General features: G+C 33.7%; 6 protein-coding genes across 16 annotated transcripts; 4 read left to right on the top strand and 2 right to left on the bottom strand.

Moving 5' to 3' along the window:
* The first annotated feature begins 12,432 nt into the window (after window positions 1-12,432).
* LOC100784387 (LEAF RUST 10 DISEASE-RESISTANCE LOCUS RECEPTOR-LIKE PROTEIN KINASE-like 2.4) lies at window positions 12,433-15,426 on the top strand. 2 transcript variants are annotated; one of them, XM_006605850.3, is made up of 3 exons: window positions 12,439-13,261; window positions 13,809-13,865; window positions 14,182-15,426. In XM_006605850.3, the coding sequence occupies exons 1-3, from the start codon at window positions 12,547-12,549 to the stop codon at window positions 15,255-15,257; spliced, it is 1,848 nt and encodes a 615-aa protein (XP_006605913.2). In that variant the 5' UTR covers window positions 12,439-12,546; the 3' UTR covers window positions 15,258-15,426. The 2 variants fall into 2 exon arrangements, with proteins under 2 accessions (XP_006605914.2, XP_006605913.2); XM_006605851.3 differs by lacking the exon at window positions 13,809-13,865 and having other exon boundaries at window positions 12,433-13,261.
* Window positions 15,427-19,755: 4,329 nt separating this feature from the next.
* Window positions 19,756-26,121, top strand: LOC100783861 (LEAF RUST 10 DISEASE-RESISTANCE LOCUS RECEPTOR-LIKE PROTEIN KINASE-like 2.5). 7 transcript variants are annotated; one of them, XM_041013242.1, is made up of 7 exons: window positions 19,756-20,892; window positions 21,374-22,882; window positions 22,972-23,263; window positions 23,355-23,473; window positions 23,717-23,870; window positions 24,379-24,601; window positions 24,914-26,121. In XM_041013242.1, the coding sequence occupies exons 1-2, from the start codon at window positions 20,154-20,156 to the stop codon at window positions 22,513-22,515; spliced, it is 1,881 nt and encodes a 626-aa protein (XP_040869176.1). In that variant the 5' UTR covers window positions 19,756-20,153; the 3' UTR covers window positions 22,516-22,882; window positions 22,972-23,263; window positions 23,355-23,473; window positions 23,717-23,870; window positions 24,379-24,601; window positions 24,914-26,121. The 7 variants fall into 7 exon arrangements, with proteins under 7 accessions (XP_040869176.1, XP_040869172.1, XP_040869173.1 ...); XM_041013238.1 differs by having other exon boundaries at window positions 23,696-23,870; XM_041013239.1 differs by lacking the exon at window positions 23,355-23,473.
* Window positions 26,122-28,291: 2,170 nt separating this feature from the next.
* On the top strand, window positions 28,292-31,250 carry LOC100783323 (probable leucine-rich repeat receptor-like protein kinase At1g68400). Its single transcript, XM_014772286.3, has 2 exons — window positions 28,292-29,935; window positions 30,306-31,250. The coding sequence occupies exons 1-2, from the start codon at window positions 28,516-28,518 to the stop codon at window positions 30,896-30,898; spliced, it is 2,013 nt and encodes a 670-aa protein (XP_014627772.1). The 5' UTR covers window positions 28,292-28,515; the 3' UTR covers window positions 30,899-31,250.
* Window positions 31,251-31,385: 135 nt separating this feature from the next.
* On the bottom strand, window positions 31,386-34,455 carry LOC100779041 (glycosyltransferase BC10). Its single transcript, XM_003555865.5, has 2 exons — window positions 33,279-34,455; window positions 31,386-32,164 (listed from the first exon to the last, which is right to left on the bottom strand). The coding sequence occupies exons 1-2, from the start codon at window positions 33,906-33,908 to the stop codon at window positions 31,529-31,531; spliced, it is 1,266 nt and encodes a 421-aa protein (XP_003555913.1). The 5' UTR covers window positions 33,909-34,455; the 3' UTR covers window positions 31,386-31,528.
* Window positions 34,456-38,368: 3,913 nt separating this feature from the next.
* Window positions 38,369-46,939, bottom strand: GLYII-12 (glyoxalase GLYII-12). 4 transcript variants are annotated; one of them, XM_041013237.1, is made up of 13 exons: window positions 46,787-46,939; window positions 46,373-46,691; window positions 46,142-46,292; window positions 45,714-45,868; window positions 44,963-45,145; window positions 44,477-44,552; window positions 44,089-44,166; window positions 42,338-42,423; window positions 41,739-41,812; window positions 40,906-40,951; window positions 40,601-40,710; window positions 40,325-40,499; window positions 38,369-39,053 (listed from the first exon to the last, which is right to left on the bottom strand). In XM_041013237.1, exons 2-13 carry the CDS (start codon window positions 46,637-46,639, stop codon window positions 38,988-38,990), a joined length of 1,467 nt encoding a protein of 488 aa, XP_040869171.1. In that variant the 5' UTR covers window positions 46,640-46,691; window positions 46,787-46,939; the 3' UTR covers window positions 38,369-38,987. The 4 variants fall into 4 exon arrangements, with proteins under 4 accessions (XP_040869171.1, XP_040869170.1, XP_006605909.1 ...); XM_041013236.1 differs by having other exon boundaries at window positions 38,369-38,763; XM_006605846.4 differs by having other exon boundaries at window positions 38,369-38,763; window positions 46,373-46,914.
* A 2,657-nt stretch (window positions 46,940-49,596) lies between these two features.
* Window positions 49,597-62,877, top strand: LOC100777978 (chaperone protein dnaJ 15). Its single transcript, XM_003555863.5, has 11 exons — window positions 49,597-50,179; window positions 51,768-51,891; window positions 52,588-52,670; window positions 52,743-52,854; window positions 52,941-53,045; window positions 53,162-53,212; window positions 53,778-53,867; window positions 53,952-54,060; window positions 54,172-54,320; window positions 54,413-54,466; window positions 62,415-62,877. Exons 1-11 carry the CDS (start codon window positions 50,049-50,051, stop codon window positions 62,637-62,639), a joined length of 1,233 nt encoding a protein of 410 aa, XP_003555911.1. The 5' UTR covers window positions 49,597-50,048; the 3' UTR covers window positions 62,640-62,877.
* Window positions 62,878-71,267: the final 8,390 nt, after the last annotated feature.

Below are 71,267 nucleotides of genomic sequence, written 5' to 3'. Positions count from 1 at the left end.
ATAAGGAGGTCCAGGTTTTAATTCTGCTAAATCAACCTCATTGTCTTCGATATCTTCATAAATAATATCGAACTCCTGGTCACTGTCATTGGTTTTGACATATGCAACCTTTTCCTTCTTGTGGAACTTAGAATTTCTAGCCTTTTCAGTCTTCAATCGTTCGAGTTGTCGAACTCTATCAGCCAATTGAGCCATATCCCTTAAATACTGGGTATCTAATTTCTTTCTAATCGAATAGTCTAAGCCACCAGCAGCCATTTCGACTAATTCATGTTCAGGGACTTGGGTGAAACACCTTGCCTTTAAGAGTCTGAATCTGTTCAAATAATCATCAATTAATTCAGGTGCCTTACGTTGAACGCTGGCTAACTCTTTAAGGCTTATCTTAGACTGTCCCATATAGAATTGCTCATGGAAAATCCTTTCCAATTGGTTCCAATTATGTATGGAATGAGGAGGAAGGGTTGTAAACCATGTAAAAGCATTTTTAGTTAAGGAATTAGGGAAATATTTCATTCTTAAATTTTCATTATTAGCCAAGTCCCCTGCCTCGACCAAATATCTAGCAACGTGTTCGACAGTGGACTCATTTGTCTCTCCTGCAAACTTAGTAAACTTAGGGATTTTCACACCCCTTGGTAATTCTGTCTGTAACACATACTCAGATAATGGAGACACAAAATTGGGCCTGTGTAAGCCCAAGTTCAAACCATTCTGTACTAAAATTGTTTCGACCATTTGGGCCAGGTTATTCTGCCTATCGAAACGGTTTTGTTGAATATTCCCTATTACTTCATCAGCATTTTGGTTTCTATTTACCAATACTATACCAGGGTTTGGTTCGACCTGTTGGGCTGGTGGCTCTATGCGTGCCACTGGTTGTGGTGCTTGAGCCATTTGCATCCCTGGATTGTTAGGCATCTGTATCTCTTGGACAGGCGCCTGTATTTGGATCTGTCGAATTGGTGGTTGCTGTATGGGTGGTGCCCCAAAAAAGTCAGCAATTCGACTTATTTGATTTGTTAACATTTGGTAACTGTCATTTGTATTTTGAATTAAGGGGTTAATGACAGTTCCTATTTGTTGTGTTAACATGTTAACCATATCATGGTTACTTTCATCCATTTGTTGTCTGAGTGACAAAACGGATGTATTGGTTAAATTTTGAGGAATTACCCTACCTTGATTGCCCGCTACAGACCCTGACGGAGAGAACATATTAAGATTCTCTACATTTGGTTGAGAGTTTTGCAGCCCTGCCATCAAAGATGTAGGCATGCCATATAGAGGGTTTTGAAGCGGTCGAAAGGGACTTCCACTGGGATTCCCTAAACTGGGGTTATTCCATGGGGCAAAAGCAGACGCTGACGTGGTCGAACTTGCCAACGTCATGTTGGTCATGGGAGAAGTTACCCCTGTCTGATTCATAACCGTCGAAGCGGTCGAACTTATCGTGCCAACAGTTTGGTCAGGAATTGCTCCTATGCCAGAATTTATATTGGCATTACTGACAGATGTCTGCGTTGGTCGCCCCTCCATATTTGGAAGGTCATTGTTTCGATTATTTGGGGGTGGTCTAGCCATCCTTGTACGAGTTTTAAATTCCGTTAAGTGTGGAACAGATTTCCCACTTCTTAAATGCATACAAGATCAAAACAATTAAGAGTGCAATAAACCAACAGCACTGAATAAAACTTTAATAATAATTTAAAACAGAAACACACAATTGACTCGTCCCACCGGGCGTGCCAATTTGTTTACGCTGAAATTTGGTAAACAATCGCTAGTCTAAGTTAGTTGCTTGCGAGATCAACTAGTGAATCTCAGGAGCATGCCATTTGTGTGTTTGCATTAAATGTAAAGCCTTTAATGTTCATCGTTGCAACAAACATTCATTGGTTTGAGATTTGCAGAAAGTAAAGTTCTTTGAAAGAAACGAAATGCTGGAAGTAAATTGACAAGGGAAAAGTAAATTGCAGAATTTAAAGGATCAGCGAGTTCATTCGATCGAATGAACCATTTAAAAGACAGGAATTATAAAGTGAAACGTAAATTGCATTGCACTTGAAATGTAAAGTTTGCAGAAACTTAAAATGGTTCACAATCATACATTCTCCTTGCGTACTCGTTTCTCTCTGCGCTGGGTACTTTGAGTGTATAAGGATTTGTAGAAATGATTTGCGACCCCGAAATCTGACTAAAAAACTGCTATATATAGACATTCGAAAATAAACTGCCCTAACGGTCGAACACTATCCTAATGCCAAGTGTCCTGCTACGTACACCTTGCATGCACATAACTGCTCCTTAGAACGGTTATCCATATTGCTCGAAGTCGAACTAATTTTGTGAAGTTTTGTCAGAAATTGCGCTAAGTCCAGAAATCTTGTTGCCTTGACTTCGATTCGACCCTACGCCAGCTCGATTCGCCCAATGGTTCGAAGCCCTCTTTCTTGTCTTAGCCTTGTATTTTGTAAATACTTCCTTGAACTTGTGAATCCTTTCCAATAGAATCTTCTTTCTTTTCGATTCAACAGAATCTGACAAGATTCTTGCTCTTTAATACGCTTCAAAATTCAAGACGACATCTAATGCGTATTTAGAGCATATTTTTAGCTCATCAAAAATATGGGCTAACAGTGCCCTCCTCGGCCTGCTGCTGAGTGCTTGGGTCGTGTTGCTATCACACAGATACTATTATATTTGAATGATGAGACCTTGTCAGGTGAATTTAAGTTACCTCTATTAAGTGATTGGCATGTGTTTGTGATTCTTGAATATTGAGATGTTGGAATGTAGAGGAGCTCTGTCAAATTTTCAGTAAATTTTTTATTTTGTTAGAATGTGTTCCTAGTTCATTATCATCTATGGCTTGTCAGACTAAAAGACATTTGAGTTAGTGTTAGCCTGTGCGTTGATCACTCCCTTACTGTGGGTCATAAAATATTTCCTACAATTTTTCATATTAAACAAGTTCATTTTTTGTTTAGTTTTAATTAAGACTAATTTATCCTACTAGCCTGATTCGAAGCTATAATGGGCTATCAAATTTACAATAAGAAAAAAAATTGGACTAACTCAGTCCAACCTAGGGCCGTTACTTCCTACAGGTCCTTTGGTTAAAGAGATAAAGAGATAAAAGATTATAATATATTTAAATAATAGAAGGTTAGAGATAAACGGTCAATTAAGAAATACGTCTCTTAAGAGTCGGACATACTCTTATGTTAGGGTTGACATATATTTTATAAATCCTAGACAATACACAGTGAGACTGGTTTTATATTATATATCTGAGGAGAGTATAAGAAATAATGATATGATGGTATAGGGATCGAATGATAGAAAACAAAAATAAGTATTAATGGAGTGTCGTTTCAGTTTCATGTATATACCAAGGGGTTTATATTTTATATGACGCGTATTTTTTTTTTTATTATTTTTAGATTTCAGCAATGGGATTTTAGTTGAAGCTTCAACAACAAAAACATATTAAACAAGAAGAAAGAGGCATTTCTGGGTTAATATTTTTATTGAAAAAATACCTACTAATCATCTGGAGCTAACATTTTTTGAGTGAGAGGGGTGCGAGTGTAATCTTAATAGGAAAGTTATGGAATTTTTTGTAAGATAAAAAATGAGGGGACAAAGGAGATACATGTGTAATTAGAATAAACTTCAAAAGAATATTATTATAATTTATTTTTTGATATTTTTTCTAATTAAATCATTTGCATGAGTGGATGCTTACTTAACAGAAGAAGAAGCTGTATGCTTATCGGATTTTTCCACAAAATTTATCAAAGCTAATGATTGATGTTGACATCCCCTTCTTTTATTATTTAATTCTGTGAGTATATTCCCGGAAGTAGCAATTTCCCCCCTTAATGTTATTTTCTCTATCAATATCAATATTTGATGTTTTAATGGTAAATTGTTTTATTCATTATTCATATTATGTATTTAGAAACAACAATTCCAGCCACGTCACATAAAGATGAAGATCGAGCTACAATCTTTATTGTCTTGGCCACTCACTATTGATAAAGAGTTGAGAAGCCAGACAAAATCTCAAAAAGCTCCCCAGTATACCTCTGGAGCTGAGAAGAAAACAAGTATTTTAATTTTAGAAAATAAAAATCTATTTTTAATAAGAGTAGTTATCAAATTAATTAAACAATTCCAGGATTCTCATTCTTTATTCTTTAATTTGAGCCAGCATCAAATATCTTGCTTTCTCTCTAAAAGTTGTAGCGATACGAGAAGGATGTTAAGGGTGAAGCTCATGTTTTCTTGAAGCACTTATGAAGGTTTTTTTTTCTCTTCTTTAATCTTTGTTGTCTTTAGAAGGATGTTAATGGTGAACCTCCGATCCTCTCCAGCATTTTTATGTAACCTATATATATTTGATTTGAAGATTTTTACTAAAATTATATTTTTCTTTTATTTATGTTTTTTAATCTTTATGTATTTAAATGCACATAGTTTTCGGTGGAATCGTTTTCTTTTGCAAATCGCGTGGAATAATGCACCCGTAAGAGTGCTTGTTTCCACAAATTAGTAGTATATATCCAAATGACCTTTTTCACTCTTTGTCTTCTTTGAGCAAGCGTTTGAGAAAACAAGGAACCATCCCAAGAAAACAGTTCCAACTCACCTGTATGTTAAAAAGGAACAAAATGAGAAATTATTCTTGAGTTGTTTTTATTTTTTTGTTTTTTAAAATACTTGTTAAGAAAATAATTTTCAAATTTTGATAGATTTTGAGAAAAACTTTATTTGGTAAGTAGCGTAAATTTTTTTTTGGAAAACAATTTCTAAAATTAACCAAAAAGTTTTTTTTTAAAAAAATAAAATCAAACAAGTCCATAATCTTTTCTTTTTCCACTTTTTTATTCATGGGCCAGATAACTTCAACTGGAGGGAGAAGTCCAGAGTTCTAAAAGGTTTTTTTAGCTTATCTTTTATTTCTTAAAAAAATAAAAACAAAATAAGCATAAGAAAATAAATAAAAATTTTACTACAAATTTAGAAAATAAAACAGATAACATCTTTGATTCTAAAGTTTATTTATTTAGAGATAAAATGGGTTCAAATTTATAAAAAGTGGCTAACAATTCCCCCAAAAAATAGATAATCTAAAGAATTATTAAAAATAGAAAATCAAGATTAAAAGTTAGTTCTCATAACTTGTATCCTGCACAAGTATTATAATCTACAAAAAAAATTATATGAATATGATTTTAATGTATTTCTTAATAATTTTTAATTTTATATAAACATATGTTAGTATATATATTCTCATACATGCCTTGTTTAATTTTAATTTAAATAAAGATGTATTTTTTAATAAACATTATCTTTATAAATATATTTAAAATTATATATAACTTATATACATATAAATATTTTTAATAATGATAAATAATATTTTTAATTGCATTTTGCAATTATTAATTTTTTCTATTGAAAATATGTCTCCATAAAAGAAAGAAATAACTATTACTAATTTAAAAGAAAAGAATATTGATTTATCAATAATGAACATATATTACTGTAAAAAAATCACACAATGAATATAAAAATATGATGTTGACGATTACGTAATAATGCTTTATATACGTAACAGAGAAAAAAAAAGGTAAGATTGACAAAATTAACATGAAATTTCATTCCCATTGTGCTATGCTGGCTAATTCAACAAAGCATTCACAATTGCCTGGAAAAATCGAAGGCTCGGAATACATCATTTTTTCCCAAAAAAAATAAAATAAAATTGACACAACAACGCTGATGAAGAAGCTAGATTCACTCAAAACATATATGTTCAATGAGTAAATATTTGTGTAAAGTAAGTAAATGTTGAGTTGGATTTATGTATAAAAATATAGTTAAACACAAATTAAAAGATCTAGAGGCTGAGAAGTAAAAACAGTCAAGTAAAAAGTACATTGGGTCGTCCTACGGAATTTCCTTTGATGTTGTTAAATATTTTTCTCTATTTAATGTTATCCTAGTGTTCTTATGTTGAGAAATTATTCAAACCAAGATCCCTCGAGTGAATGAGCTTAACTCTATTTAAACCTCGTCCTTGGTCCCTCAATAAACTTAGTCTAAAAGAGTTGCATTACGATTAAAGCATAATAAGGACTAGATTGCTGCACTTCATTCCTAGACATACAATTTTCTAGATTACTCTATCAAGTTCTAAGGTTTTAAAGCACTTCTCAGTACTAAAAATCCTAACTATACATACAAATGGGTGATCAAGCCACAAGCATGAAAAAATAAGCATAGATAAAAGCAATGAACACAAAAAAACAACATTAAATAGATAGTAAGAGAGTTTTACATCAAAGGTTTAGTAGAACTCCCCAACAAAAGGTTTAGCTTTCCATTACAAGTAATGAACTTTCTGCACAAAGGATAGATTTTGAGGGAAGAAAAATGGATAAGAATGGTTGAGGATATCTCCTTCAACCTCTAGAACCTTAATCTCACTCCTTTAAACTAAACTCTCTTGGAGGCTTATTTATGTCGCTTTTGCTTCTCTCTTGGCTTTGTTTTTCGACTCTTTTCTTTAGTTTCCGCCAACTTCAGTGTTTTAAAGGCTCTTTGACGTTTCAAATTCTAAAGGCTCGTTTAGCGAGATTAGCTCACTAAGTGCGAGTTAGTGAAATTTGGCTTAGCAAGTTGGGCACGTTGAGCGCGAGAAAAGACAAACGACTCATCTAGGGTTTCCTCTTCTAGGGTTTCCTATCACGCTAAGTGAGCTGAGTGTCTCGCTTAGCGGATGTCACTCGCTAAACGTATATGTCTCGCTTAGCGAGACACCAGCTGCTTGACCTTCTCTTCTTTTGGCCTGAAACTGAAGTGGTTTCATCATTAATTCATAAAATGGGAGTATCTACAACATAAAATCAAACTACACATGAAAATATGTACAATTCCTACAAAAAGAACCACAAATTGGGGGGGGAAAAAAACTAATTTCATGTAACTATTCAATACAAAAGTTAGTTGTAAATAACGACTAACAATTACCTATGCTTGATGTATGAGCATAACTTGTACCAATTTGGTTAACCCGTGATTCATGGGAGTCAATATTGTTGGCAACCAGTAAATACATAAGTGCTTGATATTGTTGTTGAGTGATTTCAATATCTTGACCATTATCACTAGTCTATGAACTTTGAAACATTTTCTTCTTCCTTAATAGTGTTATTAACTGAAGTTCCTTGAGGTTTATCAAATTTGTGACCAGGTGGATAATTGTGCTTCTTATAACACTTATTCGCTATATGATTAGTAATACTATAATGGTGCAAACTTTACCATTTGTAACGACCCATCTTGTTGCTACGATATCACTACTCTAAGCCACACAAATTTAAATTTTTAAATGAAAATTTCGTTAATTTGCTTATGAAAAATGAGAGTAAATTTTTCGCGATATATTGTACCAAACAATGCATAAATACTTAAATGAATATATATAAATAGATATATTAACTCAGCACACATCATTTACATGACAGAAAATAAATTAGTTCATATATATAATTAAATCTATGATTTACATCCTCAATTTAAAAGAACTATAACACCATCTATGTAGGAGTTGATTTACAAAACACAACTCTTTCTCCCAAAATAATCCCAACATCATCATGTCAACTTGGCGACTCCAACAAAAGAATCCCACTCCATGTAATTTACTATCGTCCATCTGCTCTCACAAACGAATGTTTGCGATCATCACAAGTAACAACCACATGTTACAAAAAAATTGCAAGAGTGAGTTTATTACAAAGAAACTAACAATTATTGAATGACCATAATTGTCAAGAGAAACAATAATAGGTATCATGCTTATACACAATTATCAATCAATACAGCATACACTTAATAACTATTCATAAACTCTTTCACAATTTCAATCAATCATGCTCAGTTTGATGCATGCATCTAACCTCATCTCTCAAATGTAATATGGTACCATTTGTCAGCAAATAGCCTAAGTGTATCCACACGACACTCTCACTTAGGAAAATTAGACAACAAGTGTCGAGGTCACTTTGTCGTGCAAAAGCAACTCCCCCATGGTGATTAGCCTGAGTCACAAGGGACTTCCAAATCGAGTGACATGCCTCTAAATATAAGTATTTTCCCTCACGAAAAACTACAAATACTTACTGACAAAGTTTATATTATTTCTATGCAGCATGAAGTATGACATATGAGCACCATCAATGCACTGACCCGTGGATAATTAAATATTCTAAGTCATCCCTTTACTCTAGAGATGGTTGAACTCTTTAACCACTCTATTTCTCCACTAGGGATATCCAAATTGGTCATTGCACCCTCATGTACATACACAACATACATCATCACAATGACATTCTCAACACCTACAACATCTCATCTCATCTCAATGTCAACATCAACATCATCTCATCTCATCTCAGTGATATTACCAACAACAACAATATCATCTCATCTCAATGACATTACCAATAATAATAACATCATTTCATATCAATATTATCATCAATAACATCATTCTTTATCAACATTATCATAAACACCAACTCCATCTCATATCAATTAATATCATCAGTAACAATAGCATCAGTAAATCACATTCCGCACATACATACATATATAGTTTATGCTTGAGATTCACACTCTCCAGGTCTTCACACAACACAAGTCTAATAAAAATAATAATGTCATTTATCAATAAGAGATGTATCGTTGTTGACTCATTGGCAAGTATACCAATTTGCACAAGTAGTAAATAAAATGGTAAGTCCAAGTATTGCGTCCATAGGAAATTTGTTATACTTAGATATCGTATATTTAGTTTGTGAACATTTTCAATTTCAGTAAAATAAAATATAGAAACTCATTCACGTATCAAATTCTTAAATTAATTTTTCTAGACTTAAACACATAACAAAACAAAAGCAAAACTGTAAAATAGAACAAATATCAAGATAAAAACGTCGGGAAGTATTCTACTGAATTTTCTCTTGCCGTAACTAAAGGTTTTTTTTCTCTATTCAATATTACTCTAATGTTCTTGCACCGTGAAATTACTCAAACTGTAATTCCTCACATGAAAGAGCCTAACCCTCTTAGTTTTGTTCTTGATTCCTCAACAAACTCATTCTAAGTGAGCTGCACTACGCACAAGATGCAACGTTTACTAGATAACTGCACATTATTCCTAGAAATGCAGATTTCTAGCTGCTTTATCAAGTTCTAAGGACTTTAAGAATTTTCCAATACTCAAAACCTAACCAAGCATATAAATGGGTGATAAAGCCACAAATATGTAAAATAAACACAGATAGAAGCAAAGAACACTAGCACTAACATTAAATAGATAGTTATAAGTTTTACATTAAGAGTGCTCAATAGAAAAACTCCCCAACAATGAAGTGTTTAGCCCTCCATTAGCAAGGAGGACTTAAGACAAAGATGAAAATGATGTTGGAATGAAAGAAAATGGTAAAAGTATGAAGAAAATGTCTTCTCTTCAGCTTTGGTGCCTTCTTCCTTCTCTCTCACGCTGTCTATCTCCTCATCTCCCTCTATTCTCAGTGTTTTTAAAGGCTTTTGAGCTTCTCATTATGAAGAGTAAGTGGTTGTGCGCTAAGCAGGCATGGATGTGCTAAGCACAAGAAGAGACAACATACTCGTTGGGCGAGCTGGTTGCGCGCTGCTCTCTGACTCTGCATTCTCTAGGGTTTTGTTCTCGCTTAGCGAGTAGGCTTCCTCGCTAAGCGGATGAGTCTCGCTTAGTCAATCTGGCTCGTTGAGCGAGCCCTTTAGCAGCATTTCAACATCTTCTCTTCTTTAGCCTAAAAACCAAATTAAATCCAACATTAGTCAACAAAAATGGATTTTTCACTGTATAAATTCACACAAGAATAAATTATTTACAAATCTCGCACAAGAAACCATAAATTAGACGTACATTGCTACTTTTTCACCTATTTTTAATGCAGTTAAAGCTCATGAATAGAAATTAACAATTGCATCCCATTAGTCGAAAACATTATTTTTCTTGAAAATCAACATACATAGGGACAAACATACATTTCCATAATTGGGTTCCCTAACCCCAACTATGGTATCAAAGCCATAAAATTATAATAAACTCCCCTCACCTATCATGAGCTCTCCGTCAACTCCTTTCTGCGTCACTTGGAGACCTCTCTCGTTAACATTCGTTAGTCCAAATACATAGTTTTATATCCTAAATTGAAGGCAATTTAGTATAGATTTCAAAAATAAGGTTGATAATAACATTTGGGGTCAAATACCCTTATCAAAATAAAAGGAAATAAGGGGTGCTTCGGGTTCTACTACAAAGATATGTCATTTTGAAATTCTAACAATGCCAATGTGACCAGGGTTCAACGAATGTTGCAAAAATGACATCAATTTTATAAAAATGTAACTTTTACAACGTCTCATTTTCTAGGATTTTTCAAAGGAAGTATAAAAATATATTATTATAGTACCCAAAACACAAGAAACACTAAGAGAAGTTCAAACTAATTAGGAGAAAAGCATAGAAGTCAAGATTATCTCAGAGAAACTACGAAAGAAAGGATTGAGAATTTTTTCTCCACTAAATCCTTGAGATGGATTATGAGGATTTCAATCTGATTAAAGAGTTCCTCTTCATGTGGTGGTTTGACGACTCGTGGTGGCCACCGATGGCGGAGGAGGAGTTTCTAGGGTGGTTTGGGTGGAGTTTTGAGAGAGAGAGGTGTGAAATCATCTTTTTCACACTGAATAACATATTTATAATATGTAGATCTCATTTAGCGAGCTCGTATCGATAGGTGAGAATCCACTTTTGGCGCTAAGTGGGAATTTTTGCGTCAAGCGCAATTCCTCTCGGGTCGGGATTTGCGTTAAGTGCAATTCCTCTTACACTGAGCGCAACATTTTGCGTTGAGTGTAATTTCTCCTAGGGTTGGAATTGTGCTTAACGCACTTTGTGCGCTAAGCGAGATATAAAAAGTGTTAGTTTGCAGATCTCAATGGTCAAAACATGAACACATGGGCTACAAACCTATAGTCCAAACTTAAAAGTGATCCAACAGTTAACAAGTCTGGGATCACAGTTTTATTCGAACAAGTTTAGGTTAAACTTAAAATCTTATAATTTTAATCTAAATCAATAAAACTCCACATTACTCAACAGACACAACAAGAAAATTACTTATGGCTAATTCAACCAATACCTTAACTCATCCAAATCAATCAAATAACACGAGAAATACGTTAGACATTGATTTACAGTTAGCGAAATTTTAGGACATTACACCATTGCTACTATTACTTCCTATCCTTCCCTTTACCAAAGCCTCTACCTCCTCTATTGGAGAAGAAGTTAGGTGGAAAACTATTTTTCCTATAACATGTTTCTATTGTGTGATTATCTCTACCACAGTAGCTACAAGAATTAGATAATCTTGTATTAGTAGCATCATTGACCAAACTCAGATTGCTAAGTGCATTAGAACTTACAAATTGCCTTTCCAGTTGTCATATAAGAGAAGACTTTGTTAATCGATGGCAAGGGATCCACAATGAGTATGTCTGCTCTAACATGATTGTATTGATCATTGAGACCAAGCATAAACTTCATTATTCTATCTTGGTGTTTCTCTTGATTTACTTCAATAAGAGCATCACAACCATACTTAGAAGCACATTGATATAGGTTTTATACATGGTCATTTGTATACTGAAATCACGTAGCAATTATCTCATTTTCTTCTCTTTTATTGCTTATTTTGTGTTAAAACAACAGGAACTTAGCTTCTTCTGAGTTTTTATGCAGACGATGCTAAAGTTAATAATTTTATAGTAATTTTGGTTGTATTTTGTGTAGAGATGTAGCTAAGGCATGAAAGATGATTGAAGAACTGAATTATTGCACTTAGTGCGACCTCCTCACTTAGCGAGTTAGAACCGCTTAATCCAAGCAAGTCGATAAGTGCAAGAAGCTACATTAAAAGACATTTGTCACGAGTAAGCGCACTAAGAGTGCATCCTGCGACTTAGCGCGTGGTCACTTGATCCAGCTGGACATGTGCATTGTTAACTTGTTGGCAAGTGTACCGTAAATTGGCAAACGTGTGGATTTTGGAAGAGTCCATTCCCGTCCTGTCTTTGGGGCAATATGCTGTATAGTCAATAGAAGAAATTGAACGGAAAACGTTGTGGGTCAGGCTTCATTGATGTAATGATGAAGACAATAAGATGTTTGTATCCACACATCTATTTTTTCTCCAAGTCTTCCTAGCTCATTTTCCAAGTCAATTTGCGAATCAAAGACGTTGTTTTAGATGGGTTGATACATGACATGTATATATTGTGACGCTGGTGTCAATGTGTAAGTTTAAGAACACTAACCATAACGTCAACAGATCAACTATATTTCATTAAAAGAAAATTCGGTTATTATTAAGAGAGTTCATTACTTGTTCCTAAAATTAATGGGAATTTGGTATGGCTATAGTTGATTTGTTCTGCTTCCTCTTGTTTTGTCACCTTGTACTCATTCTCTCCGCTGGTTATGGAAATGGGCACCAAGATTGTCCACACTCCTTTACTTGTGGTAATCTTGGAACTTTCCATTACCCTTTCACCAAGGCAGAAAAACCTGACTGTGGCTTGATAGCCATACATGATTGTGATAATCCTCATCAACACAGAAAAATGATCCAGCTCGAGAAAAATGGAAAAAGCATAGTGCTTACAGGCGTGGCTCAGCAGAATGCGATTTCAATTCTGGATGAAGATTTTCACAAGCTTTTACAACAAGACCCTTGTGGCACTTTGAAGAATAATTATAGCCTTCCTTCCCCTTTTTCTTTGTATTCTATTCACATAAAATTCAATGTAACACTGTTCAGATGCAAACACAGCCTCAAAATGAAACCGCCAGCACATTATTTTAATCACTCGTGCCCTGACTATGATTATGATATATACTATGACAGCCTTCCCTCTCCTAATGATAAGGAGGTGCATAGCCTTTTCTCATCCTGCTCAGTTATTCAGATATCATCAAAAGACTTGACTAATACCAATGACATTCTGTCGTTTGTATCTGCTGAGATGGTTCTTCAAGTAGTATTATCTAATGATTGTGACCAGTGCTATAATCGCTGGGGAGGCCAATGTCGGCTTGACGCCAATCAAGAGTTCTACTGTGAAAAAGGTACGCTTCACATAAATTTCTCATTTATTCCTTAATCCATTCCATTCGAACGTTTCCTTACGTGTTTGGATAACCGGATGAGTGTCTTATAGACCTGGATGCAAATCATCCTTAAGGCAACTATTAGTTGCTTCTATGAATGAGTAATTTGTGAAAGGAAAATAATATTTGAACATCCAATGATTTTAAACAGTGTCAACACTTTTAATTTCTCTCTTCTTATTTTATCGCATCATATCACCTATCATACATATTATATATCATTTTCTCGTCTTAGGCATGGGTGTGCCTTTTTTTATTTTATTATTATTATTATGTTCAAATTCTGGTCGTTGAGCATATCCTTATTTTCTATCTGCCACTTCAGTGGTAAGAGTCAAGTCGATTGCTGAGTGCTAACTTGACTGCTTTACGTTACTGCCATTATGGCAATTAGAATTAGTTTGCCTGCATAATTTTCTTCTTCAGACTAATCTGACCCTAAGTCCCTAACATATCATTCCTCTGTTGTTTACTTAAAAATTTCTTCATTTAACTTCATCTGCAGCACCAAAGAATAAGAGTAAAATTTTGAAGCTGGTACTTGTACTTGGACTTGTAACAGGTAACGCGCGTTATATATATATATATATATAGATGTCCAGAGAGTGAGAGTTCTATTTATGATGTGTAAGTATCGTATCTTAAAAGTTAGAATCTCCCTACATTGCAGGTTTAAGTGTTATATTGTCAGCTATTCTGATCATTGGATGCACAGTATTTAGACGGAAATATACTCCATCACACCCCCAATCCCAATCAATATTTAAGTGTTTAATCTAATGTGTTACTTTTTTTAACAATATTTATTCTATTTATCTGTATAGCATTACTTTCTCATCCTTATATAATAATCTTTCTAATTCCAATAACCTCTCCAGCTGTTACAATTGCTCTGTTGCTGGTAATGGTAATGATCTACCATACAAGATGGAAGAAGAAGCAAAATCCGACCAATCAACAGATTAAGATCTTTTTGGAAAGACAGGGACCCCTTCAAACTAAGCGGTATGATTATTCTGAGATAAAGAAAGTGACCAACTCCTTCAGAAACAAATTAGGCCAAGGGGGATTTGGAAGTGTATACAAAGGAAAATTACCAGATGGACGTTATGTTGCGGTGAAGATCCTAAGTGAATTGAAAGATAATGGTGAGGACTTCATCAATGAAGTGGCAACTATCAGCAGAACTTCTCATATTAACATTGTTAATCTTTTGGGGTTCTGTTGTGAAGGTTCTAAGCGAGCTTTAGTTTATGAGTTTATGTCTAATGGATCACTTGAGAAGTTTATCTTTGAAGAAAATGTCATAAAGACGGATCGTCAATTGGACTGTCAAACGATCTACCATATTGCAATTGGTGTTGCCCGAGGACTAGAATACCTGCATCAGGGTTGCAATACTAGAATTTTACATTTTGACATAAAACCTCATAATATTCTGTTGGATGAGAATTTCAACCCCAAGATTTCTGATTTTGGACTAGCCAAAATTTGCACAAGAAAAGAAAGTATGATATCAATATTTGGCGCCAGAGGAACAGCAGGCTATATTGCCCCAGAAGTTTTTTCCAGAAATTTCGGTGCAGTATCACATAAGTCAGATGTGTACAGCTATGGGATGATGATCTTAGAAATGGTTGGAAGAAGAAAGAATATTAAGACTGAAGTAAATCGCTCGAGTGAAATATACTTTCCCGATTGGATTTACAATTGTCTTGAATCAAATCAAGAGCTTGGTTTACAGAACATAAGAAATGAAAGTGATGACAAATTGGTGAGAAAGATGACAATAGTGGGCTTATGGTGCATACAAACCCACCCTTCCACTCGACCAGCCATAAGTAAAGTGCTGGAAATGCTAGGAAGCAAAGTTGAGTTATTGCAAATTCCACCCAAACCCTTTTTGTCTTCTCCTCCGACCTCTCCAGTCCATTTATCTTATGAGACTTTGTAACTTGTAACTTGTGAGCTAGAATACTATAAGATGAACTAAAATGTTACAGTATTTCAAATTTATAACTATAATAATCTGGTTCCATGTGTTTTACTTCCTAAATTGTGATGGTAGCAGTGATTTAGTGGTTGTTATATAGTAACTACTACATTCTGAGTTTGCTGCCTTAGAGCCTCGACTAAAATTGACTTTTAAACTTGTTTGATCTTAGGTTCTGACTCAGCTACATGTACATTTCGTATGAGCTTGGTCAGTCAAAAACGGCTGCATCAAATTCAATGGTAGAAAATAAAAAAATAAAAAAACCATTCATTCGGTCGTTTCTTTGGTAATTGGTATGAGCTTGGCAATATTTTACACTCCCAGTGTTATATTATTTATTCAAGTTGAATAAACTTGCGTTGTGAGTGTATAATTCAAACTCGCGGCCAACATTTTATCATTTCGTTCGGTTGGATTTTTGCTAGTAAAATATTATTTCATTAAATCTTATATATTTTATTTTCAATTGAAAAATTAAATTACATTACAAAATTACTAATAATAATCTTCAAAATTTATTAATATATTAAATATTCTATAATAAAAATCTGTTGAATTTTCATCAATTTTAAACCAAATACATCTTAAGAAAATCATTTGAAAAAAAATATGATATATATTATATAAATTCAAACATAGTATTAAAAATCATTATAAAATTCAAATAATATACATATAAAACATAATATAAGTGTTAACATAGTTTGATTTAATTTCAAAGACATAAATTACAAACTGAATCAAACCGATCAGAGAAAAAAATCATTCAATTTTTTTTAAAAAGAATCAATTTCATTCAGTATTTAGTTTTTTTTAGCTGTTTTTAATTTTTATTTTGAATTAGTTTAGATGTGAATCCGGTTAATTGTGTATTGTTGATAAATCAAGTTTAAAAACAATACCAATAATACTTAAGAACTATGGTATTGTTTTCAAATTTAACCTGTCAAAAAAATATAGAAAGAAATGGGTAGATAGGAGATATCGTGACTAACTTTTTTTTAGTAAGATATTATAGAATGTAGGATTCATTTGTATTAATAGTTTAGATTTATATTTAGTGTAAGTTTTTAGACTTACATTTAGTAACAACAAATTCTATTTCTTTTTCTTTCTTTCTCTATGCCATATAACTTTCACTATATTTTATATAAACATTTTAAAATAAAATATAAAGCAAAAATATTTATAATTAGAATTGAAGAAAAAACTGAACTTTTTATAATCTAAACGTAAATGTAAATTTACATTAGAGTGAAGCAGTTACTGTTGTATAAATTTTCATTCAATGCTTTTTTTTTTATGTTGTTAAATAATATACTTAAGATATTCGATAAAGAACAAAAATAAACAAATATTTATTATATATTATAGAAAAACATAAAAAAATATCAACAACATAATTTTTATTCTCTTAATAAAAATATTTTTATTTTAAATTTCTTAATTACATGAATATTCTCGACTTAAAGTTATACACCGTGACTTTAAACCTAGTAATTTTTATTAGATGAAAACATGAATCCTAAAATATCAATTTTGACATGACTTGAATTGTTAAAATAGATCAAGAGCGTGAAAATATTAATAGAATTGTCAGAACATAGTAAGTCTCGCCTCTATATTTTCTTCTTGATCTCACTTTTACATATGTTTTAAGATGAATGCTAATTTTAATTTTTGTAGTGGCTATATGTCACCAGAGTATGCAATGCTTGGACAATTTTCTGAAAAATCAGATGTGTTTAGCTTTGGTGTCATGGTTCTTGAGATTATTACTGGAAAAAGGAGTATGAATGTTTATGAATCACACAATAGTGTAGAAGGCCTCATGGGTTATGTAAGTATAATAATCTAGAATTTTTAAATAATTATATATATATAATATAAAATCAAAATTGATTTTAGTATATATAAATGCTATGATATGCATATTAATTTTCCTTTAAAGAAAAACATACATATTAATTTTGATAAACTATCACAGGTTTGGAGACAATGGAAGGAACAAGAACCATTAAGCATCTTGGATTCAAACATAAAAGAAAGATATTCACAAATGGAAGTCCTTAGATGCATTCACATCGGTTTATTATGTGTTCAAGAAATTTTAAATGATAGGCCTACAATGACAATGGTTATTTCATATCTTAATAACCACTCACTTGAATTGCCATCTCCACAACAACCAGCATTTTTCTTACACAGACGTAGAATGGATCAAGAGATAGCTATACAACAAGAATCAAGTTTGAGTCACGCTACCAACGGTTCTGCAGTACTATTCTCTATCAATGAGATGTCTACTAGTAATTTTTATCCTCGATAATTAATTGATGATTTAGTATTTGATAGCATTGTCTAGGTTTTTTTTTTCAAATGTATTATAAACTTTCATTTGGCACTTATGTTAGTAGACTCCTTCCCAGAGTTTCCACTTTTTTTGGTAGGACCTCCATTTCGAATGGTGGCTACTAGTATTTGGTTATTTTGGCTAGTTTTTGGTTTGACTTCAATATAATGCAACTCTAAGAAGATAAAAAATGAGGGGACAAAGGAGATACATGTGTAATTAGAATAAACTTCAAAAGAATATTATTATAATTTGTTTTTTTGATATTTTTTCTAATTAAATCATTTGCATGAGTGGATGCTTACTTAACAGAAGAAGAAGCTGTATGCTTATCGGATTTTTCCACAAAATTTATCAAAGCTAATGATTGATGTTGACATCCCCTTCTTTTATTATTTTTCCCCCCTTGATGTTATTTTCTCTATCAATATCAATGTTTGATGTTTTAATGGTAAATTGTTTTATTCATTATTCATATTATGTATTTAGCAACAACAATTCCAGCCACGTCACATAAAGATGAAGATCGAGCAACAATCTTTATTGTCTTGGCCACTCACTATTGATAAAGAGTTGAGAAGCCAGACAAAATCTCAGAAAGCTCCCCAGTATACCTCTGGAGCTGAGAAGTAAACAAGTATTTTAATTTTAGAAAATCAAAAATCTATTTTTAATAATAGTAGTTATCAAATTAATTAAACAATTCCAGGATTCTCATTCTTTATTCTTTAATTTGAGCCAGCATCAAATATCTTGCTTTCTCTCTAAGGGTGAAGCTCATGTTTTCTTGAAGCACTTATGAAGATTTTTTTTTTCTCTTCTTTAATCTTTGTTGTCTTTAGAAGGATGTTAAGGATAGGAGGAGGATGTTAATGGTGAACCTCCTCTCGAGCATTTTTATGTAACCTATAGATATTTGATTTGAAGATTTTCACTAGAATTATATTTTTCTTTTATTTATGTTTTTTAATCTTTGTGTATTTAAATACACATAGTTTTCGGTGGAATCGTTTTCTTTTGCAAATCGCGTGGAATAATGCACCCGTAAGAATGCTTGTTTCCACAAATTAGTAGTAGATATCCAAATGACCCTTTTCACTCTTTGTCTTCTTTGAGCAACCGCGTTTGAGAAAACAAGGAACCATCCCAAGAAAACAGTTCCAACTCACCTGTATGTTAAAAAGGAACAAAATGAGAAATTATTCTTGAGTTGTTTTTATTTTTTTGTTTTTTAAAATACTTGTTAAGAAAATAATTTTCAAATTTTGATAGATTTTGAGAAAAAATTTATTTGGTAAGTAGTGTAAATTTTTTTTTGGAAAACAATTTCTAAAATTAACCAAAAAGTTTTTTTTAAAAAAAATAAAATCAAACAAGTCCATAATCTTTTCTTTTTCCACTTTTTTATTCATGGGCCAGATAACTTCCACTGGAGGGAGAAGTCCAGAGTTCTAAAAGGTTTTTTTAGCTTATCTTTTATTTCTTAAAAAAATAAAAACAAAATAAGCATAAGAAAATAAATAAAAAATTATACTACAAATTTAGAAAATAAAACAGATAGCATCTTTGATTCTAAAGTTTATTTATTTAGAGATAAAATGGGTTAAAATTTATAAAAAGTGGCTAACAATTCCCCCAAAAAATAGATAATCTAAAGAATTATTAAAAATAGAAAATCAAGATTAAAAGTTAGTTCTCATAACTTGTATCCTGCACAAGTATTATAATCTACAAAAAAATTATATGAATATGATTTTAATGTATTTCTTAATAATTTTTAATTTTATATAAACATATGTTAGTATATATATTCTCATACATGCCTTGTTTAATTTTAATTTAAATAAAGATGTATTTTTTAATAAACATTATCTTTATAAATATATTTAAAATTATATATAACTTATATACATATAAATATTTTTAATAATGATAAATAATATTTTAAATTGCATTTTGTAATTATTAATTTTTTCTATTGAAAATATGTCTCCATAAAAGAAAGAAATAACTATTACTAATTTAAAAGAAAAGAAAATAGATTTATTAATAATGAACATATATTACTGTAAAAAAATCACACAATGAATATAAAAATATGATGTTGACGATTACGTAATAATGCTTTATATACGTAACAGAGAAATAAAAAAAAGGTAAGATTGCCAAAATTAACATGAAATTTCATTTCCATTGTGCTATGCTGGCTAATTTAACATTCACAATTCCACAATTGACAGGAAAAATCGAAGGCTGGGAATACATCATTTTTTTCCCAAAAAAAAAAAAAAATTGACACAGCAACGCTGATGAAGAAGCTAGATTCAGTTGTTTATTTGACTAAGCCTTCCATACTCATACTTCAAGTCAACATGCGTATTAAACAGTTCATACGGGCACGCCATCGCGACTGTTTAAAACAATTAAGAGACTCAGCGCTCATAACTAACTTACACTAAAACGTTTATTAACTCATAGACGTACTGGTTGATTCAGGAAGGATGAGTTCAGTTTATGAATTAGTATTATTGCTTTTATTTTGTGGCCTTATGCCACTTGTCTTCGCTGCTGGGAACCAAGCAGAGTGTCCACCTTCGTTTCCATGTGGATATCTTGACAATATCAGTTTCCCATTCACTCAAACTGAACGCCCGGACTGTGGCTTATTGCCCATTCGCAATTGTGATGATCCACTTAAGCACAAAATGATCCAATTACAGAAAAATGGAGAATGGTTTCAGCTTGTACGCGTTGCTCAGCTTTTCAGTAGTCCTACTACTCCTCTCACAACTTTTCAATTTAGAGACACAAATCTCTATCACCTTCTGCAGAATGAAAATTGTGAAGCTTTCGGAAACAATTATACTCTTCCTTTTCCTCATAGTTCTGGCTTTGCTGCTTCTCTTTATATCCAATACTACACAACTCTGTTCAGGTGCAACCGCAGCCTCCATGTCAGCCCTCCCACAAACATGCATAATTATACAGAGTGCCCCGATTACGATCTCTACTACAATGACAACCCCAAAGCTGAAGATGCGTCTTTGAGAGCATGTACAAAGGTCCTGCTTCCAATTAAAGACACGCCTGACGCTAACAACCCATTCACATTCGCAACTGCAGATATCTTCACTAAAGTAGAATTAACTGGTGAATGTGCAGATTGCCACTATCGCAGAGGAGGGCAGTGTCAACTTGACAGCAGAGAGATATTTTTTTGTGCCACTGCCAATAGTACCTGTACGCTTTCTTATGCAATTCTTAATTCATAAAAAAAATAGCCACAAAAAGTCTGTGTTATCAAATGTTACAGTGATGAATGTGCAGATTGTCACCATCTCCAAGGAGGGCGGTGTCAATGGTATAATAAAACAAAAAACCCTGGAAACACAAGCACCCATGAATTTTATCTGCTTTTCACATTATAGGTTCTTAAATGTTTCCTTCACAATTTCTGAAACATTGTCTGTAAACTGCTCCAAGCCCAGTTCCTTCTCAAACAGCCCCAGAGAAATGACATTGATGTGTCTAATATTAGTTCTCTCTTAGTCTCAAAATTTCAAATTTAGTGTTTACTATACTTGGATGGCAAGATCTGAGATGCTTTCATAGATTGTCTACTGCTTAATATTACTATTTACTAGCATGCCATATTTTTCTCTGCATAACTTTATCTTCACGTTGTGTTGTTTGCTAATTTTTCTTCTTCTAATTGTTGCAGTTACGATAATAGGCCTTGTAGTAGTGGTGGCATTAGTAGCTGTAGTTCTGCTGATGGTCTTGGCTTGCAGCTTTAGAAAAAAGATCTTTTGCATGGAGAATCCAACCCATCGGATAATTGAAGGGTTTTTGAAGGAACATGGACCCCTTCCTACAACTAGGTACAGTTATTCAGAGGTTAAGAAAATGACCAATTCTTTTAGAAACAAATTAGGCCAAGGGGGATTTGGTAGTGTATACAAAGGGAAGTTACATGATGGTCAAGTTGTTGCGGTGAAGATTTTAAATAAATCAGAGGGCAACGGAGAAGAATTCTTCAATGAAGTTGCAAGTATTAGTAAGACTTCACATGTTAACATTGTTAGACTTTTGGGATTTTGTTTAGATAGTTCTAAACAGGCTCTAATATACGAGTTTATGCCTAATGGATCTCTTGACAAGTTTATATATGAAGAGAAAAATCCACCAGGGGTTGCTCGCCAATTGGATTGCAAACTATTGTATGATATTGCAATTGGCATTGCTCGTGGATTAGAGTACTTACACAGAGGTTGCAACACTAGAATCTTGCATTTTGACATAAAACCTCACAACATACTACTAGATGAGGATTTCAGCCCAAAAATTTCAGATTTTGGACTTGCAAAACTATGTCCGAGAAAAGAAAGTGTCGTATCAATATTGGGTGCAAGGGGAACCGCAGGTTATATTGCTCCAGAAGTTTTTTCCAGGAATTTTGGTGCAGTATCTCATAAGTCAGATGTCTACAGTTATGGGATAATGGTCCTAGAAATGGTCGGAATGAGATATAATTCTAAGGCTGAAGTAAACTGCTCGAGTGAAATATATTTTCCTCATTGGATTTACACTCATCTTGAATCAGATCAGGAACTTGGTTTACAAAATATAAGAAATGAAAGTGATGACAAAATGGTGAGAAAGATGACAATAGTGGGCTTATGGTGTATACAAACTTACCCTCCAACTCGACCAGCCATAAGTAGAGTGGTGGAAATGCTAGAAAGTGAAGTTGAGTTATTGCAAATTCCACCTAAACCTACTTTTTCTTCTTCTGCAACCCCTCCAGCCCATTTTTCAAGTGAGACAAATGATAATGTAATTAATGAGAATACTAGTGTGTAGTCTATGTTGTAGTACATTGCATTCATAACTAGTATATTTTGCTTTTAGTTTAACCTCATAAATTGCTGTGTAAATGTATTGTAACGTGTAAGGCCACTTCAGAAGACTTCATAACTACCCATTTATTGACTTAATATTTGCTTTTGATAGGTGTGTAGTCGCCTTGCTTCATAAACCCCTCCCCCTTCATTTTTTCTCTCTATATATTTTTCTAATGAAAATACTGCATGCTAGGAAAGGCATAAGTGTCACAAAATGTCTATTGTAGGAATGGACTAGTGAAGCTTTGAATAATACAAAGTGACATTCCATTAACATGAAACTACACTTGGGAAAAACCAACGAAGGAATCATGCACGATAAAATTGTAAGCTAGACAAAAACAACTAAAAGCATGAAATTTTGTTTTTTATCCTTTTTATCATAGGATTTTGCTAACTAGTACTTGGGAATCAGGACAACTACTAATAAAGCTTTTAAAGACGTTGGAACAACACCGGTTAAACCAAAACCGTCTTCAATTCTTGGCCAGTGACAATTTTCTAAATTTTTGGATGCGCGTCATCATATTGGATCTAAAAATTAAAAGCGAAGTGTCGATTCCACTCCAGATCTTGCGTGCCTTGCCCTTACCTCTCTTGCAGCCGTCGTTGTGGTGCTTTCATCACCGTCGTGTTCTCACCACCATTGTGCCGCCGTCGACGTCCAAGTGTGAACCCATACACCACTGTAGAAGCGTCATTATAAGGTATGAGCGAACCCTTTCATACATTTTCCTTGGGGCTTTGTTGACTTTTAACAAATTCTTTCACCCATTTTGTTCCCGAATTCTTCAACAGCTCGATAGTTGCATTTGTTCATCACCAATTTCATTTCGATTTTTTGGCTTACCCCTTTGGCATCAACAATCACAAATAGAAACTCACTCTCTCGCAAAACAAACAAACAACAAATCCATGTTAGTTACGTGTCTCATTTTATCTCTATTCTTCTACACATTCTATTATAGTATCTTCTGAATTTTTCACATTTTCCTTTTTATTTTTTTTCAGAATATTTGGACTATTATTTGACCTATTCTGTATAAATCCCGTTCTTTTTCTGGTATTTTACATATAAGGGAAAAAGGTTGTTCAGTGTGGTTCATTTTTGTTTTGAATTTTGGTTTCAAATTCTATAGGTTGTCCTGATTTTTGAACAGGCTGAGGTTGCTAGGAGGATGCTTTTTGAGTATTGCACTCCAAAGAAGAAAATTTATGCTATTCCTAAACCATTTGATATAGAGGGTGCTGGTGGGTTTGAGGAAATTGATACTCCAAAAGCCCCATTGAGGAAACCCAAGTCAAAGCTGATTGGTAAGAATCTAGCAAGCATCTCAGCAGTATTGTTTGCTTCCACTAATTAAGAACAGTGATTGGGCCAAGAAAAAGAAGCAACTTGTGATGGCACCAGACAATTTCCCTTGCTTTGAATAGTTCTGTGAACAGATAATATTTATTTTTGTTATGTGTATATCAGTTGCCGGTATTAGAAAGGGACTTGATACATACTTAGAAGATCTCACTAGCTGATTTCACACGTTTTGATTTGGATATTAAAGCCAATGATTAAAAAAGGTAAAAAAAATAATGAAAATGAAGAAAGAAATAAAAAAAAAGGCAGTGCACCAGTATAAATAATAGAATTTTTTTTGTAATTTATATGCAAAACCAAGAAGCACTTGTTTCAGTTATAAAAAAAGATAAACACTTGTTTTCAATACATGCGTTGCATGATCATGAATATGAATTCCTCTATTTCTATTCTCTTCTTAGTCTGCCTTTATCGCCTCTCATTATTTACGTTACCTTTTGGTGATTGCAGAGATAGTGTGCATCCTAATGGAGCGAGAGACACTGGTAAAGTTGAAGCATGATCCCAAAGATCCTTCAAATAGGCTTTCAGCTTGGAATGCAACTGCCAATTCCAATTGTTGCCAGTGGGCTGGAGTAGTCTGCAACAACATTTGATTTTGAAGAGATAAGTCTGTGTTTGGATGATTTAAAGCATTTGAATTACCTGGACTTGAGCGGCAATGATTTTGAAGGTATGCCAATTCCTTGTTTCCTTGTGACAATGACTTCCTTAACACAGGAACTGGTTAGCTTTCTAGCAAAATGAAAAGCAAGATGACTCCAATGAAGTGCCAAGTAGCAACAATACAGGGATTGAGATGGAAAAGGATTTTCAGGCTGACTCAATGAGCCTTAGTATCTTTTTTGTTTAATTTATATTTGTTAGTGACCATTTATTGGAATGTGGATATATTTTCTAGATGTTCTACTTTTGCTGTTGATTTTGGCAGTTCTGTTTTTTTTTTAATGATTAATATACTTATTCCCCTAGTCCTTTTTTCCAGGTTGTTGAACTTCTCATCCAAAAGCTGGAAACTAAAACTAGTTTTCATCGCAAAGTAGATTTGTTTTTACTTGTTGATTCCAACACCCGTGAAAATCATCATCAGTGTCCAACTTCTGTAGAAACTAATTAGGCCAAGGGGGATTCGGTAGTGTATACAAAGGAAAGTTGCAGGATGGACGTTATGTTGCAGTGAAGATCCTGAAAGAATTGAAAGAAATGGAGAGAAATTCATCGATGAAGTTGCAAGTATAAGCAAAACTTCTCATATCAACATTGTAACTCTTTTGGGGTTCTGTTACGATGGCTCTACAGGAGCTTTGGTGTATGAGTTTATGTCTAATGGATCACTCGAGAAGTTTATCTATGAAGAAAATGTCCTAATGACAGATTGCCTATTGGACTGTCAAACGATGTTCCACATTGCAATTGGTGTGCTCGAGGACTAGAATACCTGCATAAAGGTTCTCTTGGATGAGAATTTCAACCCCAAGATTTCAGATTTTGAACTAGCAAAAATTTGCACAAGAAAAGAAAGTATGGTATCAATATTTGGCGCTAGAGGAACAGCAGGCCATATTGCCCTAGAAGTTTTTTCTAGTATCACACAAGTCAGATGTTTACAGTTATGGAATAACGATCTTAGAAATGACGGGAGGAAGAAAAGAATTTTAAGGCTGAAGTAGACCCATCAAGTGAAATATACTTTCCCTATTGGATCTACAATGTCTTAAATCAAATCAGGAGCTTGGCTTACAGGACATAAGAAATGAAAGTGATGACAAGTTGGTGAGAAAGATGACAATAGTGGGTTTATGGTGTATACAAACCCACCCTTCCACTCGACCAGCCATAAGTGTTGGAAATGCTAGAAAGCAAAGTTGAGTTATTGCAAATTCCACCTAAACCATTTTTGTCTTCTCCTTCAACCTCATCGGTCCATTTATCATGTGAGAAATTGCAGTTTGCAACTAGTGAGAATACAAAAAAATATATGATGCAGTGACTAAGTGGTATTTGGCTTAAAATTCTAAGAATATCAGTCACCTCTTAATTTGCTTACTTCCAAAACGTCCGTTCAAAGTCTTTGTAGTTTATTTTGAAGTCAACAGTGATTGCATCTCTGAGATTCTATTAGAAAGGTAATTTATGTAAGGTATAATATAATTGAGATTTTAGAAATAATTATATACTAAGTTTATTGCTTAATTTATATAATTGGCCTATGAGAAGTATATGAATATCGAAGTTACCTTAAGTGTAAAGTTTTAAGCCAAAAGATAAGGTGCATAAATATTAAAAGTTAAATTTTTATCATTAAAGTTTAGGTGATTTAAATGTAAAGTGAAAAATTATATTTTACTAATTTTAATTGAATGAATGTAGTGAAAATTATTTTTGTTTCAACTTTCAAAAGAATTTATTTATTATAGTTGGTGATAATATATATATATTTTTTTTTTTTTTCAAATGAGTATCATATTTATTTTTTAATGTAATATTAATACTAATATCATTTATCTATTTAATAATGTTATTTTTATATTATTATTATTATCATCTATTTATTAGTTTTTCTTATTTTATAAAATAATCTAAAACAACATTTATTTTAAAACAAAAAATACTGTTATTTTTTTTTTCTTTTTTACATAAAATTTAAAGAAATGGATAATGTCCCAATTTAAGATAGGAAAATTTGTCTTATTTAAGAAAGTACTTATAGAAAGTATTTATATTTACTTCACTCAAGTAAACAAATGAAGACATCAAAATATGACTTGTTAGATATAATATCTTGTTTATTTATATTACTTCACTCAAGTTCATTTTTAATTAGAATTAATACATTTTAATGAAGTTAATTAATTTTTTTAATAGGAGTGAAATTGATTTTTTTGTTGTTTATAATGGAGATTAAATGGAGTATCATATTATTAAATAGTACTCTTTCAATCTTAAATATAAGTAAAATTTGAATAATTTTATCTTATTCAATGAGATCATTCTTACAAATGCTTCATTTAATTGAGGTTTTGTTTTCATGATTATTTTATTCTTATACCAAGTTAAAGGATAATTTAGAAGAAAAAAAAGGCTTATGTTTTAAATGAAATTGATATAATTAAATTATTGTAACCAATTTTCTTAATATGTATAAATTATATTTTTCTTTGCATATATTCAATATCGAAAGGAGTTTAAAATAATGATATAATAAATTCCTTTTTATATGCATTATAGTAAATTTTTTAGAGGAATATTAGCAATATTTTTATTATTAATTTAAATTTATTAAAAATACAAGCTTATATGATTTTTTCTTCTTATTATTTAATAAACATCACCAATTTTATATTTTTCATTAAATTTTATGACTTAAATATACCTTTAATACGTATAAGATTAGTGGGTTTAGATTTTAATTAAGTAATTTTTTTTAATTTCGGTCCTCTAAAATTTGACGTCATATGTTCTACTAAAACGAGTAAATTTTTATTTTGGTGCATCCAATATTTTTATTTAATTTTCATCTTTTCATAATCTAAAATTACTATTTTTCCCTAATAGTTGTTTTACCACATTCATTAGAATCACACATGAGATTATCGCTTTGACATTTCATTAAACACATAAATAATTAACTGCCATGCAAGTGGATCAATTGGTATGTGTTATTTTATCTTAACCAAAATTCTCAACTTTGAGTCATGAATATGTAATTATATTTTTTCTTAAACTATTTTAGCAATGGTGCATAATTATGTTTTTCTTAAAATTAATGATGTTAACTTTTTGGACTATGAAAATGAATGAAAATTTTTCACAGATTAAAAACAAAAATAAATTTATTTTACACAAATAAAAAGATTTTTTAAGTTATTTTAATTTTAATAAATAATAAATATAGTAGTCCTAAAAAGAATATATCATTTAGCTCCTCAAATTATTATTGCCTTAACGTCAAAGTGTATTACTGCAAACTAAATTGATATAAATTTAAACCAATTTTGTTAACAATTATTCTTAAAACATTAGTCAAAACAACTAAAATAAATAAGTATTTATTATAAAAATCATAAAAAAAACATAAAAATAAAATTATACTCAATATTTTATTTTTTTAATTCTTTAAGAGTATCTTTAATGAGATATTTCATGAGTTGTTTAAAATTAAGTAACTTTATTTAATAAATTTTGGAGAAGACAATAGTATTAAGTTGCTTTTATAACTATTCATTCTAATAACTTTAGTATTGACATAAATTTACGTAAAAAATTTAAATATATATAATATTGTAAAACTTATAAATTCAAGTCAAACAATTTATTTAATAGTCATATATATACTAAAACATAGTTAGCATTTAACTAAGAGTTACAAAGTAAATTGATAATTAAAATCGTAAAGTCTCAGATCAAAAGATGTGAAAATAATAAAGTAGTAGTACTAGTATTACACCAGCAAAAAGTTCACATAGTCTTGGTGCAACAAATTCTGTTAGTGGTGCATGGCTGTTAGTGGATTTAGGAATTCTGTTAGAAGAATATACAATCTGTCATATACACATATTCATTCATTCCAGTATAAATAGTATTCCAATGAGAAAACTCAAGAGAAATCTTCACTCCTCACTCCTCACTCCTCTCTCTCTGAGAACAACAATGGCAGGAGCAAAACTCTCTCGCCTCGTTGCTGTTCTCCATTTTCTTATTCTTCTCATGGTTCAAGGTTTTAGTAACCCAGATTTCGACGCCCTTGTGGCCTTCAAAACCGCCTCAGACACTTCCCAAAAGCTCACAGCATGGAACCTTAACAGCACCACCAACAACAACCCATGTTCCTGGAGCGGCGTGTCGTGCATTCGCGATCGAGTCTCCCGACTCGTTCTCGAAAACCTTGACCTCGAAGGTTCCATTCATCCCTTAACCTCTCTGACTCAGCTCCGAGTTCTGAGTCTCAAAGGAAACCGTTTCTCCGGTCCCCTTCCCAACCTCTCCAACCTCACTGCTCTAAAACTCCTCTTCTTATCACGCAATTCCTTCTCCGGCGAGTTTCCGGCGACCGTCACGTCGCTCTTCCGCCTCTACCGTCTTGATCTTTCCAACAACAACTTCTCCGGCGAGATTCCTGCGAAGGTCGGCCACTTGACCCACCTTTTCACTCTCCGTCTCGACGGTAACAAGTTCTCCGGCCACATTCCCGACTTGAACCTCCCCGAACTCCAAGAGTTCAACGTCTCCAGCAACCGCTTCTCCGGCGAGATACCCAAGTCCTTGTCAAAATTCCCCGAATCCTCGTTCGGGCAAAACCCGTTTCTCTGCGGAGCCCCAATTAAAAACTGTGCATCCGACCCTACAATACCCGGATCCGAAAGCGCCATTGCGTCACTATTGATACCACCAAACAACAACCCAACAACCAGTGTATCATCTTCGCCAAGTCCAATGCCAAAAACACCAACATCGACATCAACAAGTAGTAATAAAAGCCACGAAAAGGGTGCTTCGAAGATAAGTCCGGTGGTGCTTATAGCTATTATTACGGGTGGCGTTTTGGTTCTAATTGCAATAGCGTTTTTGCTTCTGTGTTGCTACTTCTGGAGGAACTATAAGTTGAAGGGGGGGAAAGGATCGAAGGTTTTCGATAGTGAGAAGATTGTGTGCTCGTCGAGTCCGTTCCCTGATCAGGGAGGGTTGGAGAGGAATCGAATGGTGTTCTTCGAAGGTGAGAAAAGGTATGAAATTGAGGACTTGCTGGAATCCCCTTCGGAAATGCTTGGGACGGGTTGGTTTGGGACTACGTACAAGGCAGAGCTCGATGGTGTGAACGTGTTTGCAGTCAAGGGACTCGGTGGCACATACATGACAGGGAAGAGAGAGTTCGAACAACACATGGAAGTGTTGGGAAGGTTGAGACATCCCAATGTTGTTAGTTTGAGAGCTTACTATTTCACGAGCGAGATAAAGTTGTTGGTCTATGATTACGAGTCCAATCCCAACTTGTTCCAGCGCCTTCACGGTATCTATTTTATTTCATTTGCACCTTCATGGCTGTTTCTGTTTCTTGTTTGTTTTGTCCAGGTCACATGAATGAAATAAAATAAAAACAAAGTTTTGCATTTATTTTTTTGTTCTTTAGTTGCCCTGAGTTGAAGAGTAGAATGGTTGGTTATCTGCTTTGAAATTATTTTTTTCTTTGCACCAAGGGCCATACCCACACTAGGTCACCCTCCCATGTAGCTTGCTTTATTATTTGGAAGTTTGATATCATGAACCATGTGTTATGGATGGGTGTTCTTTATCTTTGGTTAACAAGTGGAAGCTAGGGTTTGGCATTAGGAAAATGTGAAATTAAAATGAAAGCTGATGGTTGAATTGGTGGTGGACAGGATTGGGACGAATCCCACTGGACTGGACCAATAGGCTCAAGATAGCAGCGGGAGCGGCGCGAGGCGTGGCTTTCATTCATAACTCGTGCAAGTCCCTTAGGCTCATCCACGGTTACATCAAATCCACCAACGTCCAACTCGACAAGCAGGGGAATGCACGCATGTCTGATTTTGGGCTCTCCGTGTTCGCGCGCCCAGGCCCAGTGGGTGGCAGATGCAACGGCTACCTCGCGCCGGAGGCATCGGAGGATGGAAAACAGACGCAGGAATCTGATGTGTACTCTTTTGGTGTGCTCCTGCTGGAGCTGCTGACAGGGAAGTTCCCCGCCAAGGTGAAGACTGAAGAGGTTGGTTTCGGTGCGTTGCTGGACATTCCGATGTGGGTCCGGTCAGTGCCGAGGAAGAGGTGGACCCTTGACGTGTTTGATTGGGACCTGATGAGGCATAAGGATATTGAGGAGGAGATGGTGGGGCTGCTTCAGATTGCGATGACCTGTACCGCGGCTGCACCTGATCAACGGCCCACCATGACCCACGTCGTCAAGATGATCGAGGAGTTGCGTGGGGTCGAGGTGTCGCCGTGTCATCACTAGTTGGATTCGGTGTCTGACTCACCTTCCTTGTCTGAAGATGCGTGTGGAACAACGAGTCAGTGATTTTAGGACTATGGTGGTATTGTAAATCAGATTATTGGGGGGTTCTGTGTTTCTGATTATTTTTAATCTCGTATTTGTTTGATGCAAATCCTTCTTTCTTGATTTTTTTTTTACTAGTAACATGTTTTGGTGAATACATTGTTGGGTCAGTTCAATAATGGTTGAAGTGGGCTAAAATGAAAATCGGTTTCAAAAGAGAAAAGCATGCCTATTGAGGATTTGTGGTGTCTTTTTTGACCGTCAAGGAATATGTGGAAGAGGCGTCCAAATAAAATACACCGTTTTGCTCCTTCTCATGTGCTTCCATTGCATACCTTTTGTGGTCTAATTTGTCAGTACTACAACTTCTTGTTTCATCAGCATCTTTGATGGTTTTGGATTGTTAGCCTTTTGTTATCCATTAGTAAAAGTAAAACTATCAACAGGGATTCATTAAGCCAATGATATAGCTCATAGTGTATTTGATGAAACAAGTCTACACCGGATAATCAAAGAACTTACAATAAAAAAGAATGAATGAATAATTTGGTTATGGTCGTAACTTCTGTTTCTGTGCCCGTAAAAGTATTAGAAATGCATAACCATGGGTGCAATCTTGGTGAGCTTTGACACAGTACTAGGGGCGAACTTCCTAGCAAACAGAAAACAAACATTGATGCTGTCCCCATTATACTCGCATTTCTGATCCCTCAAACTCTCCAAGAACTTAACAGTGATCTCCGATCTCAAAAACTTAGTTGGGTGTGGACCACCCTTTGACCAATCAACCCAAGTCAAGCTCCTATTGGAATTCCCTTCCCAAAACTTGATGCTCACATATGTTGGCAGGTAATGTTCATCTGCATAACATGAACCTTTGCAATACTCTTGAAAAACTGGGAAGTATTTTTTGTCAGACACCACTTCTTGTGCAAGCTCTCTATCCATTTCAAACCATTGGGACCCTTTTCTCCACTGATTGACGGAGATTTTAGGCAACATCTGGATGCTGTAGCGGCCTCGACCAACAGAACTAGGATCATCAAAAGCCATGACATAGTTTTGGGTGGAGTTCATCAAGTAAGTGTAGATGGTTGAGAAGTTGAAGAGTGGTATACAGGATTCAGACAAGAGTACAAAACGTTGGTTTGAGATATCAAGAAGTGCATTGGCCAGCAAGCGACGCTCTGCTTCAATCATGTTAACATTACCCCATTCCACTTCCTGCATTATGTGAATACCAGGTGATCAGATGAAGACTATACTGTTAGGAATCTTAAATTGAAGCATGTATAAAAAAAAATGAAGCAAAATACTGGAATTAGAATTAGGAATCTTAATCAACTCTTTGACACTATTAGAAACAGATAGGCATAAATATAAATGAAATAAAAACTAGTACCCTATTTATGTGGACAATTTTCTCGAGGCATTAGACATTTTATTTGATTTTTTCTACACAGGACATTAAGGCTGTAATACAGGATCCGCTCAAATTATGCGTATTCTCTGATAAGAAAAATAAATCAATCCATACAAGAATTGACATGATATACAATTTACACAAAAGGTAGTAAATATCATTGTCCTTTAAACAATTGGGGTTTGATAATTAGGAATGTTTCCCTAAACCGGTAGCAGCTAGCTGTTACCAGTTAGTAACGCGGGGTGCATGAACTACGATTTTCAATGCTAATAATTAGTATATGGGAGTGCTTGTAATGATTTTAGTGATCCTAAACAACAACAAAAGAAAATATATATGCTGAAGAACGCTAAAGCTTAGATCATATTTTACTTTTTCTATTTTTTAAAACATAATTTTGACAACATCTAATGACTAGAGACGAGAGCGCAAATGAGCTTGAGCATCCCACAATGCAGTCCCACAATTGCCGGTGTACTGATAGAAGTTCACGAAGAGAGAATGTCTTATTTTTTGCCTTTCAAAACCTATAGACTAGATACACTTTATACTAAAATAGAATGATTTACTTCACTGCAAATTATCTTTCTATTAAACAATTTGCATAGCCACAAATATAAGGATATAATAACAAGGCATTTCTATAGGAGCTTAAACATATAATCATAGGGTATGTATTTTTGTGTACCAAAAAAATACATACCCTATGATTCATTTCAATTTGTAAGCTGTAGGATCGTTGACTAATAACAAAAACTAGGACATGATCAGACATGTAACAGAAGATACAAGTTGTCATTGACTACGTCAATGATTCTACACAAGCAATAGTCATTTCAATAATTGGCAAAAGACCAATAGTAAATGTAACAACTAACAATCAAGTAAGAATTGAAGAAGAAATGAACTGACCTTACTGGGAATTCTCCGACCTTTAAACACTGGACTCTCCGGGCGTGATCCATTGTATGATGGATTGGAGTGCACGTAAATCGAGTAGAATCCTTCGTGCCCTTTGAAGAATTGCTCCCACAAAGGAGCCAAAAACACAGGACCCCTTGTCAAGAACAAGAAGGCAACCTTTGGAACACGATCAAACGGGTAATCAGGGATCTTTGCAGTCACTGAAGCTCTCCATAGCAATTCCTCATCATCCATATCATGCACAACAGGAGGAGGCTTAAGGAACTCCTTCAATCCTACGTGACTGTTTTCAATTTGAGTTTGAGTTTCAATTTGTGTTTGAGTTTGCATTTGCGTTTGAGTTTGAATCTGTGATTGAGTTTGAGTTTGAGTTTGATTAGATATTTCTGGTTTTGCAGTTGTTGGTGGCAAGGGTGGTGTTCGCGGAAAGGAGGAGAGTGACAACTGAGTGAATTGTAGACTAAAGTTGCAGTCTTTAAGGTAGAAACTGAAGATAACTCCAATGCTTATACCAAAGCCCAAAATAAGGATATAGCTAAGAAACTGAATAAAGTGAAATTGAGCATTGAAAAACTTGGAAACAGAGTTTAAGGAGTATTGATTATTTTGGCCCTTCATTCTGTGGGGACAAAAACACCAAATTCCCTAATAATTCTGTTATATGGGTATATATGATGGGTACCTAAGTTGTAAGCTTGAAAAGAAAAACAATTAGAAATACACTAATCTTGTAATTAAAATATTTGTATAGTCATAAAAACATGACCAACTAGATCAAATGAAATTGTTCAATACAATAAGATTCCCCTAGTTTGAAACTTAAGTGATCCAAAATATGATGGAAACTGCAAGCAATGAGTGATGGAGAAAGAAAGCTATAGAGAGAAATAGAGAAAGGCAGAACTCCCTTGGCTCAATTTTATGCCACAAACAGACCCTTTTGATGGCTTTGGATTGGAGACTTTTTCTCTTTTCCGTTTCCCTCGATGCCCACTTTATAGTATATGCCTTTTGTTTTATGCTCTCCAAGAAATAACAACAACTTTGTTTAAAAGCTGAAGTTGCCAAAGACAAACAGTTATTGCTGGTTTAGGAAACCTGTGTTGAAGATTGATTTTATATACAAATTTGTTACAAGAAAGCAATAAATACATTACACATGTCTGATTGGAAATAGGAAAGTATTAATTAGTTAATTATTACGTTGAAAATTACAAGGAAAATGCAGATTCTGTAGTTATTACGTGGTGCCGTCTGTTGCTGGTGCAGTGTGCAATGTTGAAACGACAAAAGCGTTTTTTATGGGGAACATTTGGCATAGGAAAACGTATGATAGGACGAAGACCAAGTTATGTAGCCGCCGTGCAAAATAGTAGTTTTTTTCAACACGTTGGTTTTTTACGTGTTTGGTTACTGATCAGGTTTCGACTATTCCATTTCTGTGGACCCTTTAGAGTTTAGAGAAGAGAAGAGAGGTTCATAATTCCTAAGCCAAGTGCCCAAAAAAGGTGACCAGAAAGAAGCCACCCCACAGATGGTAGCGTATTGAAGACTTTTCAATAAAATTAAAAATCTAACGATCAAAACTGATACTCTGAAAATGATGCGTGTAAAATAATGCAAAAATGAGAGGGGGTATATATTTGGGGATGCTTAGGACTTGTTAGAATTGTAATTATATATAATAGGCACGCGTATATCTTTTTGTGGAAGAAAAAAAAAATTGCTTGGTCAATTACAATTTAGAACAGAAGTCAATGTACTGGTCAAAGAAAAGGGGGAAATGATTGATACAGTAAAAATAATGAAAATACAATGGTAATAATTGAATGAGGGTGGTGTATTGGTACATAGATTGGATATGGAAAATGAGTAGATCAACCTTATTTTGAATGAATAAAAAAGAGAAATAGAAAAAGAAAGAAAGGAATTTAAGGAAATAATAGATGTCGTTAAGAAAGGTAAAGAGAAATAAGAAAAAGAATGAAGTGGAAGGAATATAGCAAAAAAAAGTGTATCTTAATAATGAGTGAATAGCTTATGCATTAATAACGTAATAATGTCATTTAATTATAAATTGATATATATGATTTCTTGACTTTAATCATAAAACTATTGCTTTGCAGTCAAAAAGAAAATCATAAAATTATTTTAAAAATCATATTTATCATGATTTTTAATTATTTATTTTTTGATTGCATAATTGTTAATTAATTAATAATATAAAATATTTTACACCAACAAACATTAGTAAACAAAAATTGAATTCCTTAATAATACCCATTGAATATATAGGTAAATGTACGAAAGTAAAATGACTTATATTTTCAGTAAAAAGACTCTTGAAGGGTCGTCACATTTTAACAATTTGCATTGTTGTTTGGCTGGTGGGTGGGATTTCCAAGTATATTTTTAACCGAATTATACATGTTGGGTGTTTAAATATGTTGTTGCTTTTTTAAATTTGGGATAAGTTTGTTTTTTATTTTCAAATTTAAAATTGATTTTTTTAGTGTTATAATTTGAAGGAAAAAAAATAGTCTTTCTCTCAAATGTTTTTGTTTTTTGCTCAAATGCTATGAATACTTTGGAAGAAAAACATACATATAGTTGGATATTTGAAAATAAAAAATGCAAAATCAAAGTCATGCCTTGTAATTCGTTAGCCATGTAATTTAGATTTATCCCTATCAACGAGAAAAAATTTAGAAACCCCTGGGGCTGGCAAGAAGATGAAGAAAAGGGCGATAAAGAGGAGAATAAACAAATAAAAGAAAGAAGGTCATGAAATAAATAAAAACGAAATGTCATTATTTTGCCTTTCCTGGAATACCTGAAACGAAAGGGTTAGCGATTGAGATTAAAATATTATTCTGATGTTTTCAATGTAAATGAGTTCAGGTAGCAATATGGAATACACGACAACAATCCGTTGCCGCCTAAGTTATATGTTAATAATCCGAGGCCAAAATCCCTTACTTCCGACCAATTATTTCTGAAGTAGTATAAGCCTCAAGGTATTCCTAGTTTTTTATCTCGTGATCGTATGTTCATAGACGATGTTACATTAACTTTATTATAGAAACAAATTGTTAGTTTATGAATTTGACCGATTACATTAAATAATTGATTCTGATGCATCGCAACTAGACTGTCAATTACTTAAAAATTACTTTTTTGATATAATTTTAAAATAATTATCAAAAAAATCAATCATTTCTAATTATATAATAAATTTTTATTGTAAAAAATATTCAGGATATAATGTATTTCAATTAAATCCTTAAATAATTTCCTAACAAAAGTTTTTTAGTATATACTTTTTTTCATTATAAGAGATCAATATTCCATCAAAGATAACGAAGACGAACCAGTTGATCGTGATTATAAGGTGACAAAACCTAACAACATTGCTAGCCGAGCGATAGACGCATAACAACACACACATCATCTAGCAAAAAGAAAATCATAAAATACAACAATCTTGAAATTTGACCACCAATTTTGTATAATCAGTTGAATGAAACATTCACACAAAAACAATAGGCTGAATGAAATATCCTTTTGTTTACATGTCTGCCCAATTATAGATACGAGCAAAAAATAAAAATATTTTAAACATTCTAGAATATCGTATTTGAAGAATGAGCACTTTGGCATGACTTTTCATGCATCATCTGAGGAATCTGAATATACGCCAAACTTTAAGTTCTAAGTTTGAATGGGTTTTTGTTGGTAGAAACAAATTATTTCCACAGATAAATATTTGCTTATATTCAACACTTGTTGACGAGATAACTAAAAAAGTTTAGTTTGGTTTGTAAAATAATTCATTTTTTTAATGAACTTATAGATGTGAAATGTCTCCTAGTTTTGTCAATGAATAATATTTCTCTATCAATTAACTAATTCTTATTAGCAAAATCTCTTCTTTGAGCTCTTTTTTTCATTTGCAAGACCCAATCATTAAACCTTACTTAATACATATGAAACAAGTTTCACATGGACTAACTAAATATTGATAAACAAGCCATTTAAAAAAAAATAAACATCCAAGAGTAAACCATATCCTTAAAAAAAAAGAATTGCACAAAGTAAATTGAATTATATTCTTCAAAGAAAAATTCCATTTTTTATCCATGAAAAAAATCCAATTTAAACCACATTTTAAAGAAAATTCCATGCCCTGTTATCCACACATTTTGGGATGTGGGACTAATTCTTTTAGCATGTATTCGGTTTCACATTTGTGCCCGTTAAATTGAAGTCTTAACTCAATCAAATGTGATTATTATCCTAGACAAGATGTTTACTATCTAATTTGGAGGGCAACGTCTAGGATGGGAGAGCTCGACAAATCTCTCACCGTGAGAAAGAAATCTAGTACATGCGTCACCTCACCGGCCACCACAATTACAATTTTTTTAGTCCTTCCTGACAACCTCGTAATCTATAATTGCTGCAAACTTAGTTCCACCGCCACTAAACCTTCCGATTTCGTCAATATTTTAATCTCGTGCATAATTTTTCAGCCTCACTCTTAGTCTTCTTCCTCCTACATTTTTCTTTTGCAACGGATTTTGATTCTGGTTTCTTGTGAACGATTAAACAGAAATCTGATTTCGTCAATTAGCACTTCACTTCACTTGCTTGCATTAGCCAAAACCTGTGTTGTTGAAGCTTGTAATGCTTTAGGTCAGGGACTATACCAAAGGAGAGGGACCTACAGGATACAAGAAGCAGCAGTTATCCAAGCACCTGAAGGACGTGGGAAGAAACTCTAAATTCTGTTAGAAGTTGGATTAGCTGGCAGGATAGGATTGGCTAGCACCCAATGGAGAATATGTTTGTTAGAATAATTCGGTTATAGGAATTGTGCAATTCTGTTTTTTCCTTGTCGCACTTGTCTGTAGTGTTTGTTATGCAGGCTATATATTGAGCCTTTGCTGGTATCAACAGTTTCGTTCTTAATCTTGCTTCTGGAGGTTCCCCTTAGTCCTCAAATTGTAAGGGATTATTCTGGTTCCTAACACATGGTTAATACTATTAATAATACTAACTAAAAATTGCACCAAAAATAATATTAAAACTCCTCTTCGGTAAATGGATGACAAACTCGCTGAGAACGTTTCAAACGCCTCTAAAGTATCCAAGTGATCCTCCAGTAATATCATAGCATGTTACATCAAAGCTCACAATTTAGACTCTAGTTCGCATACAAGTTGTCATTAAGAAATTCCACATGGCGATCACCAAATAGAATATAACTCCTCCACAGAGGTACACCTGTCTATTTAGTGAACTTTCGTTGACAGTACAATACAGCAATGCCAGCAATGCCAGCAAGAACACCGGCAACAAGAAATGGAGATTTCCCTATTTGATGTGATAAACTGCCACTACCGTAAGCCCATATCCATCGAGATAGAAAATGCAGCCCACAGGTATTTTTGAACTTCTGGATTGAAAAATCCTAAAGGTAGATGCGGTATGTTCTGTCAGTTCCACGAAAGAAAAACAGCCAATCTCACAAGTAATTCTCCTCAGATTATTATACAAGGGTTATATATAGTGTTCCCGTTATCTAGGGCCATTTCAATGCTAACAATGAACTTGGAGGATAGGCTACACATTTTCTCAAAAAGATGCAATGAACTGATAGGCAGTCAGTAAGCCAGCCAGTGCAGCTCTTCATGCTTATAGTTTACCCACACTCTCAGCAAATGTATCCAAACTGGATTTGTAAGTTTCTAGAGAGAAATCCTGCACATTCTCACAAAAATTGTCCAAGTTTCATTCAATTTGGAAGCCTGTTATTTCACTCATTCAAATGTGTTGAACAAGTTTCTCAAGACACAAGGTAGAATTGCAATTCCATGAATCATGCACTATTCTGCCACCCAAATTAATCAATCATACATGAACACAAAATATTGAGATGCAGGTAAGTAATTAAATCCAAAAATTTGAGCAGTCTTACACCTGGTTTACCTAACAAAACAGAAGTACAACATTCTAGAAAAACAAATATCTTCCATAATAGACATGGATTAGTTTTTTTCATGTGTTGATGATAGACTAGATATTGATCAGAGCTATTTGACAGTTTGGGTAGCAGATTCTTCACATTGTTATAAAGTCAGATGACAGGGGGGTTATTTTGTATTTTATTGAAGCACGGCAAAGTCTTTGTTAGTAAAGGATGAAAAAAACATTGAGGGACTATATGTAGCATGATTGCTAATAATTTAGGGACTACTTATATAATTTGTAATACTTGAAGGACTATTTAGGGGAGAGTAATAGTTTAGGGACTGACTACTTAGATAATTTGTAAGATATAGTATTTTTGTCAGTATATATTATTACATCTCAAGCTCTATGCTAGGAAGTATCAGCTATAATAGTAAATCACACAAATGACTAACATGCATACCAACCCAAGGTTTGAATAAAGCTAATGTTGTATAAATATAAATACAAGGATATGATATGATGCAATACAGTTGAACAAACAAATGCTACACATTTTGAAAAACTTCAAAAGATGAATATGAACATAAAATTGCTAATGCATAAAAAAAGGAAAATGTTCTCTTAGTTTTAGAAAGAAAAAGTGCAACAAATTGGAGCATGACACACATGAAAAGATAATGTGGGAGCAAGAAAGAGCAAAGAGTGCAGGCTATGAGAGAGGAGAAATTCTAATATGCTCCCAATCCCCAGCTAATACTCTACAAAGTTTTGTACCCGTTAAAATTTAATTTAATAATTTATTTTGAATCAACCGCAGTGCCATGTGTTACAGTCTTACTTGAGTAGTGTAATACTCCATAAGAATGTAAAATAAACTCTGGTAAGGGAGACTACAGAGAGAAATGCAGAGCATGCGGTGAATATAAAAATGCCAACAACTAAGCAAAGAAAGCTGGCAAGGCCAGAAATCCTAGGCAGGCACAACGGATTTTTCACCAATAGATACTAAGTATTTCTTAAATTAATGTGTTTAAAGCTTAAAGCATATTAGTCATTACCTTTGGTAACTTGTGTTGTTGGGCTAGATGATCCACATGGAGCCTCACATTTGATGATGCAGCAATCCAGGCACGGCGGTCAACATCAGAATATACATATACTATAATGTCAAACAAAGATTTTGCTCCACCTTCAATTGCCTTCACAATATTAGCTTCTCTACTCCTACGATTCCTGAAAATAATAATAACAATCCACTCAGTTGCTGACTCTGACATAAAATATCAACAGTTAACTTGTTAAGTCAAAGGAAGAAAGTAATTGAAGGTTAATACTTTAGGTATCCACACAGCATCTGCTTTGGCCAGACATTAACTCTCCCATGCATTGGTATTAAAGCATGTGGTGAAAGCTCCAAAAATTTGTACGTGGTTTGGAAGTATTCCTGCAAATCACAATAATTGTGAGCAAAAGGACATCTGATACACAGATATCATTAAAATTATTTTCTTTGTTTGTGTACTTTTGATAGAACCTAATCCCTATTGTTCCTGGACATCCCCCCATAAGAAGCCTCTCATAGTTTATAATTTAATAACTACATTTGCATTTCCAACATATAAGGTCTTTTCGCACTTACAGACATATTTCCACCAGCTTTTATGTCCAAGGTGGCACTTCCCTGACTGAAAAAAAGTAAATTAATAATTTAATAGAGTGAAGTAAATATCAAAAAACGTTGAATAAGAAGTAGGTCTTTGAGATTATTGGAACTGCAAACAGGAAATCAGATGGCTTTGACAATGGATAATATGACACAAATTCAGCATGCCAAACCATTTCTTTCTCTAAATCAAAACTAGGTAGATCATGTATTCCCTCATCAATTCTTGAGAAGAGGATTTCAGTGAAGGCAACTCTAGCAGATTGATCCTCCTATAATAATCCTATGGTATCTGAGTTCTCCCTATACCTTTATGTCTTTAATAAATTCACTAACCTATAAAGAAAAGGAGGAATGTTTGAAAGTAGATAATCTAGTCTTTTTCAACTTCTAGAAGGCAAGTAAGCTAATTTCAATAGTCTCTCAAACTCTAAAAGTTCACCAACTTGTTTAATATACAATATTTTTATTTTTATTTTTATTTTTATTTTTATTTTTTATCAAATAATAGAGATAAATAGTAATTAGAACAAAATACTGCATAAACAGCGCCCATGCAATTCAAAAAAGGCATCATAACTATAAACTAGATTATGACAATTTCAAGTATCTACAAAACAAAAGTCCCACAGTCCAACTAAGACATTGTTCCGAATAATAAGGCATTCAAATGTAATGAATGTTTCACAATCACCCAAATATGTGAAAAAACATAAACATATATGAAATTTGAATGCGTATGCATACATGATAAGTAAAATTTCTCTTTTCTTAATGTACTATCCATTATATATTGTGTGGAATCTTACCCCACACAGTGATCACCTACTATCAAGGAATGAGTATTTGCATGAAGCAGTGCCATATGACCATCTGTATGTCCCTAAACCAAACAAAATTTTCAAATTCAGCAGAAAATAGAAGCAACTTTATAGAGAACAAATATTTTCTCACCATACTTATTACTTCAATACAAACTCAGTTAAGAATTCAAGTAATATGTAATATAACTTGAGATATAGTTTCTTCATTTTGTCAAAAGTAGTTACCAAGAGATACTCAAAAATGGTTTTTGATTTACAATCCAAGACACTCGTTCACGCAAAAGCACATGGGATCTAATGCAGGGACAAAGCAGCAGGTTCACTGTTTGAAGGAACTATCTTAAGAACCAATACAACCTAAAAGATCAATCTGCTAAAATAAAACACCTGAATGATTTTTAATGTACATCTCAAACAAAATCTTTTGTGAAAGTTTTGTGTCCTATAAGGTAATGTTAAAATAGTGGATGTGCTGTTATCCCAGTCATAAATCTTAAACAAAATTTTCAAATTTAAATAGAACGTAAGATCTAGAAAATATAAGTTATTGCAAACCAACTAGGATTATGCACATGAAAAAGTACCGGTGCAAAAATAACTCTCAATCTCTGACCACCAATGTCAATGTCTTCATCTCCCGTAACTGGGGTATAGCCAAGTGACCAAACATCTGTTATCATGAAATATCAGTTGAACATATCAGTGAAGTTTTTTTTTCATATACGTCATGGGAGAGTTTAAAAATCTAAAGAAAATTTAGAAACTAATCCAAAAAATTATGCCAAAAAGATTGATATAACCGCATGTGTTTGTGTACCCTAGCTTTATTAAACTTATAACTCTTTTTTTTTAGATAACTTATAACTCTTTTAGATAACTTATAACTCTTGTTTTAAACTTATGTGTTTTAAATTTAGGTTTCATTAAATGAGACTTAATAATATTTCTGAAAATTTGATTTTTAACTGTGCCGAATGACGTCGTGTGATTCATGTAGCTGACCTTATCTAGTGAGATAAGGCTTTGTTGTTGTATTCATTTGATCCCTATAGTTACAAAAACTTTCTCTTTTAGCCCCTATACTTAAAAACATCCCATTTTAGTCTCAACACATACTATTTTTAATCCCTTTTAGTCTCTACACAAATCATTTTAACCCCTTTTAGTCCCTAAGGCGAGGACTAAAAGGGATTAAAATGGTATGTATAGGGACTAAAATGGGATGTTTGCAAGTATCGGGACTAAAAGGGAAAGTTTTTGTAACTATAGGAATCAGATGAGTAATTAAACCTTAAATTTATTTGTAATATGTTCCAAAAAAAATTTAAATTTGTTGCAAATCCAATTTATGAAGCACCGACACGGACACGGACACCGGACACAACACGGATACGGACACGTGGACACCTGTAATGTCCAAAATATAGAACGTAATACGGGTGTCGTGTCGGTGTCGGACACTGACACGGACGCGTGTCGGACACCGGACACGGCAAAGGGCTGAAGTGTCCGTGCTTCATATCCAAATCATTTTTTTAAAATGAGTTGGAAATTGGTTTCTTAATCAAATCAAATTAAATCCATTTTTTAATGATTCCAAACAAGCTGTTAGAATTCTGATCCTTAGAACCAAATTCTAAAATACTAAGATCTAGCACACCAAAAAAATTGCAACCAGCTTTACTGCCTCCTCTCTCTTGTCCGGAAATTTCACTGACAACAACAGTATCTACACCAAGCATTCGTTTAGCATCTTTGCCTAACATATAAATAGCAACAAAAAGAATTATCATGACTTGCGGTACTAATCAAGTTGATACCAAAACTTGGGTTTTGAACCTTTAGTGTGACCATTCTTCTGTTACTCAAAATCAAGATTTTTATGAAAATTCAAAACAGATGCAGAATATATTTTATTTCACCACGGTCACATGTACTTTAGTTCCTAGTTGTGTGAATTTATTTTATCTGTTATAGTTTTATAATTATTTAGGCAGGCTATGTTAGGATAAATTTTCTCCCTAAGCCATATAGGAAAAGAAAATAAGAAGCTAAATAATGATTTGAGTTTCCCCACAAGTTAAAATTAACTTATGCACCTTAAATTTTAGAGAAGTTAAATGAGCAAGAAGTTTCTATAAAAGTTAGTAAGCGCATAAGTTGATTTAAATTTTAGAAGAAGCTTAATTCATTTTACCTCCTTATTTTCTTTTGCTACAACTGCTTACAGAGAAATTTATCTAAACAGGGCCTCAATGGAAAACTAAGAAAAATACATGTTTGCAACTGTCTCCAAGAGCATTATTGAAATGAAGATAAAAATTAACACTATCACCTCTGCTTATACGATGCATGGTCTTTTCATGTGCAAGCAAAGTAGCGTCAGGATTGCACTTCTGGATAACTGAGAGACCTGTCATAAAGGGTGAACATATATTTGAAATGTAAGTTTCCAAGTACAAGAGTATGTTCATTACAGTCAATAGCATCTACCAAAAGAGAGGAACAAAGAACAAGTGATGATTTACATGGTACACTTGAGTGCAGAACTAACAAATATAAGATTATGACTTTAGCTGCTTCTTGGTTCTCATTTAGCTTTAATTAATGTGTAAAACATAAAAAGCATTACTTATCATGACTACATCACCATTCACCATTAATACCCATAGCATAATCTACCTTAAAAAAACAAAAGTCAATAAAGTTTAGTAAAGACTCACCATCTACATGATCAGGATGATGATGAGTGACAAAGACCACTAGTCGTCTTGGCAAAGCAGTAACAATTTTCTCTAGCTGATAATTATGGAGTAGCACATTAAGAGTTTAATTGATGAGGAAACCAAATTTCAAAAACCAGATAATGTGGAAATTAACCACTCATAGAAGCTAGTATATAGGGGAGGGGAGTGAAACATCAAAAATATATCTCCATGTAATTTCCTCAAAAGTCACATGATTTGCATTTGAGAAAATTTTTACAGAAATTAGATTCAAACAAATCGAACATGTTTCTGCTTTTGCCAGCAATAAGTAACGTCAATCTAAATTACCAAACAGTCATTCAGTATGATTAAGTATGAAGAAAATATGAAATGAAATGCACATATTATGAATATGGAATAGAAAACAGAATAAAAGATTTAATCAAATGCCATAATAATATGGATTAGCTGCACAAGCTTGGATGTTATGTGGAACTGTACCTCTCCATAGAATTCTGATAGGCATCCTGGATCAACTATTAGTGCATCTCCACGTACAATAAAATTGTTTTCCCCTGAATCATTTGAAACATTTTCAGGTGCAAACACCACCAAATTTGTTGTGTGAAAAGGCCTTAATGTCCTACTTCCCATAGGTATAATTATATTACCAGGCGGGTACTCCTGAAAATAAAAATAAACTTCATTTTGCACCAGATTATAAACATAATTACTTTGAAGAATAAAAACCCAGCTTCCTCTTTCTCCATTCCTTGTACAGAAATATCAAGCTGCATCTATGATCTCAGACTAAATAGTTTAAAATACAAATTTTGAGTTTCTAAAAATCAACAATATGTGTTGCTCATCTGGAGTAATTTTATTTTTTTTGTACTTTTAACCCATAAGCAAAGTGAGAGAGCATATTTGCCAGTGAAGATATAGGAGGGCAGTGAAAACCTAGTAAACAAACCATATATATCCTTTAGAATAGACATCACAGCATTTAGAAATTAAATATCAACAAAGATTATCGGTGTCTATGAGATGTTTTTTAATATAATCCTTTAGAATCTCCACTGGCAACGAGTGGTTTACAGTTCCTTTAAAATTATTGACCTAATTTAAAAAAGCAAATCTTCTCCAATATCACTGCTGACAGATTTATTTAAAAAATTGTAATTCCCAATACCCAATATTAATAAATGCCCCCACCAAGGAAGGAAACAGAGGAAATCTAAAGAAAGCAAACCTGATAGTTTATGGCAGGAGGGACTTTCCATTTTGTAGAGATAGATGATTCGTTTATAAGACCAATAACTACCAATGGTCCAACCCGATCTCCATGTGGTTTCACTTCCAGAATCCAGTTAAGACAACTTCGGACAGATTTCCATCTATATGAATCTGTAAAGATTTATAAACATTTAAAATTAATCACAAATGTTATTGACATACTATGGTATTAATAATGGTGCGTGAAAGTATACATTTGCATTAGTGAATGGGTTGCATTCAAACTACAAATTTCTAGGGCATGAGCACAGATAAAATTCAATATAATTGTTCTACAAATTTGTAGTACACAACCCAAGTCCCAATTCATAAATCATCTGCAAATAAATAATGATGGTGATGGCCTCCAATGTAAACTGAGACAAACTAGAAAAACAAGCAAACCTCTAAAGTCCTTGTCCTCAGCTGCTACCAATTTTCCAACAATGAAGACAGTGTTGACGGGTAAATCGGGTCCAAAGGCAGCTTCCTTCACATACTTATGGAACTTCCAACCTCCTCCGTCAACCGCCCCAAACCCTAATTGTCCAAACACCTAATCGTAAAACCGTTAAAAATGAACTCATCATCACCAAAGCATAAAAACTCAAAACATTCAAAATTTAATAGCACTACCTCGTTGAGAGCCGAACGGATGTCGAATTTCCTCAAATCGACGTCCTGGGATTCCGAATGCGAGACCGCAAGTTCCAACTCAACCGGTGGCTCTGATTCTGCAAGCAGCGGGTTCAACTGCGCCGAGGGCAAGTCCCAGAGATCAGAATCGACGAAAGAGTCGTATTCTTCATCGTGGAATTTGGGAGGACGCGACTGCTTCACGAGCAAAAACTCGTCGTCGTTCGAAGGGTTTTGGATGATCAAAGCGAGTCTGTGAGTTGCCATTGCCAAAGGAACTGTGAATGGACTCGGTTGAGTGAGGAAGTGAAGTTCCTACCTTCAAACAAAGCTTATTTTTTAAGCATAAAAGAAAAGAAGAAGAAAGAATGATAATTGAGGATGCACAATTGAACGTAGACACTATTCAACTACCCGTTCATTATATTAATACTCGTTTTCTTTTTGCCTATATTTTCCTAACAAAAGGAAACGGGCAGTTGAAAATAACTGAAGGTAGCGCCGTAGCGAGCTTATGAGCATTTATGGGCAACCACTGGAGTTGGAGTGGGTGGAAATATTTTGGTCTTAATATACTATACTATATGGTACGGGTGGAAACATGAATCACACGATTCAAGATGAAGGTAAACCTCAAGATTTATTGAGATATTTATAAATTATTTATTAATAAGATTTTCAATAACTTATCTTCTCATTACGAGTTTGTTCTTTATTAACTGAATTAATGTTTATAGGTGAAATTGGAGTTTTTAATTGAGAGAAGTACATTGTTAACTCCCTTATGACTTTGAGGATTTGGGTAGGGTAATTATAGAATTTTTTTAAATATATTTGACTTTTGTGTTGATTTCTCTGTAAGAAGTTGTTTCCCTAAATTGTTGAAGACTCAAATCAAATGTATTAACTTTATCTTGAATCATCAATGAGGTGATGAAGAGTACTTTGATTTCAACATTGAAAATTCTTATTTGTCAAAAGTTATCATGAGAAAATTAAAAGTGTTTTAGTTATAACATTTGATGCTCTTGTTCGTCAAAAGTTCTTATTTATGTTATTTGCAATTGCTCTATGAGTATCTATATCGAGATTTGAAAAGTGTTTATTAGAATTATTGAGACTTGTTAAACTTATAGGTGTAACAAGTTTAGACTTTGTTTGTAACCTTGTCTAATTCAACCTAACCCAGTTAGATTTTTATGGATTATATTAAGTAATTGTATAGGATTGATTTTAATTTAATGAATCCAAATAAAATTATATTGGATGACATATTTGAAGTTTTAGATCCAACCAAAATTCAACTCAATCCAAATACAATTAAATTATTAATATAGAAATCATAAACTTAAACATATATCATTCTTAAATTGTTTTAGAGTTTATTTTTTTCGGTTTATTTTAAAGTAATACATTGTTTTGTAAATTGTACCATGAGTATATATTTATATATATTTTTGTTAACCATATTAATATTACAATATTTTATGAATACTAATTTTTTAAAATTTTCCAGCTATTCTGTAAAATAATAATTCTTACAATTTTTTAGTTTAAGAATTTTTTAAAAAATTTTCCCAAAACTTAAAGAGATGACATCTTTTTTGTTCAATACAATGAATCCAATTAAAGTCGAATTGGATTGAGTTTGCAGAAGGAAGATACCATTGGCCCAACCACATTTGTTATTGGTCCCTACAAATATGAGAAAATACCTTATTACCCCTCCTTCTTTCCCTTCTCTTTCTTTTCACTCCACCAACCCATCACCACTGCACCAAGGTCACGAGCCACCACCTCCTCAAACGAACTTCCTCACCACGTCACCACCTCACTAGGTGACCACCTCATCGGCCAAATCTCAACACAACATCACCATTGACGTCGTGTGTCATTCCCAATTTAAAATCCGCGAGCACACGACCCTCACCAACACAACTAGCACCATGCATCCTCACCTCCGTGTCCAAACACCATCGTGCCACTGTAACTCCTTACCTTGGTTCACACATCCCCACCATTATTAGATAAGTTCTCATAGAGGAAGAAAAAGAGGGTAACAAACAACAGAAGTGTAGTTTTGTTTCTGGGTTGAAAAAAAATAACAAAATTGTAATTTTGTTGTTTATTTTTCTTGCATCCCTTCAATAAAATAATGGAACACACGATCCTATTGTATAGTATGCAATAAAATCATGCTTTAATTTTTTTTTGCATTTATTCAAAAAATAATGGAAACATGATTTCATTATATAATGTGCAATGACACCCCTTTAGAAAAAAACAATGAAAACATAATTTTGTTGCACGATTGCACAATATACTTGTGTTTCTGTTGCTTATTTTTAGTTGCATTCCCTCACTAAATAATGAGAATACAATTTCATTACATAATTGTATAACAAAATCATATTTTCATGAAGATGGTATTTGTGAAAAAAAGGTGTCAACCCCTTCGAGATCAATAATAATCTTTTTGCAAAATACAAGACATAAATCCAATTCAATCAAATCTAATTAATTTTAAGTAATTTGCATTGAAAAATAGACAAAATTCAACCAAATCTAAACCATTTATCTTCTTACTCTTAGTTAAGACACCTTGTACATAGGATACTGTGCATAAATCAACTATCACAAGTTATTTATGCTTAATTAGTAATTTTGAGTAAACAATTATATTACAATTATCCTAAAATGATATCTATAGTTTAAAAAAAAGTTCAAACTCTCAATACGTCATGTAGTGTTCGTAAATTGAGTAAAAAAAATGTATTGTTCGTAAAGCTTATAGTATTTAATAATAAATAATTTGTAACTCTCAAATCTATATAAAAGGAAGACTAATAAAGGCATTTCATTGTGAATGCAATTATAAAAGGAAATATCATTAAAAAAATAAATAATACTTTAACATTTTGTCTTAAGGAGGAAAACATATATATGAATAATTTGTTTTGTGTAAAAAAATAATATTTTTATATTCGTATAATTTCCTTATAGTCACATCAATATTTGTTAGTACTAATATTTTTATATTAAAAATAAAAAATAAGATTAAATTCATCATATAATATGATAATATTTTTATATCCACATAAACAACCAAACGAATTTATTTATCAGTGAATGAAAATTGAAAACTTGCTGAATATAATTGGGGACAGGCATTGACCCTTGAGCATTCCTAAATCTTAATTTCCCAATCATAATTAAACTAGAAAAAATAAAACAAGATTAAAAAAAGAAAGAAAGAGCTTCGTCATATAGCGGCACGTATTTACATTACAGGAGCCATCCCTTTACGACCGAAACTGAATCGAGTTTCTTTCTCTTCTCTTCCTGCAAATTCAAAACCCAATCTCAATCTTTTCCTTTCGTTCCATTTCCTTCATTTGAAATTGACCACACCCACGCAGATCCCAAATTTCCAACTCGTAAATTATCCGCCTTTTTTCCCATTCCGAGGAAAGAAGCCAATCCACGACCGATCCAATGCCGCTTTGAATCGCGTGCCGTCCTCCTTCCCTGGGAACATCTTTTTGCTTTTTGAATTCGATATTTGGAGCAGTTGGGTCGATGAGTAACATGTGACACTATTTCTGAAACACAACAAGACCCTTTTTTATTCCCTTTGGAGCTGCTCTGGTTTGAAGAGTGTGAGAGAGGGTAGTGAATGGGGATGGGTTCTAAAATGGAAGGACCGTCTACCCCAGCAATTCGACGTGACCCATACGAGGTATTGTCCGTGTCGAAAGACTCAACCGATCAAGAAATTAAAACGGCTTACAGAAAGCTTGCTCTTAAGTACGTTCCTTTCTTCTTTCCATTCCTGTTTGCTTTTTTTTTTTTTTAATTACTATTATTGTTTGAAATTTTCATGTGGGTACTTGTACATGTGGTTCTGTTTATTTTGGAAGCTGCTGTTTTTTGTTTTCTTCAAGCGTGCTAGGTTTTTGTGTTGTTTTGTAGTGTTTTACTTTCTTATGCAAAGGGAATGGTTTCCATCTTGTTAGATTTCGGAGTTTCTTTTTATATGCTAAATAGGGTTTCTCTCTGAATTTTTTCTTGTGTAAAACGCTAGTACAATCTTCTTAAGTGAGGCGTGTTAATTGAAGAACCTTTGAAGGTGATGAACATTCTTATCTAATCTGACAAGTTATAACCTTTCATGTTAAAATGTGCACTGAATCGAAGAAAGGGACTAGGGTGCAGAGATTGGGGAGGGGGATTAAATACGGTAAGGACAAAACTTAAATAGAGTTTCACTTCAGTATTCTACACAATAGGAGGCGTTTGGTAGGGGAGAAGTGTTTCATACCTGGGAACATGATTACTGGGAATGTGTAAAATACGTTTGGTCAATCTTAATATGTTTCCTAGGAATTAAAGATTCATGTAAAATATGTAACTAAAACTTTCTCTTCACTCTGGAAAGTCCCCCTGAGAATGTTTTTGTTGGAAAGTGAGCTTGAATTGATTCCCGGGAATCATAGTTTCTTGGCAATCTTTCTTTTATTAATTGCATACCAAACATGAGAATCATAGTTTCCTACTTTAAGATTCCTGAGAAAGTAAAAATTTTCCGTCTACCAAATGCCCCCCAAGGGTTTGCATCAGGGTTTTAACTAATGCACTATAGTGGCTCCCGGAGTGGTTTAGTATAGTGGTCATAGCAAACTGAATAGTGGGTGAATAGTGGCTGGGATGACGTTGCGTAGTGTTGATTCCCAAAACCCCTCTGAATAGAGACATTAGGGTTTTTTTTTTGGCGGGGGGGGGGGGGGGGGGGGGGGGGTATTTTTGGGATTTTTTTGGGATTCACTTTCTAAAAATGAAATCTACAGCTGTAACAGTAGTGAAAAGGATAAAGAAACTTGGATTTAGAAGATGAGGATGGGTGATTCCTATCAAGGAAACTTGTATTTGACTTTTGTTGGTATTTACTTATATGTGTTGTTTGAGACACCTATGACTTTCTATTGTTAATTATGAACGTCATGAATTTGGAGTAATTTTTATCATTTTTGAGAATTTGTATATATACCATATGCATCAATAAACTATAAAAATTTCAGAATAACGGCTATCTTGCTATAGCGTTTTGTGGGGTCAGCTGCTACTCACTGCTATCTGGTATTGAAAACACTAAGTTTGCATTAAAGATCAGCATAGATTTGAAACTCTAATTCTGATTATTGAGCAACACCAAAAGCATCTAAGGAACTACAAAGTTTTATCCATAAGTTAAACCAATATACAGATATTGATGCCAGTTTTTTGTTTTGGTCTTATAGAATCAAAGAGTTTGTTTACTTGTTTTTTTGGTTAAGAATGACAATTATGATGATAAACATGTCTGCAATCTTTTTCCTCATCTCTATATGATTGACAGGTATCACCCTGATAAGAATGCTAGCAATCCTGAAGCTTCGGAGCTATTTAAAGAGGTTGCATATTCTTATAGTATCTTGTCTGACCCAGAAAAGAGAAGGCAGTATGACAGTGCTGGATTTGAGGTCCTTTTCTTATTGTCCTTTCCATGTGAAATCAAACCTCTGTTTTCTCTCCCCTTTCTGTTTTTCATTTTCAACTCTTCCTACAGTGTGAAAACAAAAATATGGTTTTTGACATGGAAGAAAGATATTATTGGGCTGGCCAAAGTAGCTAACAGATAAGAAATGCATTGCTTGATTAGTTTAGCTGTGTTTCTTCTGGGGAGCTTGTTTTAACATCTTAATTTTCTGGTGATCTATAACCAAACCTGCCAGATTGTCTTATGTTCTCAACATTTACATCTCGGGAGAGAGAAGTTAAAGCATTCATATTGCCTGCCTGCAACTTGGAATTCAAGTGAATTGCATATCTGCACATGTTATATATATTTAACCAAAATTGGGTTTCATGCACATTAGTTGTGAAATTATGGTCATTTATTTCAGTACTGACTTCCTGTTCATAAGTGCTAGTTTTTTTGTTTTCCTATCTTAATTTCTTTTGGTAGATTATTGTCTTTGCCTTCAATCCATACACCCATAAAAGAAGCAGAAAGCGGATGACGTTTCACTCCTTATACATATTATTATGTGTGTGTGTGTGTTTGTGTGTGTGGGTGTATCTTGAAAGCTTTTTAACGTTTCAGTTCATATTCTTCACGATATAATTCTCCTATTGAAATGCAACATTCTTTAAGATGTTATGCCAATACTTATCAGGCACTTGATGCTGATAGCATGGACATGGAAATTGATTTATCTAATCTTGGGACTGTGAACACAATGTTTGCAGCTTTATTCAGGTGTGCATTTTAGTGCATGACTATTTGTTTTCAAAATTATTTTGTTTTGTTTCTTATTCTTTTTTGTTACAGCAAACTGGGTGTCCCTATCAAGACTACCATTTCAGCTAATGTTCTTGAAGAAGCTCTGAATGGAACAGTTACAGTCAGACCCCTTCCAATTGGATCATCAGTCAGTGGAAAGGTTCTTACTTGTTTCCTGATGGATGAAGCAAAACAGTAGTCTTCTTGGTGGTGTATTTCTTCTACTCATCTCACAATTTTTTGCAGGTAGAGAAGCAATGTGCTCATTTCTTTGGTGTGACAATAAATGAGCAGCAAGCTGAGTCAGGCATTGTAGTAAGAGTTACTTCAACTGCACAAAGCAAATTTAAGGTATCATTTATTCACTTATGCCTTTATTATAACAATTCCTTTGTCTGTTCATCTGTTGTGATTTTGCTTCTGGTTAGTATGGTATTGGATTGAAATATTGAAGGCTGATTTTTCAGTTGCTCTACTTTGAACAAGATGCGAATGGAGGCTATGGTTTGGCATTGCAGGTACTATTCATTGTTCTAGTGCCTCTATAGAATCTACACTTACTCCCTCCTCCCCTTGTGAGTTGGTTTAATTAATAATAGATTGAAATAAATATACCTTCTGTGAGTGAATGGGAGTATGAATCTTGTGAAACCAACTCTAGTTGGAAAGACAACCCTTGAGAGTTCAAATCTAGTGTTTTCTTGAACTCTGGATGTGTCTAGACTATTAGATTATCCAACTGTTATTCGTTAACAAATAGCTCAATTTCTATCTCCTTGTCTCTCTAGTCTGAGTAGTCTCTCATCTTGCTGAATGCCAATGGATTATGTAAAGTGGATGCTAGGCTCAAAAGCCAAAGAAACACATAACACAAACATTAGGTGAGAGAACTTTGTGTGGTGTGAAACCTACAACCAATTATTTGTAGGATAATGTTAAGATACACCATGTGAATTGTTCATAAGCTACTTGTAATTGATTTGTAGATTGCGCAAACTGAAATTAGTAATTTATTGATGTAACACTTGTGCAATCTCATTTGGGTGTATATCTAACTGATATTGTAACTGTCTTTTTATACAGGAAGACAGTGAGAAGACTGGCAAGGTGACATCTGCAGGAATGTATTTCTTACATTTTCAAGTGTATAGAATGGATTCAACGGTGAATGCGGTATGAAAATTATGTTCATTAGGTTTCTTTTCCTTGGCTGTGGGCTGTTTGGAAAGTGGTGGTTACTGTTAGTACTATGTGCAGTTAGCGATGGCCAAGGATCCTGAAGGGGCCTTTTTTAAAAGATTGGAAGGTCTTCAACCTTGTGAAGTCTCGGAACTAAAGCCTGGCACTCATATCTTCGCTGTTTATGGTCTGAAAATTTTATTTTCTCATATTGTTCTTTTGCCAATTTAGGCTTTTTTTTTTCTGTGTAAAACTATTTTACATTACATCTACACTGATTCAAGTTAATATTGTTTAGGAGATAACTTCTTTAAGACTGCTAGCTATATGATTGAGGCAGTATGTGCAAAATCATATGAAGATACCACCCAAAAACTGAAGGACAATGAAGCTCAAATTTTAAGAAAGAGGAATGAGCTACGCCAATTTGAAGCAGAATATAGAAAGGTTATTGTTTTCTTCACTAATTCATGGTTTAAGTTTGTCTGGAGACACTTGTAGTGAGTGTTGTTTGACTTGTTTCTCTTAATGTTTTCCAGGCATTGGCACGCTATCAGGAAGTGACAGACAGATACACAAAAGAAAAACAATCTGTACGTACACTTCCTATTTGTGCTACGGCTGCAACACCAATGTATATCTAGAAATACATGCATTTGCATGATTTTAATATTAATTTTGCCCACAGCTTAGTTGATAATTAGTTGAAAAAATTGTATCTGTTCCATTAAGTTGTGGCAAGCTAGACCTGCCACAAATTTTTCTCACTTGGCTGGCCAAAAATAGGATCAATAATCAGTAGTGATTATAAATGTATAATTAAAAAGGGTGGTGGGGGAGGCTCGACCAAGAAAAGGGAAAAAGGAAACAATCCAACTGTTGTGCCATAAGATGCCCAGATTTTATCTTTAATATACATTATCACGTGATGATGATGTATTCAATTTCAAAGAATTAACTATTTTAATAATAAACCTGTTAGTGAGCCCCTAAATAAAATAGTTATTGAATCTTCCCTTGTTAAGCAACAGGATGTGGTCAACTAGTCATGTTGGAGAAAGACATAATTTAATCATAATTAGTAGGTCTTAGAATAAATTATTTTGGGTCTTTATCTAATACTAAAAAATTACATCCTTCCTCTATTATGACCATATTTTGCTACTCAATGATACAGTAGGATCCAAATTCTAGTTACTTTGGCTTGAAGCATCAAGCATGAACAATGTACAGTCCCACTCAGACCTTGGGCTGAAATTATAGTTTCCAGGCAACTAGCAGATCCTATCACTCGGTTGATGATGTTCCTTTGCCAATTAAAGAACCCCTACTCCTAGAGAAATTATTAGGTAGTCTGGGACTGTTATGGTCCTAACTAATCTCCATGTGACATATTTTTTTTTTTTGCACGACAAATATCAATATATTATATATGAAATTCAGTACTAGGTGTACTGAAAATACAATGATAAAGACAAGGCATATACAGTCTAAACCCCACTAGGAGGAATCAATAGACAGGCCACAATACAATACAAACCCAGCCCCTCTAGGAAAAAGCATCCTTCAAATTAGTTGACCAGAAATTAAAATGCAGTTGGAAGCCCTTCTCCACACACTTAAGCCAGGACCAAGTGTGGAATAAGGCATCATCCATGACCTTTTCAGGATTAAAAGGCTGGTTATTGAAAACCATGCCATTTCTGTGATGCCAAATGGACAAGGACAGAGCTATCCACAGGAATTCCCATCTCTTGATTGTACAAGTTTGCCTATTCCACTGAGAGAATTGCAAAAAGTGATTCTTTGGGTCTATGGGGAGAGGACCCACTCTATTAACCCATCTCATTGGCTCCCACCAAAGACTCCTAGTCTTGGAGCAGTTGAACATAAGATGATTGACCGATTCTTCTTCATGCTCACATAGAGGGCAGCTGTATGAATGCAATGTCACTTGCCTCCTTCTGAGATTATCCCTAGTAGGAAGCCTGTTCTTGAATAGTCTCCAAGAAAAAGCACTCGCTCTTGGGGGAATTTTCATTCTCCACATAATCTTGGAGGCCCTGTCTTCATTAGCATTATTATGAGCCTCCTGCAGCACTTTGTAGGCAGACTGTGTTGAAAATAGACCATTAGGGTCAGGCTTCCACCAAAGGAAATCCCTGCTGGATTGATGGATGTGGCCAGACTCAATCTCAGCTAGGAGAGCAGCTACCATGTCAATTTCATGATTAAAAAAATTCCTTCTCCATGTTAGCTTCCATTCCCATCTGTCCTCCACAAAATCCCCCATAGAATTGATTGAAGAAGTCTGCTGTTTGCTTATTAAATATAGATTAGGATATTTTGCTTGGAGATTATAATTGTCCCCTAGCCACTTATCCTTCCAGAAACTGATTTTGGAGCCACATCCCACCCTCCACTTTAGGTTATTGAGAAAGCAATTGTTGTGCTGCTGCTGAAAGATAGTCTTTAGGTCCTGCCACCATGGGGAAGAGAATTTACTCTTTCCACCAGAGATCAGCTCCTTCCACCCACCATATTTGGAGAGTAAAATTCTAGTCCAAGGTTGATTGTGATTATTAGCCAGCTCCCACCCCCATTTGCCAAGTAGAGCCTCATTAAATTTAGATAAATCTTTAATCCCTAGGCCCCCTTTGTTCTTAGGAAGGAAAACTGTGTCCCACTTCACCCAAGGAATCTTACTAGCCTCTTGATGACCTCCCCAAAGGAAATTTCTCTGGATGGAAACAATCTTGTGCACCACTTTATTGAGAATCTTAAAGAAAGATAGTAAATAGATAGGTAAGGCTGATAAGACTGAATTAATGAGAGTGATTCTGCCCCCCATAGATAAACTTCTTTGCTTCCATTTTGCAAGTTTGGCTTCAAACTTCCTTATAATAGGCTGCCACACGATCCAGCTCTTAGAAGACACCCCTATTGGAATTCCAAGATAAGAAAAAGGAAAATCCATATTACTGCAGTTGAGGAATTGAGCTGCATCCCTGCACCAACTTCCAGATTTACCCAGACAACCAAAGTGGCTTTTAGAATAGTTTATCTTGAGGCCAGAAGCCTCTTCAAAGCACCTCAGAATACATTTTAAAGTTCTAACATTATGCTGAGTGGCATCTCTAAAAAACAGAGTATCATCAGCATATTGGAAGATGTTCACTTCCTCTTTTAAAGATCCCACTTGGTAGCTTCTGAAAAGATTCTTGGACACAGCTGACCTCATCAAACCTGTGAGACCTTCCACTACAATATTGAAGAGAAGAGGTGCAAGGGGATCACCTTGCCTTAGACCTCTCTTAGGAGCAAATTCCTTAGAAGGGCTTCCATTAATTAAAATGGATATGGTTGCAGTGGACAAACAACCATTAATCCATTTCCTCCACCTTTCACAAAAGCCCATCCTCATGAGCATGTAGTCAAGAAAACCCCAAGAAACCGAATCATATGCCTTTTCAAAATCCGCTTTGAAGACCATGCAAGGTTTATTTCTAGCCTTGGCCTCAGCTAAAGCCTCATTGGCAATCAAAACACCATGAAGAATGTGCCTCCCCTTCATAAAAGCCGTCTGCCTTTCATCTATAAGATGAGGTAACACAAGGGCCAACCTCTTGGCCAAAACTTTAGCCACAATTTTATAGACACACCCTATAAGGGAGATGGGTCTATAATCATTGAAAGACTGAGGGTCATTAAGCTTTGGGATGAGGGCTATGAATGAAGCATTGGTTCCTGTTGGAAAGGATCCATTGATGTAAAATTCATCCATGAACCTGATGAAATCTGGTTTCAAAATCTCCCAGAAATGCTTAATGAAATTGAAATTTAAGTCATCCGGGCCAGGACTTTTGTCCCCCCCACAATCCCAAACTGCTGATTTGATCTCCAATTCAGAAAATCTAGACACAAGGCTTTCTTTATCTCTTAGATCAAGAGAAGAGAACTGGACACCATCCAAGGTTGGTCTACTAGAACATTCCTCCGAAAATCTGTCCTTGAAATAGAGGATAGCTGCATTTTTAACACTGCAAGGTTCATGTACCCACACACCATCTATGGAGATACCTTGAATAACATTTTTTCTTCTTCTATGATTGATCAATCTATGGAAATAGGTAGAGTTGTTGTCCCCTTCTTTTAACCACTTAATTCTAGCCTTCTGTCTCAACATAGATTCATATGCATAAGCTACATCCCACAATTGGACTTGAAGGGATTTCTTGAGAGTCACTTCCACTTGAGATAGAGGTCTGTCATTTAATCCGGTCTCTAAAGCATTCAACTCCTTTTTAATATTCTGGACTTTTCTAGCATTAACTTCACCATTTGATAAGCTCCACTGCTTTAAACATTGTTTAAGGAGTTTTATTTTATGATTCAGAACATATCCTCCCCAGTCCCCATCCAGGAGGGTGATAATTGCCCCATTGCTGCTCCACTAGATGCTGGAACCCCTTATCCTTCAACCACCAATCCATAACCTTGAAAGGTTTTGGCCCCCAATCAATGTTCTTTGACTTCAAGAGGATAGGGCAGTGGTCAGAGTAGTCCCTGTCAAGCACAAACTGAGTAGAATGAGGCCATTGCACCAACCAGTCATCGGATAAGAGGAACCTGCCCAATCTACTCATAGCACTGCCATTAGGTCTACACCAAGTGAATCTTCTCCCAACAGACCTAACCTCCTCTAAAGCCATATCTGAAATCCAAGAATTGAATTCATAAATGCTAGAGTCAAAACCCGCTGACTGAGCTGAGCTCACTCTCTCATCTTGGTGCCTTATAGAGTTGAAGTCACCTAATACACACCAGAGGCCTGCTTGAGAAGCTGTCTTCAGCTGAAGAATCTCATCCCATTGCTGTCTCTTCCCTTGTAGATCACAGGGAGCATAAACATTGATTATGGATACTCTCTTATTATCTTTAATCCACAGCCCTTCCAACAGAATAAATCCTCTCCCCACTACCTTTTTGTCAACTGAAAAAGAATCATTATTCCATATGCAAATGAGGCCACCAACAGCATTAATTGAAGGTGCACATTCCGAAGAAGCATTACAGTCAGCCCATAAATACTGACATAGCCTTCTATCAATAGACTCCATTTTTGTTTCTTGGATGCAAAGAACATCAAGATTGTTGGTCAATGTCAACTTTCTAATGGCTGACCTTTTGACACCACTACCCAGCCCTCTAGAATTGAAAGATAAAATATTCATGAGGCAATATTATCCTTTCCCATCATAGCTGGTGAAGCTGCTGCATTCTCACTAATATCCTTGACAATCTTCGTGTTATCAGAAGAGGGCTTATGCTCATCAAAGGATAGGCCCAAATGTCTGGCTAATTCCTGGTGGAAGTCCTCCTCAGCCTCTAAAAAAACTTTGTTAAAACTGCTTGAAGGAGTGGGGCTGAGACAGAGCTGGACCTGATTTGGAGCCACCTCAGCTGCATCCACACCCCCTGACACGTCATCTTCCTTATGTATAGTGTCACTATCTGCAAAGTCCAGAGGTGGTGGCTTGTTGTCGTCCCTTCTGGTCTTAGAAGCAAGTATTTTATTTATATGGGCCAAAGAATTTCTTCCTGCACCCTCCTTTCTTCTAGAGTAAACTTTTAAGTTAAAAACTGTTTCCTCTCCATTTGATATTGGGTCATTGGTAATCAGGCCCAAGTCCTGCATGACCCCTTCTTTCCCCAGCTTCTGAGTGTTATTGTTCGAGCCACATATCTCTTTAATTGAGAGATTTGAATTTGGTTTGACCAAAGGGCATAACTCAGGGTTAATATCCTCTGGACCATGTTGAAAGGCCCGAAGGTCAGCCCCTTTGACAGAGTCAACATCCTTGGGACCTTCATCAACTTTTTCCTCAAACATCACCTGCTTCTGACCAAGGGAGATGGTCCTACGATCCTCCCTTCCATATCCATGCAAAGGGCTATGGAGGGGACCGTTGGGATCCTCCTGACGCACGGAACAGGATGGCAGGCCCACAGCAGGAGGAGCCTCCCAATGGTGAGACGACACGTCGTTGTCTGAGAAAGCTTCGGACTCCGCGCGCCAAAGGTTGATGACCTTGGTCCACCGTCGCCGACGTGTGTCCCCTAAGCAGTCCGACGATGCTCCGTTGGGTAAGCGTGATGTCATGTCTTCATCGGAATCCTCCATTGCTGTCGTGAACGGTGATGGCGGAAAAACCTCCAATTCCGGCTGACGCTGCCATTTTCCTTTATCTCGAGACACCTCCTCCCTCAAAAACAAATGATGTTCTATATCGTTGACCATAACCACCATTGATTTGGAGAAGATAGGTTTCTCCTTTGTGCGTATCAGTACCTGCGCGACGTCAAGTCTCGAACGATCCGCCGTCTCCTCGTCGAGTTCGATAATTTCTCCATATGTCGAAAGCAAGGTCGCAAAATGGTCAGCGTCCCATACCTCCAAGGGAACACCCCAGATATGAATCCATATTAAATGGAATTCGGGCTTCATCTCCGGCGTCCATTTCTGGATTGAGTATAAGGGTGTCTCTCCGTTAGATTGTTCTCTGAGGTTGATCTTATCTGCTTTGTCTTCGTCCATGTCGTGAAGGATAATCATGTCATCCCCCCAATATGACACCTTCACCTCTGCTCCTACCACCTCCTGAACCTCCTCCACCGCCCTCTCAAACATCCCTTTTGTTTTTTAGACGACCCACCCAAAGTTGATCCAACCATTTAGTATTCTCATTTGCAGTCTGAAACGTTACGGATGCAACAGGAGCTTCTGAACCATTCTTCCCGGACAAAGGCACCTCAGTCTCCTTCCCTTTCATAGTATGATTGTGTTTAACAGCTTCCACGTACGATTTCATGCTGGTGGATGGCATACTGTTGTGTCTCGGTTGTTTGGGTTCCATAGAATTCGTAGGGTTCTTCCTGGCTCTATTAACGTCTCCCCCTGAGCTCGCCACTTCCCTTATACCTCCTCTCTGAAGCTTTGGTTTGTTAACAAACAGCTTCATCCCTTCTATGTATATATTATTGTCCTGTTGTCTCTCCAATCTGCCTTCTTCCTCTACGCCTTTAAAACGAACAAAGCCGTATCTTTGACCTTGTTTGTTCTTTGATTTAGGTACGAAAACCTCCCACACTTTTCCCCATTCCTGGAATAACTTCCAGAGATATGTTTCATTAACGGAGTTTGGGAAATGAGAGAAATAGAAGGAAGTTATGTCCTGTTTATTCCTCCATGATAGGGGTCTGTGTTTTTCGCTTTTCGGGTATGCATGAAAATCACTCTGTCGGCGTGATCTTGCTCCTTGTTCGTTTTTTTTCTGTAGCCGAGCCTTCCTCCTACCTCCCACTTGAATCCAAGGTTCCTCCTGGTATTTGTTATCGATGACTCTGTGAGTGTCATCTGCTCTGATGAAATCTCTTTCATCAATGACGTGGCCTCTTCTCCCCCTACCCTCCTTACTCGTTCTGTATCTGGCCCTTCCATTAAGACTCCCTTTCAGGTCTCTGGCACTCGAACGTCCTCTCTCTCGCACAGGCTCCCTCTCATACTCTTTCACTCCCTTTCTCTTTGACTCTCTCTCTCTCTCTCTCTGTATCTTTCTCTATCTCTCCCTCCCTCTCGTTCTCTGTTTCTCTCTCTAACCATCTCTCTAAACATTTATGAATTCCAACAGCCAGAAATTGTAAATAAACATCATCATAGATTGGGTTAAAGTCACAAAGATCACATGATGATAGATATAGCAAAGGCATTCTGGCATCCCGAGTACAAAATAGTATTTTCCATCCTAATGGGTTATTTTCTCTGTTTATCTTATCTATTGGTTGCAAATTTGCAATGCAATGCTTCTAATATCAAATGTTTCTCCATGTGACATATAATTAAGTATTATTAATTCTTTCTTGTAAATTTAAAAAGTTGAATGTGTTATAGAGATTGGTTGGAACCAAAAACACACACATGGTCAGAGGCTACCTAATAACTTCTTCTTTCTGAATGCTTGAGATACTCTTTGGGTGCAGGCCATAGAATGGCTTGCCTATAGCTAGACTCGAGTTACCTAGCACTCACTGACATTGAGTCACTAACCTGGAAGACATGTATATATACTCCACAAATCTATTGAGGAAATTGTAAATATTTTTGGAGATTATGCTTCTTTATGCTTCCTTATAAAATGTTATTTCTGATTGCTTTGAGTTACAAAACTCAAAATTCTATCTTGTGGAGACTGTGTTTGGTTTTTTTGTTTGTGTTTGGTTTGTTTTGTTTTAAATTTAAGTACATGTGTTTTGATTTCTGTTACGAACATGGTATGTTATTTTCACATCATTTCTTGTGTTGAAGACATTGGGGAAATTGTTAAAACATGATTTAGATTTCACTATTTCCTTTGCATTTAAAAAAAAAATAGAAAATAAAGTGAAAACAAGGTAATACTTTTGTAGTTATTGGTGAACTAAAAATAAATTAAAGGTTATATCTATGTGACATTATTGAGGCCTATCTGCTTTGGTATCCAGGTAGATGAGCTTCTGAAACAAAGGGATGGTATCCATTCTTCCTTCACCACTGTGAAGTCAACCAATTTTAGTGGAAGTGGTAGTAATTTAAGCAATGGAAGTTCTAGCAAAATTAATGGCGACGAGAGCCCCGGGGAAGATGGAGGGTCAGATGGCAAGGATAAATCAGGCAAAAAGAAATGGTTTAATTTGAATCTTAGGGGTTCTGATAAGAAGTTGATTTAATATTATTAATACACTTGATTTTGGTTGTCTCTTTCAAGCAGCTTGGGTTGCAGTTTTTGTCTAGAATATTTTCCTTTGCTTGGTTCCGCCAAGCTGGTTAATCTGTCCATTGGTAATGTGATGCATTCGAATGAAGGTATACGGTGTTTATCTTACTGTTTCCAATTCCAATATTTTTGTTACTCCAACAAACAAGACCCACATCATCCAATTTCCTATATTGTAATTTGTTGTGATATATTCATTCTTGTAAGTTACTTTTTTTCATCCTTGCTCTGTGACTGTATATAGAACACCGCAGACTTTTCGAAAAAAGATATTAAAAAAAAACTGTGCATATATTTATATTAAATATTTGAATCTTTATTTTGGAAAAGAGGATAATTTTTATAGAAATTAGTTAGAATGTAGCGATAATAATTTTTATATTATTATTTAATTATAAATTATCATGTATTGTTAATTTTCTAATTTTTAATCTCTGTGTGTATATTGTTAATTTTTTAATTATATGATGCAGATTTAATATCTCACTTTTATATAAGAATTTTTATATATATATATATATATATATATATATATATATATATATATATATATATATATAAACCTAACATAAAAAAAACAAACTTATATTTATTCTTTTTAAAAACAAACAAGTGTTTTTCTTATTTTGTGCAACATTGTTGAATTTTTTCTATATCAAATCAAATAAATAATTTTAATAATTTTTTTAAAACTAAAGAACTTCTATTATCAAAATACACGGATTAATTAATATAAGATTGTTTTAATTTAATTAGAGGTCTTGAGTTTGGATCTTGAGTATGAAGTTAAATTAAATATTTGAATGAAGAGTTTTGTTGTTCGTAGTGATATTATTCGATTTGAATATGGTTGTTTTCCGTGAAAGATATTTGTGGGTTAGAAAAAAAATATATTTAAAGAGCTAGTTTTCTCATTTTTTGCACACTCATATTATTAAAACTTTTTATGCACACTCATTAATTTGTATGTGTGATCATGTTACATTCATGTTTACCCAAAAAAAAAAAACCTGAATAAAGAGTTTTATTGTTCATATTGATATTTCATCCTTTGGAGGATTATATCATCAAACACTAAAAAGGAATACACTTAAGGAAAGGGGACGACAAGAAGTAAAGTACCCGATCATTATTTGACATGAACAATAATAATCTTGAAAAGTGATAACTCTAAAAGGAAAAACTTATAAATAAAAATAGATTAAACATTTAGTGAAAGATAGTCATATAATTTATTAGAAAAAAAATTAAAAATATTAGAGGACTCAAAATTATAATACACGAGTGAATGAATATTTTCTAAGATGTTACATAAGAAAGGAGTTAAGTTGTAAAATAAAAGGACATAATTATATTGGTCATTTAAGTAGTAATAATCTTCTCTGATAGTTTTTTTTTATTAAAAAAAATCAATTCTCTGCCATGTCATGATACTTTTGACGGGAACAAATCATTATATTGGTTTCTCTTTAAGAAAGAAATTATTATTGGCCTTACTGTTTTTACTCATAAGAAAGCTCTAGACTGGGTCTAAGATGCTATTGCTATCACTTCATTGACTTGCAAGCACTAAATTCCAAACCTAATCCAGCAAGGTTTCTTTTACACTCTGATAATTGCTCTCGTGACTTGGTTTTACTTGATTTCGATTCCTAACCAATATACGGTATCGATAATTTGCCGAAATTTTCCATGGATTGATTAGAAATTTGAACATTGACACATAACATATATAGTCATATATGTTGAAAATAAGTACTATAAATCGGAACACTATCGTAGCTTTGGAAAATTCAAGCAAATTAGTTATTGAACATTTACCTCCATATGGTTGGTAAAACTAATTGAAAATTGAAAGTTAAAAATTAGTTGATAATTGAAAAATTAGTTAGTTTATTAAATTATAAGTTTTTGATAAAATTAATTGTTAAATTAGTTGAAAAGTATAAAATGATAAAAAAATATGATATATTTAAAAAGAATAATAAAAAAATTGTATAAATATATTAAAGATAAAAATAAAAGAAAATATAAAAAGTTAAAAGATACAACCTTAAAAACACTATTTCAAATAACATTTTAAAAAATACTAAAAAAATTTATTTAGCTAATTAAACGTAACTTAACTTTGTTTCGTGGACTATATCTGCATTCTTACTTCTAACTTTAACAACTTGGTTAGAAAAAAAGTACCAATATTTAAGTTCTATTATCTTTTTCTTTTTCAAGAATTATGAAAAGATACAAAATTTCTCTTTTTATTTTGCCCAATCCAACCCTATTTGGAAAAATACTTTGGTTTTTGACAAAACTTGCTTTCAACTAATTCCATGTATTGGCCAATGGCCATAATTTGGTAAAAAAATGTATTTCCCATAATTTGACAAAAAGTTATTATTTGTATATAAAATTATACTAGTCTTGGATTTACTCAATTAGGTTCCTCCTTCGATAAGGTATGAGAATCAATCTAATGTAGAATTGGGTTTAAATGCGACAGTTTTGTGGACAGTTTCCTTAGCAATAAATTATCTCATTGTCGTACGTATAGGTAGGTAGGTAGCTAGCTAAGTAAAGCATGTTTTTTTCTCATTGTTGTTCAAGGACAAAACTTAATTTCTCGACGGTTCTATCAGGAATTCTGCCTGAATCTCTCACATAAAGACTATATGAGTCCTCTCTGAGTCTCTCTTCTCATATCAATATTATAATTCATTTTATATTTACTACTACTGCCTTTGCGTGCAATTGAAAAATATATAAAGAGGATATCAGAATAATTAATATAAGACATGATTTGAATTGGAAAACAAATATTTCTAGCATATTGGTGAATATATAATAGTCTAAGTATAGCAGGATTCGAGCTCCATTTCAGTCACCTTCCTCTAATTTTAAATTTATGTGAATTAACTTTATTTATAGTATAGTCTATCAGTTTTGATTATAGGAATCTGAATCAATATTATTAATTTTTCTTTACAAGAAAGACAAGAGTTCCAGAAAAATGAAAGTTGTCTTATGTTTGGCAAAAGTGGGGGGAATGAACATTGAGAATCTAGGTTGGAGTTAAAAAAATTCCAACCATAGGAAATGGAACTTAATTAAATAGGAATCAAGCTGGAACAGCCGAAATTGATATGTGGTAAGTGATCACTGGTCAATGAAGATAATCTGAAGTGCTGGAAACAGTTTAACGCCCATGTGGAAGTAACAAAATTCCTGTAAAACCTCTTGTTTTCTTTATTATAGATAGGTGATAATGTTAGATTTTGTCATATATGTCACGTGAAAATGTCCCCTAATTATGTATGCCTTTGGGTTATATGTTATGTGAGTGGCATATTGCATTAGCATATAGTCGTCTAAATGTTCGTCACTTTATTAGCAAACCGCGCACTTGTTCTTGTCTCATTGATTGACTACAGTTCCCTGCCCTATGATCTATCTAAAACTCATTCTCGGGAGCTTTATATGCATATTTAAAACTCATAAAAAGCACAAGGGATTTTCGAATTACGTTCTTTTTTTTTGTTATAAATGTGGACATTCTTGACCATTTAATCTAGGCTTACCTTCGACGTTGATTACATTATTAATTGTTTAGTTTTGTTGATTATATGAGAGAGAAGACTATACATACTTAAAGCTAACTCCACCCCCACAAAACATCCAACAATTTGGTTTTTAAATAGGGATAATATTAATTTTTAAATGAAGTAGGTAATGTCACTTGGAATACATAGAGGGGCTAATTGAGTCATACCCACATTGTTTGGGGGTGCTTAAAAAGCACTTCCAGCATATCTATAAAAGGCATTTCCAACTTGAAATCTAAGTCACATTGAGGTTATCTTTTAATCCTTTATGGATGCTTCCAAAGTAATGGTCGCAAAAAGAAACAAAGATTATTAGAAAGTTAATGGGGGTTCTAATATGATAGGATTATGTCTATCAATTATCTTATTAAATATTTTGTTTATTATTTCATTGGTTAAATTCACTATAAGCACAACTTGGTGGGCCATAATCACGATCCGGGTGATCTTAATGATAATATGGGCGTCACTTCAATCAACAACAACAAAAGAAAGCATGATTAATGCCCTCCACGGAAGTGTTCCCCCCCCCCCCCAAAATTGATGGTGGAAACCATAACAAGTAGTAGTTCAAAAATTTAATAAATTAAGTAACACCAATTAATTTTTTTGAGGACAGTTGTTTATCTATCAATACGAATTGTAAAGTGTGATTGGGCAATCCTCTCACCATCCCCAACTTATATCAAAGGCATAGATTTTAAGTGTATGCCATAAAACTTTCATACATGTCGTCCCGACGCGGGTACTGCCTATTTATATAGTTCAAAATAATATAGGTAAAAGGTTTTTTTAGTAAGGTAAATAGCTTAATTAAGTGTTTGTGTATAAATTACTTCTATAACCGAATAAAAAATAAGGTTAAATGGTTTCAATATAATTTAGTAACAATTTCCGTAAGTTGTTTTTTTAAAGCATATTGAAATAAGTTAAAAATAACTTATGAATATATTATAAACTAATTTTCATAACATTTCATAAACGCTTATACAAATGCTAATGTCATGAGAAATTCCAAATAAAAGTCTGGTATTTTTTTCATGGACATTGTTTCTAGATATGCTCCCAACAAAAGTTACCCTATTTAAACGCGGAGTAAATTTGGACAGTCTTGGTCTCGTGTCTTTTTTGTTGTTCCAAACAAGAAGATACCAACCATTTTTTCTAATCTTTCTCTTTTTTGATCCAACTTTAATTTGGTTTTGCATTTTTGCCTTGAATACAAATCTCTTTTGTGAAGCCTTCTTCTTGCAGGGATTTGTTTGTGCAATATGCATGGTCAGTTGATAGTTAGGAAATAAATTATAATTTGACATGCTATTGTGTGATCTATTTCGTTATTGAAGAATGATACTCTGCTTAATGAATGCAAATGTGATATGGTTTCTATTATAGATTTGATCAACCTTTTGATCTTAGCAATGGTTTTGGGGAGAAAATAAAGAGTATATATATATATATATATATATATATATATATATATATTCAGATTGGGGCCGGGTATTGATACTTTAATCTTCATAACCTTGATACTTTAACTTTGCATAGAAGTATTAGAGTATTCCTTGTACCTTTATAAATATAACTACGTGTAGTTATTTAAAAAAATCTCAAATAAGATGTAAGTATTTCTAAACACACCCTTAAATTTGCACCTTTCCATGTGTTATCACCCTACATGAAAATTTTAAATTTTTAGTTATATACTATGTCTAACCATTTTCAAATTTGGCGTTACACTTGAGAATTTCAACCTATAAGTTGTCTTCCAAAAATACATGCTCTGTGTTTAGTGTTTAGTTCCAATCCGCGTTTGTGTGTATACTTTGATGAAGACAAAGTTCAAATTACACACACATAATAAAATGTTAGTTATTGTTCTTTAGTATTATTTTTTTATAAAATATTTTTTTAAAAACTAAAAATCATAAATACAGTTAAAAACACCATAAGTCTCTCTCTCTACACACACAAAAAGAAAATAATGCCATATATATATATATATATATATAAATAGTGAAAAATGTTAGTTATTAATATTAATTACCTTTTGTTACTATATAATTTTCATCTACTGAAATAATATTATTAATATAAATATTTTATATATATTATTAATATAATACATCATGTTAATTGATTATTATATTAGAAAATATAAATAACTATAAAACCATTGACGTGTCAGATAGTTAGTATAAACTCATAATATCTATATTAAAAAAGATAGAGAAAAAGTATGAGTAATAGAAAACTGAGTAAAAAAATCAAAACAACTTAGAGAAATTTTGGTTTTCAATTTAAAAAAATAATAAAAAGATATATTATTTTAAAATTACTTTAAAAAGTTATTTTATCAAACAAGATTTTTTCTTTTAAAAATAAAAAATAAAAACAAACATGCCCTTAACCCCTCTCTCTATATATGATACTATTTATTATTTTGTATCCTAAGTTCACCACTGGCTATTCTATTTGGGCAATTTAATTTAATTAATTGAATAACATGAAAAAGAAGGTCATAATTTTGAGTGGGGATGCCTGAATCAGTTACAAATAGTAGATCGGAATGCCAATGTTATTGCACCAGATTGTCAGGATACGATTTGGAAATTACTTATAATTGTCAAACATCCTAATCAAACAAATTAAAGCGAAGTGGGTAGAAGAAGAGATTAAGAAAACCATTTATGGAACGCAACAACACACAAGATGAAGCCAAAATTTGGTACAAACATTTTGCTTGGTCACCCCTGGTACCAACAACAACTACTTTTTCTACATGAAAGTCCTTTTAACCTTTTTGAATGAGACTACACTTCACATCTATATGAGATTGTCAATTCCATGTATAAGTTTTTTTTTGTGTGTGTGTGTGTGTGTGTCTTTTGTTGAGGGGAGGGGGGCTGCAGTGAGTACATGAAAGTCCTTGATGGTTTGCCCAACCTATAAGCGATTAGTTTTTGCGATTCACTTAAAAATATTAATTGGATTATTTTTTTGTGATATCGAGTTGGATAAATTTGTTATAGAATCTTTTAAATCTTCCATGTAACTGCATACACTTTTTTTTTACAGCAAATGCATACACTTTTAAAAACTCAAAATTCATAGTTAAGTGAAAACAACACAATTTTTTGACGTGTTTAATATAATTAACTAATTGAATGAACTTTGCAATTAATTAATTGAATTTATTACTAACGCACTTATGATATTTGGTAACATTTTTTATCTAACACTTAATAAAAATATTAGTAATATTTATTTATATTTGATGATATTTTTAAATATTGTCAAAAAAATTTAGTAATATTTTTACTAAGTGTTAGACAAAAAATATTGCTAAACATCATATGTAATAGTGTATCTTTTGGATCTAAAAGTAAATTTGTAGCAAAGAAAATAAATTGTAGCTATGCAAATTGGTACGAATTAGGGACATTGTTCATCATTGTAGAGCTTGATTAGTTGTTAATTGTTTACCAAACTTTTCATATTGCTCATGTTTCTTTTAAGGGTGACTCCTAGGGAGTGGGTATACGGACCAGTTCGATCTGTTTAAGGCTTGACCCGTGAAGTCTGTGTTTTGTATGGATCGAATAAATTTGGTCCGTGAAATAAATAGAATTTTTTTAAGTTTGTATTTGCCCCCACAAAGCTTGCGGATAAATGGACCGGTTTGCGGGTCTAAATTATTTTTTTGAATTAAAAAAATGTAAAATTAAAGCAATTTTTTCTTTTATTTTTTAGGCTAAAATATAAGATTTTTTTATTAGCTAAAACAATACATTAAAAATGAGAATACAAGTGATCTTAACATAAAGTTCAAATAGTCTTACACATAATATAAAATATCATGTCGGTGAAAAAATCAATGCACTATGAGCAATAAACATCCTTTAGGAGCATTATGGTTATAAGAAAACTACTCATAAAATCCAAAAACATAGTGCTTGTGAAAGATACCATTTTTTGTTGTTTTTTTTTCAATCTCAACCATGGAAAAACAAAAGACAATGATGGGTTTGATTCTGTTGCTCTTGTTATTTGCTTTGAACGTGAGTGCTTGGATTGGTGAAATCCGTGGAAGAGTTGTTTGTGATATTTGTGGGGATTCTTCTCTTGGACGTGAAGAGTGAAGACCATGTTCTTGAAGTTTTTCCCTTTCTCTTTTTAATTGGCGTTTTCTCTCATCTTCAACGGATTCAGATAAGTCTGCCGACTTTGTGGATTAAGCTTGTAAAATCCGCGAACTAAATGAGCCAAACATAAAATTCAAAATTATTATGTGAGTTCAAAAAAATATAATTTGTTATTGTACGATTTGCAAACTTATCGGATTGGTCTACCGATCCGGATCCATATATCCACCCCTAGTCACTCCATCATGAAATGACATAAGCTACCTTCTTAAAAAAAAAGTATTCCATCATATTTACACAAATTGAACATACATATCAATATTATAATAAATCTCCCAACATCATTTTAATCACATAAATATTAAATAAAAAGCTTCCAAAAAAATGAGTATTTTATAAAAATATTTAAAATCTGAAAAATTCAAAATGAAATTTATCACTGCTAAATTAATTGAAAGAATCTTAAAAATAGAAATAATGAATTTATCAATGCTAAATAGGATTATTTTTAATTAACAAGTGAGTTCAAGTCCTCGTGATCTATTCGATATGCAACTCATTCAATACTTAGATAGAGTTTTCACTACAAGAAAAACTCAAATTAGCATAAGTTAGTTAGCATCAACATGTACACACTAAATGATTGGCTGACACTAAATCGCTATTAAAAACGCTTTTCATTAATTTTTAATATATATTTTTCAATTATGTATTAATTTCGGCTAAACCGACACTAATTAATAATTTTTGAAAGTTTCATTTGAGCGCAAAAACAAAGCTATTCCAGTCTCACTTTTTTTTTAATTTAAAAGTGAGCAATTAATGGTCGTTGCTACT

Source organism: Glycine max, chromosome 20 (genome assembly GCF_000004515.6).
Source record: "Glycine max cultivar Williams 82 chromosome 20, Glycine_max_v4.0, whole genome shotgun sequence".
NCBI classification, from domain to species: domain Eukaryota; kingdom Viridiplantae; phylum Streptophyta; class Magnoliopsida; order Fabales; family Fabaceae; genus Glycine; species Glycine max.
This window is presented reverse-complemented; position numbering and strand designations above follow the sequence as displayed.

What these genes read in the sequence shown, in the direction of transcription:
- LOC100784387 (XM_006605850.3), top strand. Translation starts at nt 12,547, where the DNA reads ATGGCTATAGTTGATTTGTTCTGCTTCCTCTTGTTTTGTCACCTTGTA. An exon ending in AGAGTTCTACTGTGAAAAAG is followed by an intron (nt 13,262 to 13,808) that starts GTACGCTTCACA and finishes CTTCATCTGCAG; the next exon opens with CACCAAAGAATAAGAGTAAA. An exon ending in TGTACTTGGACTTGTAACAG is followed by an intron (nt 13,866 to 14,181) that starts GTAACGCGCGTT and finishes TAACCTCTCCAG; the next exon opens with CTGTTACAATTGCTCTGTTG.
- LOC100783861 (XM_041013239.1), top strand. Translation starts at nt 20,154, where the DNA reads ATGAGTTCAGTTTATGAATTAGTATTATTGCTTTTATTTTGTGGCCTT. An exon ending in TGCCACTGCCAATAGTACCT is followed by an intron (nt 20,893 to 21,373) that starts GTACGCTTTCTT and finishes TAATTGTTGCAG; the next exon opens with TTACGATAATAGGCCTTGTA.
- LOC100783323 (XM_014772286.3), top strand. Translation starts at nt 28,516, where the DNA reads ATGAGAAAACTCAAGAGAAATCTTCACTCCTCACTCCTCACTCCTCTC. An exon ending in CTTGTTCCAGCGCCTTCACG is followed by an intron (nt 29,936 to 30,305) that starts GTATCTATTTTA and finishes GGTGGTGGACAG; the next exon opens with GATTGGGACGAATCCCACTG.
- LOC100779041 (XM_003555865.5), bottom strand. Translation starts at nt 33,908, where the DNA reads ATGAAGGGCCAAAATAATCAATACTCCTTAAACTCTGTTTCCAAGTTT. An exon ending in GTCGGAGAATTCCCAGTAAG is followed by an intron (nt 32,165 to 33,278) that starts GTCAGTTCATTT and finishes CACATAATGCAG; the next exon opens with GAAGTGGAATGGGGTAATGT.
- GLYII-12 (XM_041013236.1), bottom strand. Translation starts at nt 46,639, where the DNA reads ATGGCAACTCACAGACTCGCTTTGATCATCCAAAACCCTTCGAACGAC. An exon ending in CTCCTGCCATAAACTATCAG is followed by an intron (nt 45,146 to 45,713) that starts GTTTGCTTTCTT and finishes TTTTATTTTCAG; the next exon opens with GAGTACCCGCCTGGTAATAT. An exon ending in ATGCTGTGTGGATACCTAAA is followed by an intron (nt 40,500 to 40,600) that starts GTATTAACCTTC and finishes TATTATTTTCAG; the next exon opens with GAATCGTAGGAGTAGAGAAG.
- LOC100777978 (XM_003555863.5), top strand. Translation starts at nt 50,049, where the DNA reads ATGGGGATGGGTTCTAAAATGGAAGGACCGTCTACCCCAGCAATTCGA. An exon ending in CTGCACAAAGCAAATTTAAG is followed by an intron (nt 53,046 to 53,161) that starts GTATCATTTATT and finishes CTGATTTTTCAG; the next exon opens with TTGCTCTACTTTGAACAAGA. An exon ending in TGGATTCAACGGTGAATGCG is followed by an intron (nt 53,868 to 53,951) that starts GTATGAAAATTA and finishes TACTATGTGCAG; the next exon opens with TTAGCGATGGCCAAGGATCC.